Consider the following 72,089-nt stretch of genomic DNA (forward strand, 5'->3'; position numbering starts at 1 on the left):
TTCAGCGTTGTATGCATACTGGAAGTGATTAGGAATAGCAAACGAAGTATTAAGCATCCCTAATCTATACATATGTCTTACTTAAATCAGAACAGCTTCATTCAGCATTATATACAATGGGGAGAACAAGTATTTGATACACTGCCAATGGGTTTTCCCATTGGCAGTGTATCAAATACTTATTTGCCACACTGTACGTTTCTAAGTCTTCTCATTATCTAGCTCCTTTATCCGACCACAAATTAAATTCAATTCATAAAATCGGATCAACACTACACAGGAGCAGTTTTGGAAACGAAATAACGATTTGTTAAAAGACAAGTCATTTTGTGATATGGTAAAGCGGACAGGGAAACAACTACTTGGGGAAATGGAGATTAAGCCAGTATAGAAATGGGAATATTTCAAATTTAAAATAAGACAAATAGCAATAAAACGTAAGGAAATCAAGACAGATAATTCCGTCAAAGTAAAAATGATGTCGGAAAAAAAATCTTTGATGATAAAAGAAAATCTAACAAAGGACGAAGTAATCAAATTTTTAAAAATAATAAAGAAGAAACTGACAATGCTTAAATTAATTTGGCTAAAAGAGCCTTTATAAGGTCAAAAGAAAAATGGCTAGAGTCAGGTGAAAAAAAACTGGATACTTTTTTGCTCTGGAGAAATGAAATAGGAAAAGAAATAATACAGTGCGGCAAATAAGTATTTAGTCAACCACTAATTGTGCAAGTTCTCCTACTTGAAAATATTAGAGAGGCCTGTAGTTGTCAACATGGGTAAACCTCAACCATGAGAGACAGATAATTGCAGATAAATGCGCTATGTAAGTTCTGTCCATTTACCATTTTTACAAGACCACTGATAATCTCCCTCGATCTGGGGCTACATGCAAGATCTCACCCCGTGGTGTCAAAATGATAGGTTATCCCTCAGCAGCAGCTTTCAGCGACCTGACAAAGAACAGGCGGTCCGGGATCATGTCACACGTTTTAATGTGCCATGATTGAACCTTTAATTTAGTATAATTTTGTTCCCCAGTTCTTTCGTTGTCATCTTTTGAAAATGTGAGCTAGTTTTTTTGAAATTATAAGGTATCATCGGTTCGAGCACTTTGTAAATATGTTCGTATACATAAAATATAATGGCACACTTAAATTCTGGTGACTAAAAACATTTTGTGTGTTTTGCTACATTATTGTCTTGAGCTTGATACAGTAGTAATTGTTTTTATACTTGTATCAGCATGTCAGAAATAAGTATCCAATAACGTCCTTGCATCGGTCATATTTCCATATTCCATTCAGCACAACACTTTGTCATGGAAATAGCATTTTTGTTTTGCACTTAGTGAATATGTAATAAGACTAACCACTGAGGCTTTTAGAAATCACATCAGGATGACTGTATAATGAAACGATTACAATATTTTATTAAACCTGGAGTTTTAGGGAGGATTAGGAGGTTGGTATCCAACAAACTCAGGTGATGGGAAGCTTGTCCTGATCTGCGCGACCACACAGGCTGGTAGAGGAACCCTGATCCTCCGCCCCAGGAACTCGTACACCCAGCGCACAAACTGGCGATACGCTGTGTAACGTTTCCAGCTGAAAGAACAATAGGATGGGGTCACTCATTTCCTTTTCCATTTGAAAACCAATACAGTAATGCAAACCGTTATTTTACATTGTAATTTGTGAGACAATCCTAAATAGCCTAAGTGACTGCCGATCACAAATAAGGTTTGCTTATGAAATTCTGATCAGTGCATATATATGACATACTTGTTTCCTCCTAGTCCCTAGTCCTCATAGTTTTGCTTGTCGGCATAATAGGCTGTCTGAAGGACGTCTACCTTCAGGCAGACGGGCTGAAATCCAGGGTGTTGGGTAATACATTGGACCCCAGCCCCCTCCATCTTGTCCCTGACTCGCTCCTGTTCACCACAGCAAACACACTCATCTACTGTGGGTATCACTGCACAGCATTCACATGAACACCTTCAGAAAAATAAATGAAATTTTAAATCTAAATGCAGAACATGGATTGTAGTGAAAGACTCCTTGCAAGAAAAATGTAATGTTCTCAGGTCTCCACAAATAAAAAAAAGTAATAACAATGAAAATGTCTTACTATAAAAAAAATGAACAGATATACAGTGGGGAGAACAAGTATTTGATACACTGCCAATGGGAAAACCCATTGACAGTGTATCAAATACTTGTTCTCCCCACTGTATGTGAACAAAACAATATACCAAAACTGTTCTAATTTTCAGCTACTCACCATGCAGTGTTGCCCAGTCTGCTGTGGTCATCAGGGAGTTTGGCTCAGTCTCGTCTGTGTCACTGCTTTCTGATTCTATATCTATAAAACCTATATGGCTGTATGGCACATACTTCCTCTGGATTGCCAATTATGTTTGAAAATTCCACACTTGAACCAGAATCGCTGGAAAATGTTTCCTCCTCCATTGGGCTCAATGCTAGAGCTCCCTGAAATCGTTCTACCGCCGACATCATCAGCAAGATGGCGGCGCCAGAGGGCTTTAATAGGAGGAGGGGCCGGACAGCAGATTAAAAGTCTAATTTATTGTTATCTGTGCTTTGCAAATTTGCTGTATATAGTCGAATCCTCTCAAATTATGTTTCTAATTCACATAATAATGATATTTAAGACTTTTTTTTCTCCTGTCGTATGCTCTTTAAAGTAACTTAGTGTTGGCAGAGTTCACCCTCACAGCGGTACACGTAGCGTACCTTTGCAGTTAGCGGAGCACCGAATATAAAAGTAGATACAAACTGTTTAAGGAGGACAAGGAGACGCTGCTGCTTGTTTGGTCACTCGCTGCACACACTTTGACTGCATGCCACGCCCACAGGTGCACACAATCAGGCAAATTAACACATAATTGAGAGCATAGTTTAACACCGCCACTTGCTCTCATATTATTAGCAAAAACAAAAATACACATCAGTCATTATTACAATATTACATATGTAGTACAATACGCGATCACAGCCTTTCATATTGCACTACTGCAGTTTTCGGTCAGTCAGTCATTCTCCAAACATAAATTTTTCAAATTTCATCAACTTAAATTTTGTTGCAGGCTTCGTCATCACATCTGCTAACATTTCATCAGTTGGACAATATTCTAATAACTTTTCCCCAGTTACAGTTTAACAGATAAAAGTATACTTCATATCAACATGTTTGCATCTTTACCCATCTACCCCCCACTGCTTTCTCGCCCTCTGGCAGGTTGGTCAGGGTAAATATGCCATTTTCTCTGAGACTCCATTTCCGCAACCATTCTTTTGACTTATCCGATTTTACAGCTTCTGTGAATGACACAGGAATACCAAACCTTACACGGTAACAATAATGTACGTTACTCTGGACTTGATCAGTGTCCTCTTTAAAAACTCCACAATCTGTGTACCTGTCTGGCTGTCTCCGCTCTCTAATTGGGTAACGTCTATCACTAGGAGACTCATGCTCTCTCTTTATCTCGATTCTTTGTGGTTGGTCTTACCTTCTAGACCTGTTTTGGATGAAGTCATCATCATCATCACTATTAGGTGCAAAATTAGTCTGAGTTTCTTCACGCGATTTCGCCACAAATTTTACCAATCTCCGTTTTTGTACCTTTCTGCTGGCAGGGAAATAAACAATGTATGCCGGACTATATTTGTCATAGCCAATAAAAATACATTTTTCACTCCTTGGATCAAGTTTACTCTTCTCTTGAGTGTAGGCAAAACAGTCTGATCCGAATTTTTGCATTTTAGACAAATTTGGCCGTCTTCCTGTCAACATCTCAATTGGAGTCTGTTTTATACGTTTATTAAAACATCGATTTCTAATTATAGCAGCAGTTTGGACTGCATAAGTCCACAATTGTTTCGGCAAACCACTTTCAATAAGCATGCACCTTGCCATATCAAAAAGTGTACGCCAATTTCGCTCAGCTGTCCCATTTTGATGAGGAGAATATGGTGCTGAGGTCTGATGTCTAATTGCATTTTTAATGAGCAATGTCTGGTATGCTTTACTTGTAAATTCGGTACCGTTATCAGATCGGAGACATTTTACTTTGCCATATGGCGCTATATCCGCTAGAAATTTTTCTGTAGCAAATATTGTGTCGCTTTTATTCTTTAGAAAATAAACAAACACCATACTGGTAAAATCATCAGTAAATGAAAGTGCATATTTGTGCCCGTCTCTCGACTGAGGATGAATTGGTCCTGCTAAGTCTGTGTGAACTAATTCTAGTGGGGTTTTAGCCCGTACGTCAGGGTTCCTGTTTCTCGTTTGATAAAACTTTCCCTGGATACACACTTCACATTCTAAAGGTTTGTTTGTTAACCCCTTAATATCCATACCATCAACAACATCTTACAACTTCTGTATATCGTTATAGTTGCAGTGTCCAAGTATTTCATGCCATGTCTGCAGATCATGACATCCCTTATACTTATCATTACATTCGTTATCATTATTATCATTTACTGTGTGTAAATAATATAGTCTATCGTGCATGTGCATATCGAATCTCGTACCGTCTTTGTAGATTAAAACATCTTTCCCCTTCTTGAAGATCACCGTCGCTCCATTCGCAGTGGCTGCCCTCACAGACATAATGTCTTGTGGGTATGATGGAATATACAACGCGTTCCTCAGCGTTGCGTTCACGTGTCTTCCCTTGCTGTCGATCAGACGAACTTGTGCGTCGCCTCGGCGCTCTGCGATGCCCTTGCACCGTGTGCCATCTGCCAGCTCCACGTAGTGAGTCTTGGCCTGAAACTTGTCATCGAACCTTTTGAACTTTGCGATGTCGGTGACTATGTGCGAGGTGGCCCCACAGTCAACCATAAGGCCCCGCACGTCCACTCGCGCTGCTCCCTCGCTTGCTCGGAAGTAGTATTCGCCGTCCTGGTCGGCTGTCTTCCCGGAAACTCTGCGCGATTCGTCTCGGTCTCGCCGCCGTTGCCGTCTGCAATTTGCGTCCCGGTGAGTGTTGCTTCTGCAGTAGCTGCACCAGAGTTTGCGCTGGCAGGCTCTCGCCAAGTGACCTTTCGTGCCACACTTAAAACACACAATTTCGGCCGTGGCCCTCTCGGCAACCCGGTCACCTGCTTCAGCGGGTCTTTTCTGCTGGCGCACTTTCATGACGTTTTCATCTATAGCTGCTGCGCGCATCTTCTCCGTGTCTTCATAGCTGCGCAGCTTCGTTTTAAATTCAGCGAACGATACAGTTTCATCACTTTGTGTGATGTGAATTGCGAATGGTTTGAAGGACTCGGGCAAACCTTTCAAAACCATCGCCACCAACAGTCCGTCGCTCAAGGTCTCGCCGGCATTTCGTAGCGCTGTGATTGCGGTCTCCGCCCGGATCACGTACTCGGTCACAGTTTCGCTTTCCGCCTTCTGCAGGGAAGTCAATTCTGTGTAGAGGCTTATAATGCGCGGCTTTCCTTTACCTTGGTAATAGTCTCTTAAAATGTGCAGTGCTCTCCGCCCATCATCGGCAGCTTCCCGCATGACCAGTGATAAACTTTTGTCATCCAAAAATTGAATGAGCTCGGCGTATGCTTCTTCATTCTTTCGCTCGTCTTCGAGCAGCTCATCCTCTTCCTCGGTTGTTGGCTCTGACAAAATCGTGTCTTTCAGCCCTTTCAAACGAAGGTGTCCCAAAAATTTCGCCTCCCATATTTCATATTTTTTCTCATCGCCATCGAACTGGAGACGCTGCCAGCGGCTGCTGGGTCTCCTGTCGGCTCGTCCGCTCATGGTGCTACCGTGCTAGCAACGTGCTATCATCACTCACATAAGTGGAAACACGCTGTAGCTAAACTGTTTAAAATACTGCTGGCATCTGTCTACTGACTGGGCCCATAACCTGTTGGCAGAGTTCACCCTCACAGCGGTACACGTAGCGTACCTTTGCAGTTAGCGAAGCACCGAATATAAAAGTAGATACAAACTGTTTAAGGAGGACAAGGAGACGCTGCTGCTTGTTTGGTCACTCGCTGCACACACTTTGACTGCATGCAGGAGGGTATTTATTCACCACGCCCACAGGTGCAAACAATCAGGCAAATTAACACATAATTGAGAGCATAGTTTAACACTTAGTTACTTTGATAATAAAGTAATCAGTAAAGTAACTAGATTACTTTTTTGAGGTGTAATCAGTAATTAAATTACGTTAAGTAATCCGTGACAACACTGGTAAAATGTAAACACGATGAGCTGACGGACAATATGGCGGCACCAGTCAGGGGGGTGAAGTTGTGACGTCACGTGATTGGGTCTATTGGTTTCTAAAACAACATGGCAGGGACGGCCGGACAAGATGGCGGAGTGAACACCTCTCCTACCGTGCTCTGCATACAATTTTATTGTAACTACGGTAAAAACCATCCATAACCACCATTTTTTGAATCCTCTTTTTTCACTGTGTCTTTCCGAAGAGTTTTTGATCGAAACACAGTTGGAAAATGTCGTGCCTACGGGATAAGAAGAGGCCCCTTGGGAAGCTAAAGCTTGATGAAGGCAAAGCTACTAAAGGTACCGTGGCGGCCGCGGCCCAGGCCAACAACTCTCTGGCTGATAACTGTCATGACTATTCGGCCTCTCTGCCAAAGCCTCTTGAAGACAGCATGGAAGAGTTTTCCTCTTTTCCTGTTAGCCCGACTTGTTCTCCTGCTCCTAAAAAACAGATGTGCTCTTCGTCAAAGCAAGGAGGCGCGGACGTGCTATATGCTAGCTTATCTAAGCTAATTACAGAGAGCACGGACCGTCTCGCATTACAAATAGAAGGGCTTCAAAAGTCATTTGAATTTGCCTGCGAGGAAATTAAAGAAATTAAAGGAAAGGTGAACACTCTTGAGTCAACAGTTGCTCGGGAGGGAGGCCGTCTTGATGCATGCATAAAAAGAATCGACGACTTGGAAAGTCACTCTCGGAGGATGAATCTCAAGCTGTATGGAGTTAAGGAGAAGGAGAAAGAAGACGTTCGTGAGTCTACCATCAAGAATGGTCAGGCGGTAATGCCTGATAGGAAAGGTCGTCTTCTTGACACAATTGACGCGGTGCACCGGATCGGCCCAAAACTCCCAGGAAGTGCTAGACCAAGAGGTATCATCATAAAGTTCTCCCTGCGTGTTGTTAAAGAGGACTTGTGGAAAGCAGCCAAAACCTCCAAGTACGTGGAGGAACACAACCTGAAATATGCTCTGGACCTCACCAAAGCGGAGAAGGATCGTCGATGCGAGCTGTACCCCTTTATAAAGAAGGCACGAGAGGAGGGCAAGAGGGCCTACTACGTCGGAGGTCGTGGTTTCATCGAGGGAGTGGAAATTTTCCCTCCTGAAAAATGAGACTTTTGATGGTTTCGAACATTTATGACGTTGTCGATTTTTTGGGCACATTTCCTAATGCAAATTGCATTGTATTTTTGATAAGGAAAATGGGGGTTAACCTAAAACTTATTTTTGCTAAGAAACGTTTGTTTCCATTTTGAGTATTTTTGTAATATGACTTGTGGTTTTTGCTGCGCACTTTATTTCCATTATGCAGCTCACGGTTGGCTATAGTGAATTTTAGTGACCTAACTTTCACTTGTTCTATATTGTGTGTTATTTTAAAATTTATCCTGTTATGTCTTTATCTTTATTTTCCCTTAATGCCAGGAGGTTAAGACAAACTTGTAAACGCAAAGCGTTGTTTCTGTTTGCAAAAAAGTTTAAAACTGATTTTTGTTTCTTTCAAGAGAGTCACTCTGTTCCTGATGATTCAGCCTTTTGGAAGTCGCAATGGGGTAACGAGGTTTGGTACTCGCATGGTACAGTGAGATCAGCTGGAGTGACTACAGTACAAGGTACTTATGGTTATGATATCCTTCATTCAGAATGCGATTCTTTAGGACACTTTATCTGTTTGGTACTTAACTCCAACAATGCTGTCTTCATCACCGTGAATATTTATGGTTACAACTCAAAACATGAAAATGATAAGCTTTTGGAGGCAGTGGAAGCGAGATTGTTTTTTTGGCTTGCTAAATATCCAAATGCCATTCTTCTGATTGGGGGTGATTTCAATATTGCTCCGGATAATAATTTAGACAGATGGCCACCAGTGAAGAATTCAACTCCTAATGTTAAGCTAAAAACTTTTATGGAAAAATTTGATGTTGTGGATATTTGGAGACAAAAATTTCCTGATGACTTATCTTATACTTGGAGCAATCGATCATTATCTAGTTCTTCACGTATTGATTTCTGGCTTCTATCAAGTAATGTTCCTCAGGAAAGTGTTACAGTCAATATCCTTTCTACTCCATTGACTGACCATAGAGCAATTTTAATCAAAATACTACCCCCTTCAGCAATTTCTTCTCATAGGAACTCCTATTGGAAACTGAATAGTGCACTGTTAGAGCACACAGTGGTTAAGGATAAAATTAAAAATCTTTTTGATTGTTTTTGGAGCAAAGCAAGAAAAGAGAATTCTTATGGTTTGAACTGGGAGCTTTTCAAATATGAGGTAGGAAAATTTCTCAGAAAATATGGCGCAGATAATGCGAAAGCTAAAGCTGCAGAAGAAGAATCCTTGATTGTCCGAATTACTTCTGTATTTCAAAAACATCCGAATGAAATCTCAGAGGAGGACGAATTAAATCTGAGGAGATATCAAGTTGAACTGGATGAGCTTTACCGCCAGAAAGCAGAGGGTGCTTTTATTAGATCTATGAAAAAATGGTTGGAAGAAGGTGAGCAGAATTCGGCCTATTTTTTTCGTCTTGAAAAACATCGTTCCAAATCCAACACCATCAGTCGGCTTCTTGTAAAGGACACAGTTACAGATGATCCCAAATTGATCTCGGATTTCTGCTACAACTTTTATAAGTCTTTATATGAATCTCATTATAATGCAGCGGTTGCTACGAAGTTTATTGATTCTGTTAATGTGCAAAAAATTAATACTTCAGATAAGGACCATTGTGACAGCTTGCTTACTTTTGAAGAAGTTTCTAACGCCATTGCCCTTCTTAAGAAAAATACCTCGCCAGGCGTTGATGGGCTGGTTGCAGAATTTTATAAAAACTTCTCTGAGGAATTTGCACCTTTTCTTTTACAGGTGTTTAACGAGAGCATTGAAAAAGGACAGCTCCCTCCTAGTTTAACTCAAGGCCTAATCACATTAATTCCGAAACCTAATAAAGATCCCATTCGTCTTGACAACTGGCGACCAATTTGTTTGCTCAACAATGATTATAAAATAATGGCTTTGGTGTTCTCTAATAGAATCAAACGCACCCTGGATTCTATAATTGATGAAACACAATCTGGTTTTATGAAAAATAGGCACATTTCAAACAACATTAGACTTGTTTTGGATGTCCTTGATTATTCCGACTTGATATCAGACGATTCCTTTATCCTCTTCTTGGATTTCTACAAAGCTTTTGATTCAATTTACCACGAATTCATTTTTTCAACACTTTCGAAATTTGGCTTTGGAAATTTCTTTTGGAAAGCAGTCAAAGCTCTATATGCTAATGCTAACTGCTCTGTTAAGCTGAAATTTGGTACAACTACCAGATTTAACCTTAACCGTGGTATCAGACAAGGATGCCCAATCAGCCCATACCTCTTTTTGATTTGCTCTCAAATTCTTGCGTCTCACGTCCATAGGAGTAACTTAAAAGGAATTGAAATAGCGGAAAGGGAAATTCTTATAAGCCAACTAGCAGATGACACTGCAATTTTTCTAAAGGATAGAAGTCAAGTACATGACGCTTTGCAATGCATAAATGTTTTTTCCGAAGCTTCTGGTTTAACATTGAACCTAAACAAATGTCAGCTTCTCCCAATTAAAGAATGTGACGCATTAAATACTTGTGGCATTAGTGTTCTAAAAGGTGTGCAATATTTGGGTATCTTCATTTCAAAGGATTCTAAGCTAAGACTTTCCTCTAATTTTGTCCCGATCATTAAAAAAACCCAAACCAAATTAAATCAGTGGCTTCAAAGAAATTTATCTTTAAGGGGACGTATCCTAAGGCAGAAGGATTGTCCAGGCTGATTTATGCTGCTTATTCTCTTCATATAGATTCCAAAACGTGTAAGGATATTGACCGAATACTATTTGACTTTATTTGGAAGAATCGAACTCACTACGTAAGAAAAAATGTACTTATGAACACATACAGGTATGAACAGGGAGGTCTGAATGCCATTGATTTTTCTAGTCTGAACTGCACCTTCAAGGTTAACTGGGCCAAATGTTTCCTTACGAATCCACTTTCAATATGAAATTTTATTCCTAATTTCATTTTTTCCAAGTTTGGTGGCCTGAACTTTGTTTTGAGTTGCAGCTATGATGTTGACAAATTGGCAGGAAAGGTCTCTCTGTTTCACAAACAAGTATTGTCAGCATGGTCTATGATATACAAACACAATTTCTCACCACATACACATATAATCTGGAATAACAGGACAATTCTTTATAAACAGAAATCCTTATTTTTGGACAATTGGGTACAAAATAATATTATTTTTGTGTCCCAACTTTTTAATCACAATGGGCACCTGATGTCTTATGCAGAGTTTTTGGATTATTTTCAGTTCCCAGTTAGACCTCAGCAATATGCCATTGTTTTTGATGCTATTCCGTCAGGTATCATTATGCTTTGCAGAAATGTAAACTTGCCATTGCAAAATTTAGCTCCTCCGAATATATTAAACTCAAGTGTGGGGAAATTGTGTTTGCATCATAACAAGAATTCAACTAGATCTGTTCGATTGCTTTTTCAGAATCGCCTTAGATTCAAGCCATATGTTCAATCGTTTTGGAATCGATATGTTGGAGATATAATTTGGTCCAGGGTATGGACTATCCCGAACATGTTCTTGTTGACTAATAAAGTCAAAGAAGTCTCTTTCAAAATTATTCACAGGTATTACCCAGCAAGTCACTACATGAAAAAATTCAAGAGGGACATTGACACGAACTGTTCATTCTGTGGTGATCATCCAGAGACAGTTCAGCACCTTTTTTGGACTTGTTTTTTTTTCCAACAAATTTTGGAAAGATTTTTGTAAGTTTGTTGACAGGAATCTACGTGTTGACTTCAAGCTAAAATGGGAAAATGTCATTTTTTGTTTTTATAGAAAGATCAGGAATGAAGATGTTTTTATTGTTAATCTACTTCTTTTGTTGTCGAAATTCTACATCCACTAATGTAAGTTCAGCAAGCTGTTGCCATCTTTTTCTCACTTCCACAATGAAACGGTATGCTACATGAATCTGCTGAAAAAATCACAGAATAGGAAAGCGGAAAAAATTGTTGGTATTTGTGAAAAGCTACGACTTTTTTGTGAATAGTTGATCATAGTATTATTCGTTAATCTTTTTTTTTCTCTGTTACGCAATGTTTGATGTGTTTATACCCCCTGGCATATTTGTGTTTGTATTTTTTTTGTTTATTAGTGTTGTCTGTAATTTTTGTGCTTGTAAAATTAATTAAAAAATAAATAAATAAAAATAAATTAAAAAAAAAAATAATAATAAAACAACATGGCAGCGACCTCTGTCAAGCTACGGCACGAGCACTGGGCACGAGCGAAGATACAATCCTCGTCTCCTATTGGTGCACGTGATCTAAAATAGCTTCACACACTGAGGATAAGACTCCGCCCATATCAATATCACTGCGTCACGGGGAAAAAAAGACACACGAAAACGCTATTTACTAAAAATGGGTAGCAGTTTTATTTGGTAATGTATAGCAACGTATGTATACTATAAAGAAGAGTTCATCTAGATCCATTTGAGTGACGGCCTAATTATGAAAACGGATCCGTAAATATGAGCACGAATATTTCTATAAGAACACATATTTTATATACGAACATTAATGTGTTAATACGAGAACAAATCTTTTTCTCCCATATCTACCTCCATATCGGTCTTTGTCAGGTGACGTAACGCTGTCAAAAGCCGAAGTGCATTGTGGGTTGAATCGCCATTTTGAGTGTACACTTATTGTAAACAACTGCGCAGTGAGAATCGTCTTTGCTTTCATCATTGTCTTTGATAAATGGGACACTCGTGTTGTTTGAAAGGCTGCCATACTAAATCACACGACAAAAATGGCAGCAAAGTTGACCACGACATAAGATTTTTTCGGTTTCCCTTTTGGAAAAGAGGTTATAGACAGCAGGTTGAGGAACTAACGAAGCGGCGTCGGATGGCCTGGGTCGCAGCGGTGAAACGACTTTCTACACCATATCTCCCTTCCGGCGTGTTAGCTCTCGGCATTTTCATAAAGGCATGTCAGTTTTTTTTCCAAAGTATTGATACTGAATATGCTATTTTTTTTTGCTTTCCAAAGTCGCTATTTTCTCATTGGCTAACCTTAGCTAGCTAGCCTCACTTGTAAACTACAGGCAAAGAGGGAGGGCAGTTGAAATGGGTTAATCTGTACGTGATAAATCAGTGTTTAATTTATTCAGTCATCGTTTATAAAAACATTATAGAGTGAATGATTTAAAAGATAAAGGTAAACAGCAAAAATGCACAGAAATATTTATCAATGCGCGAGATTTCCTTTTGTGATCTGAGAGATCTGATGGGATGGTAGCATGTCTGATTAAGTGTTTACGAAAGTGAAATGCCATGGAAATATCCAATCTTACCTAGCTTTCTAAATAAAACCTGTGATTGCAGGTGAACCAGCTTATGAAATGATGGAGACTGACCCAGACTGGGCACCATCCCTACATCTGGGACACACATCTGTTACACCGACAAACACTGCACGCTCTGCAAGATGAACGTGAGCAGCTACGGAAAGAGACACTGCAAGCACCAGAGATGGGGGTCCAGCAGGATCAGGGGTCGCGTTAACCGAATATTTTCCGTCGTTGACCGGTTTTTTAAAACGGTGACGGAAAAAACTGAAGTCCGTCCGTCATTTTGACAGGTTGCAATTCACACCCCAGACCACAGGGTGGCATATTAATTAGCTATTGTCTCTCTTAATGCATGACGTCGTTGGCTATTCTGTCAGAATATTGTAGCGTCACCGTGGTCTGGCGGCAGCACCGTGATTGACACATCAACGCGAGGTTCTTATTGGTGCACCCGGTGTGCCAGCGCGTCATCCAATTGGTGGACTAGATTGCCGCCTGTGTATAGACAAGTTTCCGAGGTACTTCCGGTTTACTTCCTTATGTCTTCCTTCCCCTTCCGTTTCCGCCTGTTTACCGTTGAAGTCAATGGGGGTGGAATCGAAGTTGGAAGGTCTTTATACAAGATCCCGGGAATGTTATTTTGATGTAGGCGGGTGGAGAACCAAGCCAAGGCCTCCATGCTTCGTACCATGTCGATTTCCAAACCATGGGTGCTCGTACTCATCACACAGGTGGGAGGGAAGGAGATGTACAAAACTGACAGCTCCTGCAGTCATGCCCCCGCTGTTATGGAAGGTAATGTGCTCTAAAAATACGAAACCTAAAATCTGGCGCATGAAACGACTTGTTGCCTTTGCTATTGATATTACGATGATGATTGTAATTACGAAGTTTAATCATTTTTACAACAACTAGCTTCTGCTACTGCTGCTAGCCGCCTGTTGCTAATCGTGTTTGAATGCACCGCATAAATCCAAGTGTTACAAGTTCTTATTCGTTTGTTTACAGCTGGGAAATGCTGTTATAAAAGGGAAGACGACTTGTACGTTGATGGACATATATCAAACATATATCGTTTGCGTTCCACAATGATGATGACAGCTCGACTCCCGGGAGAGGCCGAGAGAGAGGCAGGAATTGTGACAGACGGTGGTTTGCCGAGATCCAACTGCGAACTTGTGAACGGTAGCATCTTTAAATACTGTATATGCTAATGGAGCTGGAAGTATCGAGGACGGGAAAAAAGCACATCTAAATGCCGCCGAGGGCCTCCGTGATGTCGCTATTTGTTCACGAGGCTCAGGTGTTCGGCCATTCCTTACTACGCGGCGAAACGTCCTACACAATGCTCAGGGCGCTTGCGCATGCATTCACACGCATGCGCACATCGGTTAGAGGCGGCGATTACTCACTATTTTTGTTTTTATTTAGTTTAGAACCTTTTCACAGCCTCAAAGATACTTTTTGCATGTATTACCCTCTCATACTTTTAACCATTGTGTTTTTTTGTGTTAGCTTTGAAGCAGTTCACCACATTAGTCACGTAGCGTGTTTTAACCGTCCTTATTTGATATAACTACATTTAAGTATTTTCTGCAGGCATTTTTTTTTAGTACCTTATTCCTGTATGCATCTAAACAAAACAAGTTTAGAGCGCACAGTAGTACTTTAGGTGTCAAATTCGACTAATGTAGGACGTTTCGCCGATGTAGGACATTTTGGCAGAACACCGGAGCTCTGCGGTCTGATATCACATTGCTATTCACACTGCTATTTTTGCAATACTTTTATAAATGTGATTTATTGACCTGTTTTGGAGTGCACCAATCGTTTTAAATAAAACAAGAAATTGAATCATGTCTAAATGTTTTATTGCGATCAATGCCTGCAATAAAAAAAAGAATGACATACTATTTGTGTTTACATCATATGTACATAACCTTGTAGCATTTCCTTGTAACAAAACAATCCATGTCAGCCCTTCTGCAGTCGGCAAATGTAATATAACTTGTAATTTCACCACATTTTGGTCACTAATGGCCGTAGTATCAATCCATTCCTCACGTTAACACAGGCTGACCATTGTTAATAATTTTGTCCACGAATGGTCAACGAAGTGACACGAACTGCCATCCAATCTCATCTCCGTGTCATCTAGGTCGTGCTGAATCAATTTTTGAAGATTCCATGGGTTGCTCTGGCTTGATTTCGTAGTTTTATCGTCGTCAATATACTGCTAATACACTGCTACTCGACCGGACCGGAAGTGCGAAGCAGAAATTTTCCAAGATGGCAGCGCCCGTATTTCGCTCAGGAAACTTGTCTATAGACCCCAATCAAATGACGTCACAACCACGCCCCCTGACTGGAGCAGCCATATTGTCCGTCAGCTCGTCGTGTTTACACATTACCGCTACGTACATGCCTCCTATTACGGCGTGTTTTTCTGCTCGTTAACATTAATAATCAAAATGGCGAAGGCGTGTGTGGCAGTTGGTTGCAGTAACAGAGAAGATAGACGGAGAGACTTGAAGTTCTACCGTATTCTGAGAGACCCGAAGAGGAGAGCGAGATGGACTGCTGTAATTCGACAAGAAATCTGGGCACCAAACGATCCACAGACTATGTAGTAGTCATTTTATATCTGGTAAGATGCATTTAATATATATTTAGAAGATTTTGGGCTGACAACCACAATTAAGATCATTGTGTGACGTTGGTGATTGGGGTCTATATAGTTGCCTCTTTTTCTTTGGGAGTGGAGTTGTTTTGTTGGTGTTGGCGGTAAGCAGAGCAAAAAGAGGGAGAAAAATACAACTTCCGTGTCTAATTTTTCGCTGCCAAGCAAGCGTTACAATATTAATTAAAAATGAATGAAAACTAAATACTAGTGAATATGTCATCATTGTCATTTTAAAAATTTAAGTGACTGGTAAAAATAGATTATGACTGGATTTTTATGACCCTGTCAGTCAAAATGACAGACAACGAAAATATCTAGCGCAACCTCTGAGCAGGATGCAAACATTGAAGAGCTGCAGACCAAGGAGAGACCATCTGAGCCTGGTGAAATAAACAGTCACCAACAGAATGAGGAAGGGACACCTGACGCTGGAGAAGAAAGTGGTCAGCTACAGACTGAAGAAGGGACACATGAAGCTGGAGAAGAAGGTGATCAGCTAATCACAGAGGATGAGACGCACAACACCAATCAGGATGTGACACAGACTGTGATTATTGACCGTTTTGAAATTTTCACAGAAAACCCATCAAATCTGAAAGCACGTGCCCAAATGTTTTCCAGCTACAAGCACCACCACACTATGAAGTCTTTAATATGTATTACACCCAAGGGAGCCATTTGTTTCTTATCAAAAGGCTGGGGAGAGCGTACAAGTGACAAACCTATAACCCTGAACAGTGATTTTTTTTGGGGGGGATAATTTGTTACCTGGGGACATTGTCTTGGTTGACAGAGGTTTTGACATACAATAATGTGTGGGCATGTAGTGTTCAGATGTCAAACTCCCAGCATTTACAAAAGGCCGCTGTCAGCACATTTGAGAATCCATGTTGAAAGGGTCATCGGAAATGTTTGTCAGAAGTATAAGATCTTAACAGGAACCATACCCATAAACATGATTCTTCCATGTGAAGGTGAAGAAGCCACAATGTTGGATAAGGTCGCATTCTGCTGTGCCCTGATAAGCCATTGCCCAACAGTAGTAAAGTACTATTTTCTTTTCGTAGTGTTTGTACAAGCCGTTTTTTTTATACGTTTGTAGATGACTTAAACCTGTTTAATAAAGTATGTCAGTGACAATTTTGAAGTCTTGACTCCTTGCCTGTCTTAGGTACGTAAAACACTAGTGTTGGTTTTGAAAATGTAAAGTACTTTTTTATTTATTTATTTTATTTTTTTACTAATTACATTCAAACAATTTTGTGGAGATAAACACTGAATAGGAAATACAATGTATGCTAACAAAACGAGATGTTTGACAGGTTTACTTTTTTTGGATTTATAATTTTTACTAAAATTCTCAATCAAAACACAGCAGCAGCACAATGCTAAACAGAAAACAGCAATACAAGGAAAAATAAAACGTGCATATGAAGTAAAATAACACTAGTTGTAGAATAACGTGTTCAAGTAAATTTGTCCCACTTCACATGATAAGTCCTGCATTGAGAGAATTGCACATCTTTGCATGGCAATGTCAACACTGAAACAATATATTGTGCAATATACATGAATTTGCATGTCATTATGACAGTTCCTTCACCTGTTTTAGTCATGTGATGTTTAAGATGATATTCAAGGTACAATTCAAGTTCAAGGATGTTCAAGTAAGAGCTGTATCATGTTTCTGAGAGGAGCAACGAGTGGCGACTGTGTTGTCGCAGTCCTGCGGTCGAAATGCGAAGATCTTGCACCGAGCCATTCGTTAAATGTCCGTGAGCTTCGAGAGATTTATAGTTTTTAAAATGTAAGCGCTGATACCGTAAACGAGGGACTTTTTTATATCCAGCGATGAAGTTGGAGGCAGTAATGTGGCGTCGGAGCTACTCCTGTTCTGGTTTGTTTACATCCGTGATACACTCAAAATGGCGCATGGGGGCGTGTCCGCTAGTTTGGGCACGTGACTGACAAAGACCGATACCATCATCTCATATCCCAGAGTTCCTCATGACGTACGCTGCGCACGCATAAAGAGGACTGTCATTCGGGTAATGACAAAGACAACTGGCCCAGTGCTGCTTGTCATTACTCTATTGTCACCAGGGTTGCTCATCATGGATGCCTCCAAGCCAGTCGAGCTTCAGTCGGCCACCGGCGTCCCCCGTTTGCAGCTCGCTCTGCTGATCGGCGCGCCCATAGTGCTCGGGGTGGTAGGCTTATATCTATGGAAACGGATGGTAGGACTAATGCTACACATTAACCCTTTAAGGTCTGGGCCTATTTTGTCTGATTTTGCATGCCCTTGAAGTTGCCTTTATATTTCAAAGACAGAATTGTTTACGATGGCCTGGTTTGGTCCCTTTTTTTGTGACACCTTGAACTTCATGTCCAAACTGTTGTTTCCTTCACTGACCAATTATAAATCATAATTTTGGGCCCAAAAAGACCAAAAATTCCAAAATCGTTTTGTCAAAATTTTTAATATTGATGTCCAATTGACAACCAAACATGCGTAACGAACCGTTTTGAAACTTTGTAATATTTATTCAACATGTTAGGATCAACATTCAACCAAAAAAATTTAGAATAAATAGTCTTTTATTTGACAATTCAGCATAAACAACAGGTATAGCCATTGGCGTTTTTTGCATTTATACATGCTCTAGTCAAAACAGGTTATATACAGCAGACCAAACAGTGAAGAACAGTGAAAAAATATACCATCTAACACAAAAAGTGTTTAGAGGCCATCTCTTTATGAGTTTAGGTATTGCGGCCCATCACCTGATGAAAACTATGTACACACAATCAAGCTTCTTGAACACACATTTATATACACAAATTGAGAAGACTGATTGTGGGGAAAAAAATATATATATAACATTGGGGAAAAAAGTATTTTCAAAAATATTTACAATAAACAAGTTAAAATTTTTTCAGGCATGCCACTCCGAAAAGCAGTTTCCTCCTGGAATTAGACACAGGGCTACATCACAGCCCACACTTCCATGGAGTGTCGGTCCTCTTTCCACCCTTCCATTTTCATTTCACTTTACTTTCATTTTCACTATAAATGTACATGAAACAAAAGTCAGTATTTATGAAAATAATAAAGTATCAAATAAAAATATATACAGCAATAAATAATAATGGAAATCTATATGTATGACAATAGAAAGAATACCGTAGCTGAATATGTGCTACATCCCTAATCTTCATATAGAAAGAAGACCACAAATTATACTTTGATCTGATATGCACATTTTATTATTACATACACAAACACGCACTTATATTGCATCAAAATTAACTTTGTCTTGCAATATCAAAAGAAACTTTTACAGCATTAAAAAAAAAAAAAAAAAAAAAATCGAGTTGGCTTACCTCTGCTCGTCGATGGCGTCACCCACGTGTTCAAATCCGTCACTATCTTCACTCGAGGACTCTTCCGAAGAAGACGATGATGACGAATTTGGACCACCCTCTTCCTCAAGTTGATCAAAAAGCACAATTGCTTGCGCTAAATTTAGTTTTCCGTTCATCCTCAAAGTCACACAAAGTCGCTCGCTCGCTTGCTTGATTCAAACGGCCGTCGCTCCCCCCTCGCTGCTTCAGAACACTCCTGCCTCTCGTTCGGTGGAACCTCGCACGGCAGTTATATTTTTTTTTAAAAAAAAAACGCATTTTGTGCTTCCACTGTGACTTCGAAAGGGTTCGTTTGATTTGTGATTTTTTTCATGGAGCTTCCGTTTTGAAAAAGGACAAGAAATGATGGAATTATAGACATAAACAAATGATCCATGCAGCGTTTTAATGTTTTTTGAGAGGACAATAAAACTATAAAACTTAAATGACAATATCTCACGTTTTAGGTGGTCGATTGACTTCAAATAACGAGAGTAAACCGCAACTTCCGCACTTTAAAACGAGACCAACCAACGGCATGTGGGTGACGTAATTAAAACGCGAGGGTGCTTCAAAGACGACGTGCGCTGAGGACGCGCCGGCGCGTCCTTCGACTCTCAAGGGTTAATAACGAAACTAACCTTGCTGCGAACGTTTTGTCTTAAAAATGGGCTCTAACAAACAATTGAGTTGAATTGATAATTTTTAACGGTTAGAAAGATTCCTGTTGTTCGTTTGTTCCCATGGCAACCAGTCAGTTATTTCTTGTTTTTGTCCTATATCACACGTGGTGCGCATTTCGAGCAGAGTCTGGGCACCTGTTTAGATGCGTGCGAGGGAATGTTAATTTGTGTGCGTCCATGAACGAAAGTTAGTATTTCCCCTTCATGCTATAAAGTTGTGGTGATAATCTAGAGCCGCTATATGTCCGACCGTTACTTGCCTTTACTGTCATGTCGGCTCGTTGCTTCCGCTTCTCCTTGCCTTGATGCGTCGGAGAGAGCGTTGTTTACATTGTATTCGCTGCGCACATTTGAGTAAAAAGGGTATGTGCTTGTTTAGCGTCTCTATGTAACGGGTACACGCAGTTCCGTTGTGGAGCGTGGAAACCTCCCTGTCGATTCCTTCATGTAGAGACGCTGACGGCTGTGCCGTTGGATCGAGCTTTATTGGCGCAGTGGTTAGCGACGTGGCGCGCGGTTCGCGTCCCGGCCTGGTCAGAGGTGGGAGCGGAACGCGGGGCGGCACTGACACACCGGTTAATCTAGATGACGATGCGCATCACATTTAAATATGGGGAGAGATTTGTCTCAAAAATATTCTCACAAATACATCCGCGATTCACACATATTTTTTGTAGATGCACATATATATCCAAGATTTTCACATGTATTTTCGAGATCCACAAGTATATTCGTGAGTTTCACATGTGCTTTTGTAATCCACAAATATATTCGTGGGTTTTACGTGTGTTTTTTTATGTTGTGCGTGCACTCATCATGAATTATTGTTTGCAAACATTCGAATTGTATTTGTGAATCGGCGGCCGCGTGCATTTCTTTTTGAGACAAACATAACAAGAAACGTTCAAATTTTCACACACAAGCGCATTCGCGATTCACACATGTGTTTTTCAAATTCACAAATACGTCCGCGATTCTCACAAATACATTAGTCATTTTCACATGTGTTTTTCAGATCCACAAATACGTCCCCGTTTTCCACATGTAATTTTCAAATCCACAAATACTTCCGCAAATTTCACGTGTTTTTTTTTAATGATGTGCGTGCAATTATCATGACTTGACATTTTTTAAGTATTCAATTTTGCTTGTGACTTGTCGGAGCTGTGTTTTTTAACAGCGAACACGCGCATTTATTTTTGAGACAAACGTCACTCGATGTCTGACCAAGATTTTCTCACACACAACAAGCCGACAATTTTCACATGTGTCTCAAAACACCTCCGTTTCCACCCGATAGGTGGCAGTATTGAGCGCATAGAAAGGTCAAAAGTACCCATCAAAAGAGATCACATACTGACATCTAGCGGGTGACATAACACCGGGCAACAGATAAACAGGTGTTTTGGGACAGTTGGCCATTCGTTTTTCCTTCTAATGTTGGAAAACAAGCCCAATTTTTATGTGTGTTAACAAAAAAAAAAAAAAAAAAGAGAGAAATGAATCATCTCCCGTTTCCCAATTAAAAACCGCTAATTCAATAACGGAAACGAGCCTTAATCCATCTTTCAAAAAAAAAAAAAAAAAAAAAAAAAAACAGAAAGATGAAGAATCAACAATACAAACCAAAACCAAAACAAAACAAACACAAATATGGCAGAGGGCATAAACATTTCAAACATTACAAATCAGAGAAAAAAAACAAACAATGAATAATGCTTTAATCAATTATTCACAAAGTTTTTCACACATATTGTTTTTTCCGCTTTTAGGTTAGATTTAAAGAAAAAACAGATTTATGTAGCACACAATGTGAATTATGAAAGTGAATTATTTGATTTTTTATTTTTTTTTAAAAGATTTATGTAGCACACACTCTCATTATGAAAGTGAATTATTTGATTTAAAAAAAAAAAAAAAACAGATTTATGTAGCACACACTCTCGTTATGAAAGTGAGATTTTTAAAAAATCTTGCCAAATATAAATTTGTGGAGGTAGAATTTCGATAGCAAAATGAGAAGATTACTAATAAAAACACTCATTCTTGCGATTCTTACAGAAACAAAAAATGACATTTTCCCATTTGAGTTTGAAGTCCACATGTAGGTTCCTGATGATGAACTTGCAAAGTTCTTTCCAAAACTTATTGGAAAAAGAGCAGGAACAAAAAAGGTGCTGAACTGTCTCTGGATGATTTCCACAGAAAAATAAAAGTTTGTCTCAATATCCCGCTTGATAGTATCTATGGATAATTTTGAAAGCAACTTCTTTGACCTTACTTGTCAACAGAAACATATTGGGGATAGTCCATACCTTAGGCTTAGACCAAATGATATGTCCAACATATTGATTCCAAAAAGACTTAAGATATGGTGTGGATCTAATCTCATTCTGAAATAGAGATCAAGTGTATCTATTCGAATTTTTGTAATGTAGTTAACATAATTTACCCACACTTGAATTTAGTATATTTGGAGGAGATAAAGTTTGAAATGGCATGGTTACATTTCTGCACAGCATAATGAATCCTGAAGGAATCGCATCATAAACAATAGCATATTGCTGAGGTCTAACTGGTAACTGAAAATAATAATAAAAACTCCGCGTAAGACTTCAGGTGCCCGTTGCAATTAAAAAGTTGTGACACAAAAATGATTTTCTTCTGCATCAAATTGTCCAAGAATAAAGATTTGTTTTTGTAAAGAATTCAATAAGCCATGACCCGGAAGACGATGCCTGGTTGAAGAAGAACTTTTTCCGGGTCAAGGCTCATCTTAAAAGCGAACTCGTAGGAAAACAAATATTGAAGGATATAGATATAGAAGGAAAAACAAACGGCCAAAAGGTACACGGACCGTCTTGATAGTTCTTGAAGTTTGGGAATCATACCTTTATAGTCTATGCGCTTTATAGTGCCACCTATCGGATGGAAACGGAGGTGTTTTGAGACACATGTGAAAATTGTCGGCTTGTTGTGTGTGAGAAAATCTTGGTCAGACATCGAGTGACGTTTGTCTCAAAAATAAATGCGCGTGTTCGCTGTTAAAAAACACAGCTCTAACAAGTCACAAGCAAAATTGAATTCTTAAAAAATGTCAAGTCATGATAATTGCACGCACATCATTAAAAAAAAACACGTGAAATTTGCGGATGTATTTGTGGATTTGAAAATTACATGTGGAAAACGCGGACGTATTTGTGGATCTAAAAAACACATGCGAAAATGACTAATGTATTTGTGAGAATCGCGGACGTATTTGTGAATTTGAAAAACACGTGTGAATCGCGAATGCGCTTGTGTGTGAAAATTTGAACGTTTCTTGTTATGTTTGTCTCAAAAAGAAATGCACGCGGCCGCCGATTCACAAATACAATTCGAATGTTTGCAAACAATAATTCATGATGAGTGCACGCACAACATAAAAAAACACACGTAAAACTCACGGATATATTTGTGGATTATAAAAGCACATGTGAAACTCACGAATATATTTGTGGATCTCGAAAATACATGTGAAAATCTTGGATATATTTGTGCATCTACAAAAAATATGTGTGAATCGCGGATGTATTTGTGAGAATATTTTTGAGACAAATCTCTCCCCATATTTAAAGATGCATCACAAAGATTCGTGGAACAATTAGGAGGCTGACACCAGCAAAAAAGCTAAAGCCAATTGTAAACAAAAGGAAAAGCTAACGTAAGCACCAAGGCCAGACTGAGGCCTGGCACGGGTGCTCATTTAGGGGCTGAATGGACAGAAGACCACAGGCGGCAGACGCCGCCAGGCTCGCTCAGACGAGAAAATCTGGTGTCCTGCCACTTTTCCGGATGCGTATTTTTCTACCTTATGTGACCACCATTCTTCGTGGAAAACATGCCGATCACATCAGTTTCATCACGGACAAGTGATGTCAGTCAAGTAAGCATGCTTATCATGACAGCACAGTGGTTAGATGATAATTTCAACATGCACTAAACCACACTTACAAGAGCAGTAATGCACTCAGAACACTGCAACTTTATAACATCTTAATCAGATTATTTTTCTTAATCTAGTCAAATAATATTCTACACCTTGTTGTGGTAAAGACTAGTTAACGGATGATGAATGTGCCAGATTTTTCCACTTTCTTGAAGTAAATATGAGTATTTGTTCTTATTTAGTCCATACGTCTAAAACCTGGTCATTTTTCACCTAAATCAAGAAAAAATTGTTTTCAAATACTGTTTTGAACCAAATATTTTTGAATAAAGAACATTTGAGATAAACACGTTTACTTTAGGATTAAAGGGTACCTCGGGTAGCAAGACATGTAGTACTTAAAAGATAAATGTTTATGCGAGTTACAATGATTTGATATCAAAACCCCTCTTAATGTTTTCGTTTTCATAAATGTTTTTAAACTTTTAAACTAGTTGCTCGCCATTGTTGTTGAGTTCGCACGGCGGTGACGTCATGTGGCCACGAAGCCGTACTTTACAGTGTCACTCTTTAACTATGTAAGGTAGTGATTTAAATACATCCCAATGTGTCAATAACAAGTTTTTAAATTAATTGGAGCTCAAGCCAATGAGCGCGTTGTGTCCCTCAACTGACGCCGTAGTTCCCTGTTTACTGGGTCCATTTAACTTTACGGTCATTTGAGTGCTGCCTTCACAACGTTCAAGACTCCTCATAATGGCTCTTAGCATCGTAGTTTGTATATATTGTAACTAAATATTGCCATCCAGTGTATTTGTTGAGCTAAACGATTTGCTAAAATGTTTGGATAGATTTTTACCAAAGTCTGAGTAAGTTTCGTGGGGGTTGTTTGGGGCGGGGGTTGATCAGGGCCCTGGCGCTTCTCCCGCCTTGCAGCCGGTGGCTCTGGCGGACGGGGCCACGCCTGCGGGAGCCTGCCTCTTAACTCGCGCACTCCTCACTTACTTTGCACTGTAAATATCTTTCACCCTGGCACCTACATACTCATTCATTCCTCCGGGGAGAGTAGGGACGGGGCCATACTGCGGGAGGAGGGATGGACTTTGGTGTTGCCAATGCATTAAAAGTGCCAAAGACCAACTCCACTCTTTGTGTTCTAACCGACACCCAGAGACGAGTGAACCATAAACCATATTGAACCAGTCCAAATCAAGCCTCTCCAACAATAAAGTTCAAAGTTTGCTTTATTGGCAATTCTACCACATGTGCAAGGACAGACAGAGACTTGAAATTGTGTCACTCCCTCACTTCAGTGGCAAGTAAAAAGAAATAAATATATATAAAAATAGACAACTGTGCAATCTGACAATATTCCGCAAAGTTTTGTATGATGAAAGGCAAGTTAGAGTTACATATGGGAAGCTGTGCGAGCTTTTAAATTTACTCAAATTTTGAAAATGTCTTTGATATGCTTGATAGCCATGCTCTTTCCATACTGGTAGCACAACTCTTGCATAATAGGATAACCGTGTGTCATTCGTGCAAAACTGCAATAGTTGATAGTTGCGTTTGACTAGTTCAGTGCTTCTCAGTTATTTTTTTACAAAGCCCCCCTAGAAAAGAAAAATACTTTGCACCCCCCAACACCACGTAGACTATAAAAGATTAATACCTATAAAAAAAAATTAAATATACTTAATATTGTATCCTTTTCACATTCACAAAAGATAAAACAAAATAAATTAACTTTCAATGAATATTAACGTGATTTTGACACACAGCAAAACTGTGCACCGATGTAGCGGCCACAAAGCGAGATGATTGTTGGATGTACTCTGCATGTTTTCGCTGGAGAAACTCCAGCTACTTGTCAGCGTGTTGGGGATGTAATGTCTGAAGGTGACGTCTTGATTTATTTGGCCTCATGCTGTCTGCTGTTCACATTTTAGGACACAGAGAGCACACCAGATAAGGTTCATCGTATCTCATTTTAGCTTTTGGGAGTCTTTCGTTTGTTTCTTTACCTCCATCTCACTGTCTTTTCCTTTACTGTTAAATAAGTCTTCACGATGTCTCTCGAGTTGTTTGTTAGAGACTTCAATGACAATGGCCTGAGGACAGCTGAATTTTTATATTGCCGACGTCAGTCACCGCTAAAGTGCTGTAAGGAGTTTGACAAGGTTAACCCTATAGAGTCTACCCACGACCACGTGGTCGCTGTAGGGTTCCGCCCACTTGTCCGTCAAAACGACTCTGTATTTGCATTGGTTTCAATTGATGGCGCAGTTTAAAATGCATTTCATGGAAGACCCGGTGCTTTCTGATGCCGCTAACTCACTGGATCTGTTGCATAAAAGGCGTTATGAGGAAAAGCTTCGCTCTATACAGTCGCCAGATCCATATTTAATGCCCAAATCGATGTTTTTCGACCCACTGTCTTCGCCCTGTCTGCCTGACATCTGCTACGCAGATATTTACAATTATCTCGTCCACACTAAATCAGCCTATTCTCACGAAAATATGAAAAACTTCAAGAGCTTGGAAGCATATAAATACTTCGTTGCTGGTTGGGTGAAGCAGGTACTCGTCCACGAAAATTCGGCAGGAATCTATCTTGTGCTTGGAAAGGTGAGTTACGAAATTTTCAATTCAAAATCTTTTGTTATTGCTAACATCCACTGTCAAGTCTAATGTATTTCATGTCGTTTGTCAATGGAGTTAAGGCTTTTAATGTTTATATGGTTTAGCGATAGTACTACTCCAGATTGTCCCTAGTTGAATTTATTTTTTGGGCTTTTGACCTACATAGTGAAATTGTTAATTAATTGTATGACAACGTTCTTATTATGCCCTTATTATATTTTCAGGTAGTTCATTCACAACGTCTGAGTGAGACGCCTCTATCACCCTGGTTTGCTGCTCAGCCCTCAGGAACAATCTTGTGTGGACATTGCACCTGCATGGCTGGTTTGGGTGAAACATGTTCACATGTCACTGCTGTAATGTTTGCTGTAGAAACAGCTGTAAAGATGAAAAATGACACTACCAGAACTTCAGTTGCTTGTAGCTGGCTAGCCCCTTCACAAAACAAAAATGTCGAGTATGCCAGATCATCAGACATAGACTTTACAAGCCCAGCAGCAAAAAGGCGGAAATGTGCTGGGAAGTCAGTTAAATCAGTAACCTCAGGTAAACAGGTACTGCCACCCCCTGAGGATTATACTGACTTTTATCGAAAATTACACTCTTCTGGTGTCAAGCCAGTGGTGCTGTCAGTCTTACCCGATTACTGTGAGGAGTTTGTCCCCAAGATGGTTAAGTTGGACTTGCCGAAACCAATGTCCTCCCTCTTCATGGAGACACATGTGTCTAAGTCATTGGATGAACTTATAGCGGAAGCAAGTACAATTATGACCAACATGAAAATTGATGATTCTCAGGTAAGGCTTAATTTCACTGTCATTGTGGAGTTATAATATTTTAAGCTGTGACCAGTTCAGTGAAAATGTTGTCTTCATTTCAGATCAGTGCCATAGAAAAGATGACTAGAGAACAGTCAACCACAAAATCCTGGTTTCTGTATCGGGCCGGCCGTATTACAGCTAGTAACTTTAAAGCTGCATCTCGGACAAAGATAGAAAATCCCTCCAACTCACTGATTCAGAGGATATGCTACCCTGATGCATTCAAATTCACAACAGAGGCTACAAGGTATGATCAAAAATCATAAAGTCCCTTCAGAATAAATGCATTTTTCACAGGTTTGCATTCATTCTCATTTATTGCAGGGGAGGATCATTAGATTATCTTATCACAATATTCATATCCAAATTTGATACATATTTTCAGTTTTCATTGAAATGTAGCAGTGACAAACATGAGTGTATTATTTCTAATATTTTTAATACAATTTTATCATTGTAGGTATGGATGCAGTCATGAATGGAAAGTGAGGCAAGACTATGAAATGATCACCGAGCCAAAACATATACAAATGAAAGTGACAGAGTGTGGATTCTTCATCCATAAGGAGTTTCCTTACATAGGTGCCTCACCTGATGGCTTAGTGACGTGTGACTGCTGCGGAGAAGGACTCCTGGAGATAAAATGTTCTTTCTGCCACAATGATTCAACAATCGAATGTGCTGTGCAAGATAACAATTTCTGCATAGAGTCTGTTGATGGGCATTTCAGATTGAAAGCAGACCACACATACATGTACCAGATCCAGTGTCAGCTGGCTGTGACTGGCCGCAGTTACTGTGACCTGTGTTTGTGGACAGGTAAAGAAATGTTTATCCAGCGCATAACCCTGGACACAAAGTTCTTTGCCGAAGCATTGGAGAAGGTTGCCACTTTCTACAAAATGTGCATACTACCTGAACTTCTTAGCAAGTACTTCTCCAATAAAAATACATTGTGTTTGCCAGTTGAAAATGTAGAGAACAAGATATGTTACTGCCAAAAAAGTGACACCAAGAAGACAATAATTAATTGCAGCAGTGATGATTGTAAGATTAAGGTTTACCACAAGGAATGCTGCGGTCTTAAAAATATGCCTAAAAAGGGCTGGTTTTGTCAGTATTGTAAGACATTGCTGAAGAGAACAAAATGTACAAACAAAAAAAACAAAAACAAATAAAATTCTCATATACTGTACCATTGTAAGAAATCGTTTAATCTTTTTTATCAATTTAATTTCCACAGTAAAGATATAAATCAGTCGGACGGAACAATGGGAGGGCAGGCATTGCAAAGTGCACAAGCAATTGCAACAATTTTATCGAGACATGTCGTTTCATTATTGGCTGATTGAATCATAGTGATTGGAATTACTGAATTTAGAACAGAAAATTTTTGTCGAACCATTCCGATAACTCTTTCTACATGTATCCTGACATTAGCAATTTTTCTAGTTTCTAAAACATCCTTGGCATCCAGCTGAGATTTACTTCTAGTAAATGCAGGAATGTGTAATGTTGCATGTCGAAGGGCAATTGAATTGGCAACATCAAAACCACGATCTGCAAGCACAACGTCACCTCTCTTGAGCTTATCCAGGTAACCTGAATGGTCCGTGACATATTTATCTGATGTTCTGCCCCCCCACCCTTTTGAAATGAAAGATATATGCCCCTGAGGTGTAATACTGATTAGGAATTTTATAGTGTTATGGGATTTGTACTGAGAGTAGGTTTGAGCGCGAGCTTGCAGGTCACTGGGTCTGGCAATAAACAATTCAAAACAATCTATTATTGATGTACAATTCTTAAATTTTCCATAAAAACATGCAGGTAAAGATTGCCGAATAGTATCCTTATCAGGCCAGAATACAAGAGCAGGTACAGCGTACTTATAAAGAAGTTCAATATTTTCCAGGAAAATCCGAGAAACACTTGACCTGCTCAGCTTAAATAAACAAGCCAGAAAGTCATTGTTAATGAAGAACTTCATCTTCAGTAGGCACATGATAAACTGCTGGAATTTTGACACTTTCCTTACAGTCATGTGTGGTTTCACCCGCTCAAATATCGCCATGAGCACTGCCAGACAGGGAAGTCCAGTGAAGTTGGTCACCTTCGCAGAATTTTCGTCAGTAAAGCCAGACTCATCAAAGCTACTTTCACTCAGCTTTCTTTTCAGTTCAAGATTTTCAGTCCTTAACCTCTGGCATTCCTCCTCAAGTGTTGCCATTTCATCCATAGTACAACTCGTTTGGGTCCCCATATCAAGAGGGGCATTGACATTGGGGCCAGCTTCAACAGCCACCTCTACATCCTGACACACACTGTGTTCTCGACAACACTCTTTCGAAAGATCCAACAATGCATCCACTGCATTGTTACGACTAATATGTTCCAGTCTTTTTGCCTTGAATTCTTGCCGTCTTGCAAAGTTCTCAGCCATCTTTTTCCTTGATCGTTTGACAGGGGATTTGATGAATGAAAATATTGAAGGTACATAGTCTGGACTCAGTGGGTTGTCATTTTTTTCCCCTGCAAAATAAAGATTTAGAATATTAATATAAATGTGGCCATAGACTGTGTAAAAGTGAAGATGTTAACAGTAACTGATGATCCGTAGACAAGGCCAGTTTCTTTTACTTGGTACCAGCTAAATATTATTCAAAAAATAACGATGGTGGAAGAAAGGGAAGTCACAAACATCTTGAATTTGAAACTATGTCGTACTACGTCGTATGTTGTCGGCGATTAGCCTAGCAATGATCTTAATTGTGGTTATTTGTCAGCCCCGTAGACGAGGCCAGTTTCTTTTACTTGGTACCAGCTAAATATTATTTAAAAAAATAACGATGGTGGAAGATAGGGAAGTCACAAACATCTTGAATTTGAAACTATGTCGTACTACGTCGTATGTTGTCGGCGATTAGCCTAGCAATGATCTTAATTGTGGTTGTCAGGCCAAAACCCTCTAAATATATATTAAATGCATCTTACCGGATATAAAATGACTACTACATAGTCTGTGGTGATTTTTTGGCGTCCAATTTTCACGTCGAATCGCAGCCGTCCATTTCGCTCTTCTATTTGGATCCCTCGGAATACGGTAAAATTTCAAGTCTCTCCTTCCATCTTCTCTGTTAGTGCAACCAACAGCCACACACGCCTTCACCATTTTGACTATTAATGTTAAGGAGCAGAAAAACACGCCGTAAATAGGAGAAATGTACGTAGCCGTAATAGGTTAACATTATGTTTTGACGGACAAGTGGGCGGAACCCTACAGCGACCACGTGGTCGTGGGTAGACTCTATAGTTGCTGTCCACACCATACTGTCTCCCACCGCCTGGAGGTGCCCAACTGCACTACATGCTGCCGTGGATGTTTACACTTTACACGACATAAGCAAAGCCTTTTTCACGGGGGTCATACGCGCTCCCTCCGGCATCGCTGCTATTCGAGAAGTAATGGATTAGTACCAGCAAGTGACAGGGATGCCCGACACAGATACTAATCATGGACAATGAAGGACACAATGAATACATTCTGATACTATTTATTATTATTATTATTGTCTTTAATATTGTTGCTGTTATCTCAAGTGTTTTAATTGGTTTTGTCAGATTTTTAAAAATGTTTTATTTTGTTTATTTTTGTTTTCTCTTGTCCAAATAAAGCAAAACATTCATTCATAAGCATTCAAGTATAAATATATAAAACACCTTGTATGACTTGAACAATGTACAACATTGTAAATATATCTATGGCCAGTGGCCACTGTGCAAAAATGTCATTGTAACACAAATGACTTACAGCAAGAGGTCTTGAACAGTGCACTTCAAACAGAGGACCGAGTATCAGACAACTTAATTTTAATGGCTGCAGTGACATGATCACTCAAAACAAGTGTTTTTTAGTTTACTTCATGGTTTCAGGTGTTTCTTCAGAGTATTTTCTCATTTACACGCCCCAACCCAACACATGCACGCATGAAGCTATACTCTCTTATTCCTATGCCAATAAAACATTAAAGATAGAATGATGGCAGTTCGTTAGAGCGTAAATACCTAGGTTGCACAAAAATGCCTTTAAAAGTAAGCCATTCCTAACAATTATATCATACACCGCTCAAACACACCTACTTAAAACTAGTTAAATTCCCTTGTTTTCAGTGTAAATTTATTGGAAATAAGTAAAATTATCTGCCAGCGCTTCAAGTAAATTTGTCAGATTTCTTGAAATATGAAAAATGGCTAGCTGAAAATAAGATGAACAGTCTTCTTTTAAGCAATAAATTATACTTAAAGGGTAGTAACTCACGTGAACATTTATCTATTAAGAACTACATGTCTTTCTATCAGAGTTACCATTTAATCCTAAAAAAAAACTTGTTTATTAAAAATGTTTTTTATTCAAGAAAATATGGTTCAAAACATTATTTGAAATCAGATTTTTCTTGATTTAGGTAAAAAATGACCAGGTTTTAGATGTATGGACTAAATAAACAAATACTCATATTTACTTAGTGAAATAATCTGGCGCATTCATCATCTGTTAACTACTCTTTACCACTCAAAACAAGGGTGAAAAATATTATTTGACTAGATTTAAGAAAAATAATCTGATTAAAACGTTATAAAGTTGCAGTGTTCTGAGTGCACTACTGCTGTTGTGAGTGTGGTTTGGTGCATGTTGAAATAATCATCTAACCACTGTGCCGTCCTGATAAGCATGCTTACTTGACTGACATCCCTTGTCCGTGGTAAATCTGATGTGATCGGCATGTTTTTCACGAAGAATGGTGGTCATATAAGGCAGGAAAACACGCATCCGAAAAGTAGTAGGTCCCCAGATGCTATCCTCCTACTGATCCTGGCGTGTCAAAAGTGTCTCCGATAGCTTTTCTGTTTGTTTACTATTAGCTTTAGGTTTCGTGCTAGCGGCAGCCTCATATTTGTTCCACAAATCTTTGTGATGCAGCTTTAGATGGCAAATTAGGTTGGTGGTGTTAAATGAGGATGTTTTCTCTCCGCCTAGCGGAACTTCTCTAGTACGTGTTTTGCAGATGGCGAGAGCGTAATTTGTTTCACCCACGTAAAAGGAAACGCACACTTGTGACGGAGCCGACATGATATCAAGCCATTCGTGTGACGTCACTCATGCAACGGGCTCCAGAGGGAGGACGGGTTGAGGCCACGCGGTGTAGAATCGCACAAAACTTTGTCGATTTCGCACATTTGGAGGCTAAATCAAGTATATAACTATCGCATTGCATCATCAGTTGATTTTAAAAAAAAATCTGGATTACCTGTGTGACATCACAATTGCCATTATCGGATGATAATTATGGGTAACCGATATCATGGTGCATCTTAAATGGCAGTAATAACAGAATAAAGCAATCACATACAGAAAAATAGCTGTGGCCATTAAACGGTCATGTTACAGGCTACATTGTTGGATTATATTTTTTCTTGGCGCCAGCACCACTATGAGCGTAGACTAATGCAATACTCGAAATGCCTGTGGCCTGGCTACCGATAGCAGTTTCACTTTTATCTGACGTCATCATATTCACTTGTAGCATTAGCGCCCCGGTTCATAGCAACGTGCTTCGAGTTTCTGATAGCCACGTAACTTCACACGTTATCGCTCTGGCTGGAAGGAGAATGAGCCTAGCCGAATAACACTTAGCCAAAGCGGGCTGAAAAGACTTCATTTTTTTCATTTCATAAAAAAAAAAAAACAAATTTACCGACATGTTGAAAATCATGTCGGTCTTCGTGAACCATCTAGGTCACAGTTGTCAAACCGATTACAGAAAGTGCCAAGTGGGTGCAGGTTTGCTTTCCAACCAATGAACAGGACATCTTTTCACCATTTAGATCTTTTACATGTGTAATCAGTTAAACGTTTTCAAGTGCTGCTTGTTTCAGCAGGAAGTTCATTGGTTAAACTCTGCGCATTATCGGTTGGAACAAAATCCAGCACCCACTTGGCCCTTTCTGGAATCTGTTTGATACCTGTGATCTAGGTAATGATACATTTTTGGTAAACCGCCCGGTTCTATAATATAGTTTAGTTAACGTGTGAACAATTTTCCGTATATCAGTTGAAATCTGTTAGCCATTTTTGTGGTCTGTAATGTGAACACGTGAATAATTGACACTTCTCCTGAAAGGGGTTTGTAGTTGATTGTTGATGCCACAGGATCTGCGCAATATAGTTTATCTTTGCTGCTAAATGACAATTACAGCCTAATAGATATCTGTCTCCCCTTTTAGAGTCCTTTGGGTCGTGCCCTAGCGACAAATAACAAAGGCAACAAATACTTTGAGGCGGGCAAGTACGAGAACGCCATCCAGTGTTTCACAGAGGCCATTGCACTCTGCCCCACTGAACAGAAGAGCGACCTGTCGACGTTCTATCAGAACCGAGCAGCAGCGTATGAGCAGCAGGTTGGCACTTACTCTACTACATTAGCAAAGAGCGCTTTAATGTGTGTCTGCTGCATATGGGAGACTTTTCTGTTACCAACGGTTGGCTTTCACCATAGATGAAATGGACTAAGGTGGTGCAAGACTGCTCACAGGCAGTAACGCTCAACCCACCTTACATGGAAGCTCTCTTCAGGAGGGCCAAAGCTCATGAGCAACTGGGCAATAAGAAAGAATGCCTGGAAGGTGAGTAAAACTAGTCAAATATTGATCGGGCCTGACATTAATGGTTGTTGCGTTACTTCTGTCAGATGTCACAGCTGTGTTGATCCTGGAGGAGACACAGAACATCCAGAACCAGCAGACCATGTTGGTTTTGAACAACGTATCCGACCAGCTGGGATTCGAGAAGGCCAAAGACAAATACAAGGTAAGTACTTTTGCTATTAACGCCCAAGTTGTTCTCAAAAAAAAAAAAAAAAAAGTAAAATCTTCTTTGGGATCCAGAACCGAGAGCCGATGATGCCTTCTTCTCAGTTCATCAAATCCTACTTTGGTTCTTTCACCGATGACATCATCTCGCAGCCGCTGCAGAAGGGCGAGAAAAAAGATGAAGACAAGGACAACGAGGGCGAGGCCTACGAGGTCATAGCTCGGTACGAGAGAACATTTTGCCACTATGGTTAATGGAGGGGGGAATCTTGGGTCACCTAACAATTCGATTATGATTCAGAGGCTACAATCCGATTATAAATCAATTATTGATGCAACTCTTAGCTGCTTTTAATTTGATGTACATTAGTTCCAAAATTGTACAAAAATCCTTTCAGGCTTTAATAAACTACTACTTAAGAATGAAGTTAACAGTTCAAAACAGTATATAAAATACTGAAATCCCCATTCTGTATCAGTAGCTTTAAAATATTAAATCTTGTGAATCAACTGTTAAAGTTGTTGAAACGGCTCCCATTATTCCATAATTTCCCTTTTATCTACTTTCGACATGTGAAAGTTTTAAAACGGTTTCATTATTTAAAGATAGATTCAAGTAAAGATTTTGTTGATTTAGGTGTATTTTAGATAAAAAGTTAATTAGGTTTGCGACATCAGAACCTTCCAGAGAAGTCTACTGCTTTAAGATGGCAGCTGTTTACTAACGGCTGGATGTGATTGGGCGAGCTCGGGTGGGGGGTCCCGGTCCTGGGATTGGCGGTGGTGCGGCGTAGGGTCGGTTGCCAACGGGCTTGCACTCACAAGGGATTCACACTATTACGGGGTTCTAGATCACAGAGCTGATTTGTGTACACTCTACCCCTCCCAATCACTTAGTTTATAGACTTCCCCACCCCCCTCCTCTTCTTTCCCTGGTCAACAGGCCCCCCACATGGTGTCAACCGGAAGTACATCTAGCTGACGATAGCACCAACATACTAATATCTAGTGCAGGCGTTCACTGTATTTTTTGTTGTTGTTTGTGTTTCTTTTCAATTCTATTCAATTTTATTTGTGTTTCATTTCTTCTGTTCCCCCATAACTCCTTCCTGTTCGCTATTTTGTCGTAATAAATGAGGTATGTTGAATGATCACAATGGGAGTATGCCATACTCTCAATGAGAAACATTAAAACTGTTCAGACCAACTGTGGCCTATACTACGAACGGAGTTCAACCTCCCCAGAAGTAATCCTGTTTACCAGCGGGTAACCGGAGTTGACATAATCTCGTTATCTACTTTGTGGTCAATTGGTGCTACGACGCTGATTATGAGGTTGATTAGTCAAACCTGTGTCAACCCAGTCAGAGTTACTGCGCGTTCACATAAAAGGGGGCGGAGACCAGAGTCAAACACTACTTGTGACGATGGCACGGGCACCTTACTTCACGGAGGAGGAATGCGCGATAATCATGCGGAGTTATGAGGAATTAAAATCCACCCTCACCGCGAAATCCAACACCGCTTTGGCGAGTACAGCGCGACTGGTCTGTTGGCAGCGAATTTACAGATCGTGTGATTTGTGAATGCGTCAATATGCCAGTTTACTTATGTCCATTAAAAGAAATGAAGCCTGCTGTCGGCAATAAAATAAGATTTAGTTTGTTAACTGTAAGAAATAATTTATCGTGCATTACCACATGAAGTAGGATGATTGTAAGTTTAGTCCCATTGACTGTATGAATACGTATGTCCTTTTTTTTTTTTTTTTTAAGATTGGGCCTAAAAAAAATCTAGGCCGACCCGGCCCGATCAATTAACTTGATTTGCAGGCCCGAGCCCGAAATTTTATGTTATATTTGTGAGGACTCAGGAGAGTCCATGCGTGGTTGCGTAAATTAAAGCCCGTCTTTTGTATTCTCACAGTTAAACAAGACTGTAAGATGCGTATTCAATAAACATTTAAATCTTTTATATTTGTGTGTCTGTCCTATCAGTGGATTTGAGATTTTAATCTCTTCGAGTACGCAGAAAAAAATGTAAATTTTCTTAATGTATAAATAGTCTACATATTTTTATTAATATTATAAATCGTTTACATTCAGCGATTTCAACAATCAATTTGAAGCGTTTCCATAAACTCCGAATCGCAAGGCATACAGTGTTCCTACTCAGATATTCAGCATCACCGATGGAATGCATATATTGTCGCTGGCGAAAGAGCGCAAGGACAGGCACACAATCTACGCGGTTGTGAGGGCCTGACTTCGGCGGGTTACATTAGTGACGTCCGCCTCGATCAGCTGGCACAGGTAACGAATTCCCTCAACTGAAAATCTATATCTTTCATGGAGAACATCTTCCGGGTACGCCAGCGGATTCCGGCGGTCTCCAAAAACCCGTGCCCTCCGAAGAGAGCCCCTCACAATTCGCTCGCCAATGGCGTACAGTTCGTTCAGGTACGCTTTCATTGTCAAGAGGACACATCCGCGGAGGAGTGCTGTTTGAATAGAGCATGGTTAATCGGAATCCTGGTGTTAAGAAAGATCTAACTCTGAGACCAGATTTGGCGTGTGGCGTATGTTGCCGTGGCATCACTTCTCGGTTCCAACATATCCACCTTTCGTAGTCTCGCTTAGCTGCGAACTTAGGCCGCACGTGATGAAGTTACTCTCTAAGTTACCCTGCTAAGCCAGAAAACCGGCTTCGTAGTACAGACCCTACTCACCAACGTCACGGAATGACGTGTCGCTGTATCCGGCCGCCATATTGTCCGTCTTTGTTTATCCGTATTCTCAATGGTTTCAATTTGTCATTATGACCTTCTAGTGCAATTCATGGAAGCCCCGGTGCTTTCAGACGCTGTAAACTCATTGGATGCGTTGCATAAAAGGCTTTATGTGGAAAAGCTTCAGTCTGTCCATTCACCAGATCCATATTTGATGCCTAAATCGATATTTTTCGACCCGCTGTCTTCGCCCTCTCTGCCCGACATCTGCTACCCTGATATTTACAACTATCTTGTCCACAGAAACTCAGCGTATTCTCACAAAAGTTTGAAAAACTTTAAGAGCAGCACTGTAAGCAACATTACCCCGTGTGACCCTTTACTTCCAATTTTCTAAAATGGCGACAATCAATAAAAAAAAAAAAGTTGACTGCGATGGCCGACGCTTCAAGGATAGGTGGATATTGGACTATTTCTTCAATAAAATACGCAACAACTGTGTCTGCCTCATTTGCAAAGACACAGTCGATGTGACGCGATGAAATTACCCAACAAGGCGCGCTGACATGTACGACAACATTACAGGGAAGATACGCAGCGAGAAATTATAGCAACTTGAAGCTAGTTTAATTTCACAGCAGCAGTATTTCGCAAGAGCCCGAGTGTAGAAAGAGAACGCCACAAAGACGAGACTGTTGAAATTATGAATTAAAAAAAATAATAAAGCAAATGTGACACACAGAAGGGCTTCCTAAAATGTGTTTAAATATATTGTTCTATGTAAATCAGCCAAGGTAGCCCCCCGCATTTTTACCACACCAAATCTGGCCCTTTGCAAAAGGTTTGGACACACCTGTTTAACTGATGATCCGTAGACGAGGCCAGCTTTTCACTTGGTACCAGCTAAATATTATTCAAAATGTAATGATGGTGGATGAAATAAGCATCTTGAATTTGAAACTGTATGTTGTCGGCGATTAGCCTCGCAATGATCTTAATTGTGGTCAGCCCAAAAACCTCTAAATATATATTAAATGCATCTTACCAGATATAAAATGACTACTACATAATCCGTGGTAATCGTTTGGAGCCCAGTTTTCTCGTCGAATTGCAGCAGTCCATCTCGCTCTCCTCTCCAGGTCTCTCGGAATACAGTAAAACTTCAAGTCTCTCCGTCGATCTTCTCTGTTATTGCAACCAACCGCCACACACGCCTTCACCATTTTGATTATTAATGTTAACGAGCAGAAAAACACGCCATAATTGGAGGAATTTACGTAGCGGTAATGCGTCAACACAACGAGTAGACGGACAATATGGCGCGGAGGCGTGGTTGTGACGTCATGTGAGTAGGGTCTATAGGCCACAGGACACTTAGACTTCGATTCTCTGTGTCAAACAGTTAAACAGGACAGGTTTAAAATAGATAAATAATGCTGTGAAACAACCGTTAAAGTTGTTAAAATTGCTCCCGTTGTTCCACGATTTCCCTTTTGTCTACTTTCGACATTTAAATGTTTTAAAACTGTTTCATCATTTAAAGATAGAGTCAAGTCAAGATTTTGCCGATTTAGGTGTATTTTAGATAAAAAGTTAATTAGGTTCGCTACATCAGAGCCTTCCAGAATAGTCTACTGCTTTAAGATGGCGGCTGTTTACTAATGCCGGCAAGTCTGTCATTTCGCATCCAGATCTATATACATGTGATATCTACCGTAGCATTATGTGGCCATAGTTTGTAACAACTGGCCGTTGTTTGTAGCGGCTGTCGGCCGCAGTCAGGTATTATTGTTTTTTTATCTAGCGCACTGAGTTGAACGTAATTTCTACTCTCGATCCGTTCCCTATTGCTTCCCAAAGACTTTTAGTTCTGCTTTACCTAGCATAAATAAATAATCAGAATTTGGATGTTTGTGAATCGTTCTCGAATCTTCCACGGCCGAATCACAAATAATCTAAGAATCGGAGATTTTGCACACCTCTAATGGTTAATAACTAGTGATATCCAGATATGATACTCTGTATCTGTATTGGCGCCCAATATGACTATTTTTCGAGTATCGGACAGTATCGGAATTGGTTACAAGATCGAATCTGATCCAGTAGTCGCGTGTTTTCAGTAGCATTGGGCTTTTCGGCTGCTGTAAATCAAACCACTAGGCAAATATATAAGCTGAGTGAGACTACTGCTTTGAAAAAAATTTTTTTTAAAAACCTACCGTTAGTAACAGCGCATCGTGTAATATTCTTTGTTTCCAAGAGCTGTCGCCATACTCAAGTATGCACTGAAATGTCACTGTAGTTGCACTGGTAATGCTACAACATTGTCACATGCATCTCACCAAGCCATATGTTCTCAGGCATCTTTCTCAGTCTGAGTACTCCGTATGTAATATTTGCAGTTATAGCATTTTTGCAATGTTACATCAATATATATGCACAAACTGTAATTTTCACTATCATATCAGGTCAGCCATCTGCCTCCTTGTCTAAGTACAGTAAAATGTCACATGCGCACTGTTGCGCTCTGTTACATTACCACCACATCACCACTTGCTGCACTTATTCAATTTATTCCCAATCTGTGTACACTATAACCTGTGTTTTTATATAAGCCTTATTGAACTGCTTTTTGTATGTGATGCACATTATGGCGAAGCTTTAAATCTCATACTCTGTAGTACGACAATCAAGGCTTTTTATTCTATTCTATTCTATTCTATTCTATTCTATTCTATTCTATTCTATTCTATTCTATTCTATTCTATTCTATTCTATTCTATTCCATTCCATTCTATTCTATTCTATTCTATTCTATTCTATTCAAAAGGTAGCAGCAGAGCTCATTTTAATACAAAAAGTATGATTTTTTTTGGGGGGGCTTTAATTTTATTGGTCTAAAACAGTGGTCTCAAACCGGTCCTCAAAGGGCCGCAGGGGGTACTGGATTTCATTCCAACCAAACGAGACAAATACCTTTTCACCAATCTGGTTTCTTACAAGTGTAATCAGTTGATTGCAATCAGGTGCTGCTTATGTTAGTAGAAACCTCATTGGTTGAACTGTTTGTGCTGGATCTGTTGGAACAAAAACCAGGACCCACTGCGGCCCTTTGTGGAGTCGGTTTGAGACCGCTGGTCTAAAAATATAGGTATCTGATTGGCAAAACATATCTTGGAAAGAATCAGCCCGGATGTCAGAAAATGAGCATCAGGACAACCCTATTAATACTTGGTCTGTGTCACCGCCTCAGTTCGGGCTACCTGAAAGCCAAGCACTACATGGATGAGGAGGACTACGACAAAATCATCAGCGAATGCACTAAGGAGGTGGACTCTGAGGGTCGCTACATGGCTGAGGCGCTGCTCCTGCGTGCCACCTTTTACCTTTTGACCTGCAACAACACAGCCGCTCAGCCCGACTTGGACCGCGTCATCAATATGCAGGAAGTCAACGTCAAGGTAGATGTGCTAATAGCACCAGATCCCATGGATGGATGAATGGTTGTAATATCAGGAAACGTAAAGATAGTAACATGTACAGGGTTGGGAGTGAGCTGGGCTGCGATCAGCTTTCACTATCGATGCCCTGATTACCATAAATTTACAGCTCGTTCCCCTGCTACTACAGATAGGAGAGCTCGCCGGGGAAGCAGCTGGACAATGACCGCCGAACAAACCGGCCGACGTCATAGGAGCGTGTAGCTGCCAAATGGTCAACACGATTATGGCAAAAATAATGCTTTAATACACGGCGAAGACGTAAACAGCGAGAGTCATACGAGAGCGGCTGCAGTTGTTGTGCAGCTAACATGTGCAGCTAATGTGTATGAGGAGAGCTTTTTACATGCCCATCCATGATCAAACGCAAGCCACCTACATTTTGAAATGATCCCAGTATTTGACATATTGACAAAACACAATGTTTACTGACTTCCTTGCAAGTCGCATGGTCCCACAGTAGTAGGGCTTGTTTTGGCCAATATCCACCGGTGAATGGGAACCTTTTGAAACCCCCAAAAGGCGCACACGCCTCTCCCTAGTACAGTAAGATTTTTCTGCAGCCGTTTGGCTGGCGTGATGCGAAAAATAAACGTATTAATCCGCAAAATCAGCTGAATCCTTAGTCCTTCTCATACAACAGTACGGCTGTATAGTGAAGAGGACTCCTCCCTCCGTAAACGTCACAGCGTCCTCTTCCTCAATGCAAGACCGAAGCCGGAAGTATGTCATTTTCGAAGCACAGGATTCAAAAAATGTTCACACATCCAAGTGGTCCATTTCATTTAGGAGCATAAAATACCGCGTGTATTATGAAATAAACATGCTTTTTTCTGTCACAGGCACTTTAACTTGTTCTTCTCTCGTGGTAGAATTCATTAGAGTCCTCTTTAGCAATTAAATACCTATAGTGCCTCATGAACACAGCAAGCGGCTCGCTAGAATAGCAACTTCGTCGAAGCAAAATGTGACTATTTATTGACGTATAACAAAGAAATGGTTAGCCTTAAATTCTTCATCTGTATTATCATTAAACATCTTCCTCTTGTCAGCCTTTACTGGTGATTCGCTCGCCTTCTCACAAACGATTCCTTGGGAATGCTAGCACTATGAGGGTGCCTTTGACAGTCAACGATAAACACGCACTGCTACACTTGATAACTCAAGAGTGTTGTTGAATAATGGCACACTTCTGCTAGTAGGCAGAGACACTAAATCTACCCAAAGCCTCAAGATCTAAGCATTGTGGCATTCCAGGCTTATAAAGCGCTGGGTCAAATCCTATTTAAAATGCTTCCTCATACACCTGCTCATTCATTTTCTTGTCCATTGTTGTTTGCAGCTGCGAGCCAATGCCCTCATTAAGCGTGGGAGCATGTACATGGAGCAGATGCAACCGTTGCTTGCCACACAGGACTTCAACATGGCAGCAGAGATCGACACACGCAATCCCGATGTGTACCATCACAGGGGGCTGGTAGGAGCAAGCAGCTTTTCATTCCGCTGGAAATCTCTCCGAAAGGTGATGTACTGCGGTTCTATTTACTCTCAGCTTGACCTCAAGTTGGGCAATATAGATGAATCTGTAGAAGACTTTGATAAATGCATCCTGCTAAGATGGGACTTTGCTCTCGACCATGCGCTCAGGTGCTTCGCTCTGGTGAGTTTTAATGATCATCCATCACGTTTGTTGATTATTTTGGGTTAAAAGCGACAACTGTGTTCTCCAGTACACACAAGCATTGAACAACAACCCATCACAACAGATAGTCTTGGATGGATTCGAGGACATTATCAGAAGGTTTCCCAAGTGTGCCGAGGGCTACACACTATATGCTTGGGTAGGAATGTGTATTCATTCTTACTGTGACATCTAAACTTTAACATTCTCGGTTGTCTTTCCCAGGTTTTAACCGTTGAGCAACAGTACGGAAAGGCAGACGAGATGTACGACAAGTGTATTGAACTGGAACCAGACAACGCCACCAAATATGTCTACAAAGGGTAAGGGTGACACTCTTAAAGGGATCCCCGACAAGTAATTCTTAAAAGATAAATGTTAGTATGAGTGAAAATATTTTGATATTAAAACACCTCTTAATGTTTTCGTTTTAATAAAATTTGTAAAATTATTTTAAGTGATAGGTCGCCATTCTTGTTGACGTCACAGTGCGGTGATGTCACTGGGCCCGCTGCCGAACTTCCAGCGTGTCACTCGTTAGCTACCCCAACATGTTGTCGGTTCTGCCCTTCCAATTTGAACCGGAGCGGAAAAGTGAAAAGCAGGACCGCACTGTCGGTCGTTCATAAGACGAGCAGCAAAGGTAAAATGCAGACCAGGAAATACCTGATAAGACAACAGTTGGGCAAAACTGTTGATGTACTCGCGGCAAGTGCGTCTCAATGACAACGGAGCGAGCGAGTATGCTGTTGAGAACTCAGTTTTTTGTTAGCAGATTATCAAGGTGAGCTATTGCGTGATCAAACTTATTCCAATATAATTATGTCGATTGTTAGCACCCAGAGCTTTCGTGTGCTTTACATACTGGCCAAAAGTTTGAACACACCTCGTCATTCGTGCCTTTTTATTTTCATGACTATTGACATTATAAACTCTCACTGAAGGTAATAATACTATGAATGCACATGTGTGATAGTCAAGATCGGAGTCGTGTCGTGGCTGACTGTCTTCATTAAATTCGCCATCTGGATCGAGTGTCCTCCATGTCTTGTACATCCAACTCACGTTTAGCTACGTAAGGGTGGTCCATATTAAGTGCTCGGCGAGCATTAGCTGTATCGCTGCATCAGACGTGCCTCGATCAGTTTGAGTGGCAACATCACTCACATTAGGTGAATACTGAACAGACACACTTACTGCCTGATTAACTGAAAGTAGAGGTGAATTATTATTTGTGACTAGCGGTACGCTGTGGCGACAGGAGCGGCTCGCCTGCTTAACAGAGAGGCCAGCAGGTTGTCTTTGTCGCTTTATTGCGCACATTTCACTTGCTATCCGAGCGTGTTGAGGCTTGTTGTGAGGGAAAATCGAACAGCATTTGATTTTAGTCTCCTTTTATATCCAGGCACTCCGGTGAGCTCTTTCATAAGTTGTCGTCGACTAAAAGCTTCGAATGCGGTAGGAGAAAAATGGCGAGAACAAACCCTTGGGTCTTTTGGAAGTTTTGTCAGTCTACAGATATTTTCCCAAACCATTCTCCTCTTCTTGTCAATAGGAAAACTGTGGAGACTCACATCTCTCCCCCTGTTACTATTTGACTGGAAATTGCATCCAAAAGCAGCACATCGTGGCATTTTGCCTACAGAGTTTAGGCAGCAATACACAATTGAAAACGTCCCAATTACGTCATCACATCAAGCCCGCAAAACATGGCGCCAACTATCGGTCAAAATATGCACTAAATATTAAAAAATATTGCCATTGATGTTAATATTTTATGTGTTTCAAACAACATATTTCAGTACAAGAGAAAAATTGTGGTTTATTAGAGCCTACATGTCTTTAAGATCGAGGATCCCTTTAAGCAGTTGCAAAGGCTTGGATTAAGTACCACACATGCACATATCGAGACCTTATAATGTCAAGCAATAACCAATATGAGGATTTTTGCCTTTCACATTGTAACTTGAATGTGGAAAGTGTCAGCTGAAAAGATGTTATGGTACTTTTAAAAGGATGTTAAACGTATGCGCTAGTTCTTGGTCCCCGTTTTGTTGCAGATTATTACAGCTCCAGTGGAAACGAAGCCTGTCTGATTTGGGCCTGGACCTCATCAACAAAGCCATTGAAATTGACAACAAATGTGACTTTGCATACGAAGCAATAGGAACAATCGAATTTCTTAGGTAAGGACACAACTGTCTGGATGGATTTTTACCTCCAACCGTTGGTGAAACCAACAGAAAGGGGTTATTTATTCGGTTCTGTGTGCATGTTTGTTTGTATGTTTGTGTTCAAGATAACTGAAGGAAAAATAAAGATAAACTTGCAGGATATGTTGGTAATAAGAAACAAAAAAGGTGATCACATTTTGGAGTAATGAGGTCAAGGGTCACAAAGGTTAGAAAAAGAATTTTGCGATAACCTAGAATGAAAAAAGGAATGATCAAACTTGATCAAGCTTATGTTTGTAACATGAAACTGAAGCGGCTATTACATCTTGGGGTAGTGAGAATTTGTCTGCTTAGGTCGGGGGTCGCAGCTCTAGGGGCGCGTGCAGCTCTTTTGCACTGCCCAAGTGGCTCTCTGTATCTTTTTAAAAAATTCTTGAAAATGGAGAATGATGGGAGAGGGAAATGTATTTTTTTTGTTTTACTAGGAAGAGTAGTAGGTTTTTGTAGGAGGACCAAAATGACAAAAACATTTTTTTCCAATTCATTAATGTCATATGGAAGTTAAACATTAAAGGGCAGCTTAAGAGCTTTTCCGATTTTGGTGTAATTTTACGAAAATAAACTATGGAAGAGTTCGTCAAAAAAACCAAGTCATGATTAACGCGACACTCAGACGATAATTTGTGTTGTTTTTTTATTTATTTTTTTTCCCCAATTTTTTTTGCACTCCGATCAGTGTCCCTTACCAACATGGCCGTATTACGGACTGGGCCAGTGGGGCCGGCGCCCAGGGGCCCAAGGATCCAGGGGGCCGGGGGGGGGAAATGACAGTGTGTGAACACCATGGTAAATTTGGATTTATAGTCCACGTTCTCAAACGTTTACATAGCAGTCAGACTATTTTTGAACCCTGCCAATAACAAACTGTGAAGGGGAACGGTCATTCTCCAGACTGACTCGAATTAAAAATGAGCTCAGGATGAAAATGTGCCAAAATCGGTTGAATTCACTCTCCCTTCTTGCAATAGAATCAGAGTTTGTTCGACAGCTCAACTTTGATGAGTTAGTGGACGACTTTGCGAGAAGGACGAGCAGAAAGAAACTTTTGTAGGATCCGTAGGTACGGTAGGTTGGCGGGGGGGGGCTTGCAAACTTCTGGCCCTGGGGCCATGACCCCCATAATCCGGCCCTGCTTACCAAACCCGGAAGTGTGACGTAAACCCGGAAGTGTGACGTAAGCAACAGAAGGCTATCCACAGCGAGCGTAGCAGCAGCAGCAGCAACAATATCAGTGATATTTCCACTGAAAGTATTCATTCAGGATCGCTCTTTCGAACTATGGCAAAGGCTTCCAGGAAAGATGATGTACAGTTAATGCCTACATGTTTGAACCTGAGGCGTCATATGACGACGATTTACTTGACACAGCAGACGTTGTGATGATGCTGATTGATAGCTCAACACTTCACCAACGGGAGAGTTGTAAGCCTATATCCAGCCGCATGATTTTTCTTTAAGCCTTTCTTTCACTAGTCATTCTGTGATATACCGTATTGGCCCGAATATAAGACGACCCCCTCTTTTTCAAGACTCAAGTTTGAAAAAAGACTTTTTGAACACTAAATTAATTTTTTATACAGAAAAAAATTACAGCATATCTGAAACATGATTAGAACAATATATTTGAGAGAAAAAGCATGTTATTTTGCCTGATTCAAATCTTAATATCTGAACATTTAAAAATGTAAACTACAGTGCAATCACATTCGTAAATGAATGGCTTCTGATTTTTGAAATGTAAATAAACTAGGGCTGTCAAAATTATCGCGTTAACGGGCGGTAATTTTGTTAATTAATTACGTTAAAATATTGGACGCAATTAACACACATGCCCCGCTCAGATTAAAATGACAGCAGAGTAATGTCTGTTTGTTACTTGTTTTTTGTGGTTTGGCGCCCTCTGCTGGCGCTTGGGTCCAAATGATTTTATGGGTTTGGGGAGTTAGCATGGTGTAATGACATCAACAATGGCGAGCTACTAGTTTATTTTTTTTATTAAAAATTTTACAAATTTTAATGAAACGGAAACATTAAGAGAGGTTTTAATATGAAATTTCTCAAACTTGTACTAACATTTATCTTTTAAGAACTACAAGTTTTTCTATCTGTGGATCGCTTTAAGAGAATGTTAGTAATGTTAATGCCATCTTGTTGATTTTTATAATAAATACAGTACTTATGTACCATATTTTGAATGTGTATATCCGTCTTGTGTCTTATCTTTTCATTCCAACAATAATTTACAGAAAAATATGGCATAATTTATAGATGGTTTGAATTGCGATTAATTACGATTAAAAATTTAAATCGTTTGACAGCCCTAAAATAAACCAAAATTGCAAGTGAAGTAACTTATTCTATTGGTATGTAAAATATTGTAAATATATGACATTCTGAAACAATATTCAATAGGCTACAATAATAACAATGACAACAAATTTATGTTGAATCAGCATCAGCTTTCACTGTCAGATTGTGACACAAGATGGAAAGCTAAGCTATGCCAAGCAAACAACCGCAAACATCAAAGAACATAAATGTAGTAAGCAGCACAAAGTTAGGATAGCAAGGGACTAGTGCAACATTACCATACCATCATCTTCCGCTTGCTCTGAGGTCGGGTCGCGGGGGCAGCAGCTTTAGCAGGGAAGCCCAGACTTCCCTCTCCTCAGCCACTTCAACCAGCTCCTACGGCGGGATCCCAAGGCGTTCCCAGGCCCGCCGAGAGACATAGTCTCTCCAGTGTGTCCTGGGTCGTCCCCGGGGCCTCCCGCCGGTGGGACATACCCGAAACACCTTGCCGGAGAGGCGTCCAGGAGGCATCCGAACCAGTTGCTCAAACCATCTAAGCTGGTTCCTCTCAACGCGGAGGAGTAGCGGCTCAACGCCGAGTCCCTCCCGGATGACCGAGCTTCTCACCCTATCTCTAATGGAGAGCCCGGACACCCTGCTGAGAAAACTCATTTCGGCCGTTTGCATCCTGGATCTTCTTTCAGTCACGACCCACAGCTTGTGACCATAGGTGATGGTAGGAACGTAGATCGACTGGTAAATCGAGAGCTTCGCCTTTCGGCTCAGCTCTTTCTTCACTAGGGACCGGTGCAGAGTCCGCATTACTACAGACGCTGCACCGATCCACCTGTCGATCTCGCGCTCCCTCCCACCCTCACACGTGAACAAGACCCCAAGATACTTGAACTCCTCCACTTGAGGCGGGATCTCATCCCCGACCCGGAGAGCACAATCCACCCTTTTCCGACTGAGGACCATGGTCTCGGATTTGGAGGTGCTAATCTTCATCCCAACCGCTTCACACTCTGTGAGAGTTGGAGGTCATGGCCTGATGAAGCCAACAGCACCACATAAAGCAGAGATGCAACGCTATGGTCACCAAACCGGACCCCCGCAACGCTTCGGGTGCGCCTAGAAATTCTGTCCATAAAATTTATGAAGAGAATCGGTGACAAAAGGGCAGCCTTGACGGAGTCCAACCCTCACTGGAAATGAATTTGACTTACTGCCGGGAATGCGGACCAAACTGACACCGGTCGTACAGGAACAGAGCAGCCTTTAACAAGGGGCTCGGTACCCCGTACTCCCGGAGCACCCCCCACAGTACTCCCTGAGGCACACTGTCGACGGCCTTCTCCAGATCCACAAAACACATGTAGATTGATTGGGCGAACTCCCATGCACCCTCGAGGACCCTGCCGAGGGTGTAGAGCTGGTCCACTGTTCCACGGCCGGGACGAAAACCACACTGCTCCTCCTGAATCCAAGATTCGACTTCCCGACGGACCCTCCTCTCCAGCACCCCTGAATAGACTTAACCGGGGAGGCTGAGGAGTCCCTCTATAATTGGAACACACCCTCCGGTCACCCTTCTTAAAAAGGGGGACCACCACCCCGGTCTGCCAATCCAGAGGCATTGTGCCCGATGTCCACGCGATGTTGTAGAGGCGTGTCAGCCACAACAGCCCCACAACATTCAGAGCCTTAAGGAACTCCGGGCGGATCTCATCGACCCCAGGGGCCTTGCCACCGAAGAGTTTTCCAACCACCTCAGTGACTTCAACCCCAGAGATTGGAGAGCCCCCCTCGGAGTCCCCAGACTTTGGTCTCTCAAAGGAAGGCGTGTCGGTGGAATTGAGGAGGTCTTCGACGTATTCTCCCCACCGACTCATGACGTCCCGAGTCGAGGTCAGCAGTACCCCATCTTCACTATACACAGTGTTAATAGTGCACTGCTTTCCACTCCTCAGACGCCGGATGGTGGACCAGAATTTCTTCGAAGCCGTCCAGCAGTCGTTTTCCATGGCCTCGCCAAACACCTCCCATGTCGGAGTTTTTTGCCTCTGCGACTGGCGAAGCTGCAGTCCGTTTGGCCAGCCGATGCCTGTCAGCTGTCTCCGGTGTCCCACAGGCCAAAAAGGCTCAGTAGGCCTCCTCCTTCATCTTGACGGCATCAGTTACCTCTGGTGTCCACCAGCGGGTTTGGGGATTGCTGCTACGACAGACACCAACTACCTTACGGCCACAGCGCCGATCGGCCGCCTCAACAATGGAGGTGCTTGGACATGGCCCACTCGGACTCAATGTCCCCCACCTCCCCAGCGACAAGGGAGAAGTTCTGCCATAGGTAGGTGTTGAAGCTCTTTCTGACAGGGGATTCTGCCAGGCGTTCCCAGCATAACCTCACAATGCGTTTGGGCCTGCCAGGGCTGGCCAGCAACTTCCCCCGCCATCGGAGCCAACGCACCACAAGGTGGTGATCAGTTGACAGCTCCGCCCCTCTCTTCACCCGAGTGTCCAAAACAAGTCCAATGACACGATTACAAAGTCAATCATCAAACTGCGGCTTAGGGTGTCCTGGTGCCAAGTGCACATGTGGACACCCCTATGTTTGAACATGGTGTTCGCAATGGACAAACAGTGACGAGCTCAGAAGTCCAATAACAATACCACTCGGGTTTTGACTAGGGGGGGCCATTCCTAATCACGCCCCTTCAGGTCTCACTGTCATTGCCCACGTCAGCGTTGAAGTCCCCCAGAAGGACGAGGGAGTCCCCAGCGGGGTCACTCTCCAGTACACACTCCAAAGACTCCAAAAAGGGTTCTGTTCGGTGCATAGGCACAAACGGCAGTCAGAACCCGTCCCCCCACCCGAAGGCGGAGTGAGTCTACCCTCTCGCCAACAAGCTCCAAGCCGGGGTGCAATAAGTATGCCCACACCCGCTCGGCGCCTCTCTGTGTGGGCAACTCCAGAGTGGAAGAGTGTCTAACCCCTCTAGAGAGGATTGGTATAAGAACCCAAGCTGTGTGTGGAGGAGAGTCCGACTATATCTAGTCGGAACTTCTCTGCCTCACACACCAGCTCGGGCTCCTTCCCTGCTAGAGAGGTGACATTCAATGTCCTAAGAGTTAGCTTCTGCAGCTGGGGGTCGGACCGCCAAAGTCCCGCCTTTGGCTGCCGCCCAATTCCCTACGCACCCGACCCCTTTGGTCCATCCCACAGGTGGTGAGCCCATGGAAAGGGGAACCCACGCTGCCTTTTCGGGCTATGCCTGGCCGGGACCTATGGGGACAGGCCCGGCCACCAGACGCTTGCCTTCGAGCCCCACCTCCAGGTAGAGCAAGGCGGTAAACCGAAAATTTACCTTCACCGAAATTCTTCACGATGACTGACGTAGTTTTGACCATGTCGATAAATTCGGTAATTTAATAAAACAAGAAAATATAGTCTTTTCATCCCGCTTTGACTCTGTGTTGTTCGTCTTTATGTTCATTCCCCTTTAAGAAAGCAGAATGTGTGCTTACGTAGGGAGTCACGTGGTCATCAGGAAGCCAAACAAACAAGCCTGGTAGGCTAACACTACAAGCAAAACGTGATGGAGTGTGGCTTAAGGGAGGTTCGCCAAACTTTCACCTGACATTTAGTAGACTCTTGGTGGCATCCAGACGGGCTTTCACCCGCTGTCCTCCCTTGTTCTCACGATTTCCGGAGATGGTGCTTTCAGTGTTTTCTACTGGTAGCCAGGCCACAGGCTAGCGCTAGCGGCTAACACTAGTGGCTACAAATGAACACGATGGAGTCGGATAGCGGCTCTATCCATGTCAAAACGGCTGAACTTAATGAGTGGATTGGGCACGGACTGCATCTAGCAATTACTATGTCGCGTTATTTTGTATCTGTCTGTGATTTCTCTGATAGCTTTTGTGATGGTAAAGCATTTCGCATAAAGTACAATCCAAGGGTGAATTTTATAATTTGACCGATTAATGGCCCCAGCTATTTTTCTGTATGTGCTTGTTTTAGTCTGTGTCATTACAGCCATCATAAAATCTTTGTTTCAAATGTTTCATTTGCAGAAGATCAATATAGCTGTAATGTGTGTGTGTCTGTTTGGGGGTTCATGTGTGCGTGTTTGTATTAAAAAATGCACTGGGGGAAAAAACCTGAAACCATGAAGTAAACACTTGTGTTGAGTAATTATGTCACAGCAGCCATTAACATTAAGTTGTCTTTTTGAAGTGACCCTTCAAAAGTTCAAGCTGCATGTCATTTGTGTTACAATGACATGTTTGCACAGGCATATTGATTTTGACAATGTACATTGTCACAAGCCATACATTACGCTGTTATAAATGTTCATACTTCTTAATTCTTAGTTCATAATTTTTATTGTGTACAATACATTTTTATATACTTAATGTTTAGACTGCATGTACAATTGTTAAATAAATCAACGAGAAACGGTTAATCTGTTTTTCATGCATTGATTCAGATTTTCAAATTATATAACAGTCCGCTTGGGCAAATTTATCGTCATTTATCGTTATCGAGGTAAATCTGCTCAATTTACCGTGATACGTGCTTAAGGCCATATCGCCCACCCCTACCTCCAGGTAATGCAACAAAGTAAAAAATGATAATGGCAAAAGACTGAGAAGCAGTTTAGAGTGGAAAAAATGTATTTACACTTTTGTTCCGTAGCACTTAGTGTCTTCTCCAAAGATAAATTTATATAATTATTAAAGTATGAAGGTAACTAGATTTTTCTTTTAAAAAATGGGTGGAGCCTATCGATGGTTAATTTATGAGGCAGGCAGTAGGATTTCCCCTTGTTTATCAACAGAAGTGCATCAAATTTTAGAATTACAAAAAGCCAGTAAGGGTCTACTTACGTCTTTGCAAAATTAAGGTTGTATTGTTGTAGGTTTTCAAAGCTGTCGTCGTTGAAATGATGAAAACAAAGGGCCGATCGGGGAGCTGTTTGCATGATCACAAAAACGATCCAAATCTTTGCAGTAGACGTTTTTATGGGCCACTCCTAGAGTCTGGAACCTTCGTGTGAGCAATTTATCGCTACACATGGAGATGACATGACGAATCTCGCGAGTAAAACCTAGAAAATGTTTGCAATATATGGCGAGGATAGCGTGGTGCTATACTTTCGTGTTAAGAGCGCTAGCGCAGTCAAGGCCCCCTGGCAGTTTCGTCATCAGGTAGCGGTCGGCAGCGAGGCGCGTCCCTCGTCGCTAAGGTGTTGCTATGGCTGTAACTCAAAAACTACAGGGTAATTTGATTTTTTTTGTAATATGAGTTTTGAGACAGCGAATGATACATTTAATACAATTCAACTGAGTAAAACGCTCAAGAACGAAATCCCAAAAACTCTTCAGCTGCCTTTTAAGTGGCATCATACAACAGAGTACTTGTAGTCACGTGGTGCGTCATTCTGTATAGAATGCATTGCAGGGAAAATAAACGTTTAATCATGAATGCTCATGATGTATTTGTAGCCAACTTAGTCATTTTGATCGTAGGCTAGTATAGCTAATATAGATACATACGGTATGTGTTGCCTTAATTATCAGGCTTTTAATTTCTTGCGGCTTTAGACATACGTGTTTTTGCTCCAATATGGCTCTTACAACATTTTAGGTTGCCGACACCAATCTCTAAAGGAGGAAGCCTCTTTTGAAGACGGTACACAAGAAAGCCCGCAAACAGTTTGCTGAAGACATGTCAACAAATCACAGGGATTACTGGAACCATATCCTACGGTCTGATGAGACGGGCGGGCTTTCTTGTGTACCGTCTTCAGAAGAGGCTTCTTCCTGGGGTGATAGCCATTCACACCAATTTGATGTAGAGTGCGGCGTATGGTCTGAGCACTAACAGGGTGACCCCCCCCACCTCTTTAATCTCTGCAGCAATGCTGACAGCACCCCTGTAACGAGCAACATGACATTTTGGAGGGAAAATGACAAGCAGTACTCAATTTGGACATTCAGGGATGTATGTTTTTTCAGAGGGGTGTACTCTTGTTGCCAGGGTTTTGGATATTAATTAGTGATGCACGATAATGCATTTTTCAACCGAAACCGATAACCGATAATTTCCTCCTCATTCCAACCGATAACCGATAATGTCAAGCCGATAATTCTATTAAAATATTTATGTAAAATTTTAAAGTATACACAAAAGAAAATATTACTCTGCAAAAATATAATTTGTTGCTCTTTTTTTCAACATAAAGTATGAACAAGTCGTCAATTCAAACATCTAAATAATGACAGATTGTCTGACATTGTGTAATGGAAAACCTTTGGCAACAATTACTTACAGAGTAAATACCTAAGTTGCACAAAAATGCGTTTAAAAGTAAGCCATTCCTAACATATATAACATTAATCCGCTGCAAAACACACCTCCTTAAAACTAGTCAGTTTTAAGTGTAAATCTATTGGCAGTAAGTGAAATTATCTGCCATCGCTTCAAGTGTATTTCTCTCAGATTTCTTGAAAGAAAAATAGCTAGCTGAAAATAATCTTAACAGCCTTGTTTTAAGCAAAACATTATTATACTTAATCCTAAAAAAAAAAAAAAAAAAAACTCGAAGAAGGAAAGATTTTGAATAATATTTGTGGCTACAGAATATTGATTTAAGAAGTAGATTATCTACTGTGACTGTAATTGAGCAGAGAAATAAGTTAAATAATTTGAAAAGTGATTGCTAATGTTATATGCTTTGTTGCACACTGTGAAAATGATTACCTCAAAAGAGCGAGATGTCATTTACCCATTCTGCAGCGCTTTGTTTACATTTGCGGCTTTCACGACATTTGCGTTACAGCAGCTAAACTGCTACACGGCAGTACTATTTGGACGGAGTTGGAGCTCGCATCCGCGTGCGTGTTGTTTTGTGCCTGAGTTTTATTAAGCCGAAAATAAAGGCAGCGTTACAAAGTCATCTGACCGCTCGTCATTTCACATTCTGAATGCATTATTGACTGGCTGGCTTCGTTTTCTCCATGTTTAAATTATCTTATAACCACTGTGCCGTCATGATAAGCTTGCTTACCGGACATCACTTTTTCATGAAGAATGGTGGTCGTATAAACTGCATTATTTTGTTTTATCCAGGGCTGTGGTTCTCGGGTCATTAAGGTAAAAAAAAAAAAAACTGTGTCTCGCCTCGGCGGCGGCGGCGGCAGCTACGTTCGTACCGGATAATCCGCCCGTCCCGGCCGGTTTGCCGCGGCGTATTCTGGTCCTGGCTCTGCTCGCACGCCGTGGGGGAACGCTCGAGAAACCGGGGTGTTCGCCGGAGGTCCAGAGGTCGGGGAACCGTGCTCGGCCCGCCCCGCCTATGGCGAGGCGGCGGCGGCCTGCCGGACTGACCAGAGCGGCGGGCTCCGTCGGAAGACGGCTACTTGCCGACTATCGGTCTCAAGTAGTGCCGGTGTTTAGCCTGAGATGCGAATTTACCACCCGCCTTGGGCTGCATTCCCAAACAGCCCGACTCTGTATCGTCACAAGCCCTGTAGTGTTTACAATAGCTTTAGCATTCCTGCTAGCAGCAGCCTCGTATTTGTTCCAAAATTCTTTGTGATGCAGTTTTAAATGGCTGCTGGGTTAGTGGTTTTGAATGAGGACGCGTTCTTTCTGCCTCGTGGAACTTCTACGGTACATGTTTCGCAGATGGCGAGAGCGTCGTTTTTTTAGTAACAGCCGCCATAATATTCAACTACTGTACTTCTTGTCTTGTAACTCCGCTTCCTCAACCCCTCCTCCCTCAGGGACTTCAGAGAGGGGAGGGGTTGAGGAGGCGGCGTGCTGAATTCTTCGGTTGCGCACATTTGGAGGCAAAATCAAGTATATAATTATCGGATTGCATTATCGGTTGAATTTTTTTATTATCTGGATTATCTGTGTGACTTCATAATTGCCATTATCGGCCGATAATTATCGGTGACCGATATTATCGTGTATCTTTAATATTAATGGCTCGTATTTTGAGGGGAAAATAAATTCACTCTATTATATAAGCTGCACACAGACTACTTTTCATTGTGTCAAAGTGTCATTTTGTCAGTGTTGTCCCATGAAAAGGTACTTAAATATCTGCAGAAATGCGAGGGGTGTGCTCAGTTTTGTGATACACTGTATATGCTAGTCCGCATTTTAACACTTGCTGCTATTGACAGTCAATCAATTTGAACTCGGAGGATAGCAGTAAATAATCATGTTTCAGTGCCATTGAGTTGATGGACACTGAAGTATTATTTTTTAAATTAAAAAAAAAAAAAAGTTTTTGATTAAAAAAAAAAATCAAAATAATACAATCTTTTTAATGGAACTTTTTTTCCATTAGAAAAACATGATCATTCACATGCCTCCAAGTCCAAATGGATTCGATGTGTATTTATATATGAAATAACATTAAAGCAATTAGAACAGGAGAAAGGTTGGTGATCTGTTTCCTTTGAGTTTTGTAACTGGCAATATGTCAAAATTACAATGTGGTCAATGTAAAAAGTTCATTTTTAGAGCAGATCTATTGTTTGGGATAGACACATCCACCAGTGCACATTCATTTTCACAATGTTAACAGGATACCAGTATAACAGCCGTGTTCATCCATAAACTGCCAAAATGGGTTGACAGTCTGATCCTAGCACACATAAAATACAAATTGTCTTCTGACCCACTTTATGTTGACATGAAATAACTATGCATAACTTCCTTTTTAGTAAAAATCTGGACAAGGCAATCGAAATGTTCAACAAGGTTATCAACTTGACTAAAACGGAGATGGAGATGACCGACATCTACGCAAAGTGCGAAGAAGCGTACGCCCGGATTGAGGTAGCCAGGAAGTACGGCATCAAGTAACTCCTCCGCCAAATTGAGGGATGCTTGTTCTCCAATTGTCAATGTGTTAAGCTTTGCACCCATTTGTTCAAGCAAGGGGAAAAAAAAGATGTTATGATGTAAACAAAAAACAAAAAAAGAGCCCCTCTGAAAATATATGTAGCATCGTGTTTACGTTGTATTTGAAAAAGGGTTTGGAATGTTTTTTTTTTTTTCTTTCACAATGTGTCACATGCACAGGAATGACATTGTAAACTTGTACAAATGACAATTACTATGATGACAAGAGGACTTGTGGCTGTTTGTTGACGTTGACAGACAATACTGTGAGAGCAAGTTCATGCATCAAGTACGGTTTCAATATGTACCGATATCAGTTACAAATTGAAAATTAAAACCATGTAGCCAAATGTGTAGTGTCTGTGTTTGTAATAAGGGGGCTTGATTGATGGGTAATAGGCCTGTATGGGAGAGGCAGGGATTTTTTTTTTTTTTTTAATATTACATTGAATTACCCGTCTTTTCATTTTCAACATTTTGTGCAGCATGTACACTTTGTCATGTAAATGCAACGCCTGTGCGGTTTGAATAAGAGAAATACCTTTGCTATCTGGCTGACCCAAACGCCTCCTTTTTATAGCACACACATGAGTAAAATCTCTGGTACAGTTTTATTTTCGTTTTTTTGTAAAAGAAAACTGCTTTTAATTACTTTTCACCAGTGGGTGGTTTCTAATTTCAAAATCATTACCTGAGGCTATCTTTTTTCTCTCTCATTTGACAGACTGGCAAAAAACATTAAGAATGGCTTAAGTTTTAAGACAGCCACTTAGATTTTGACTGACAAATTCCTCTGACATTCTTCATCGATACATATGGTGACCAGGGGCGGACTGGGACTAAAAAGCTGCCCTGGACTTTGACTCGGCCCAGCCCCATAACCTTCTTTGGAAAGTATTAACCAGAAAACAAAACAAAATATACATGATTAAAAAATATATATCATATCAATTTAACTAAACTTTAAAGTAAAACCATTCATTTTATTAATATTTTGTTATATTTCTTCTGAATTAATATTGCTGCATACGTTGTTTTACAGCTAAAATATTTTTCCTTAGGAGAGAGATAGTAGGACTAGCATACTGTAACTTGACACAATTGCAAATGGACTAGCTGGCACTAACCCTTTAATTGTCATTTATTTCATTTAAAATGTAGTTACCTGGTGGATAACAATTGCCAGTATAGACCCTACCCACCGACGTCACAAAATCACGTGCTCACTGTATGGTTCCGCCCCCTTGTCCGTCATATTGTGTCTGTATTATCAATGGTCTCAATTGATCGAGCAATTTATAATGCATTTCATGGAAGACTCGGTGCTTTCGGATGCCGTAAACTCACTTGATGCGTTGCATAAAAGGCGTTATGTGGAAAAGCTTCAGTTTATCCATTCGCCAGATCCATATTTGATGCCTAAATCGATGTTTTTCGACCCGCTGTCTCCGCCGTATTTGCCTGACATCTGCTAGCTACCCTGATATGTACAACTATCTTGTCCACACAAAGTCAGCCTATTCTCACGAAAGTTTGAAAAACTTTAAGAGCTTGGAGGCTTATAAATACTTCGTTGCTGGTTGGGTGAAACAGGTCCTCGTCCACGAAAATTCGGCAGGAACCTATCTTGTGCTTGGAAAGGTGAGTTACGAAATTTTCAATTCAAAATCTTTTGTTATTGCTAACATCCACTGTTAAGTCTAATGTATTTCATGTCGTTTGTCAATGGAGCTAGGGCTTTTAATGTTTATATGGTTTAGCGATAGCACTCTCACTACATACATACGTGTATGTTGTCGGCGATTAGCCTAGCAATGATCTTAATTGTGGTTGTCAGCCCAAAACCCTCTAAATATATATTAAATGCATCTTACCAGATATAAAATGACTACTACATAATCTGTGGTAATCGTTTGGAGCCCAGTTTTCTCGTCGAATTGCAGCAGCCCATCTCGCTCTCTTCTCTCCGGGTCTCTCGGAATCCGGTAGAACTTCAAGTCTCTCCGTCTTCTCCGTCTTTCTTCTCTGTTATTGCAACCGACTGCCACACACGCCTTCACCATTTTGATTATTAATGTTAACGAGCAGAAAAACACGTCGTAAATAGGAGGAATGTACGTAGCCGTAACAGATAAACATGATGTGTTGACGGACAATTGGGCGGCACCAGTCAGGAGGAAGGAGTTGTGACGTCACGTGGGTAGGGTCTATACCGAGCAAGTGACCCTCTTCATCCCTTTTTACTTGCCCTGCGCTTGTCTGGGGAACTTCCACCAGCTTATCATTACACCCTCTTCTTTTCTCTCTCCCTGCACCGGCTGCACGTCAGAGCGGCTCCCGTTCCCCCTCTCACCATCGCCGGGGGCTGAGCTGCTGTTACCCGACGTGGCCGTTGTATGGACTGCTGCTTGCGAAAATATTTGTCAACTTGTGACATTTTAATGCTTCGCTCTCCAGTTTATTTTTTTTCTCCCTAACCTTCTCCGCGCCACCCTTCTCTTTTCTTTTTATGCCACCACCATGTGCATTGACGCTCGTCGCTAGTTTGCTTCCACAAAGAACCAATGAAGGCTACTTTGTGCTTTCTTCGTTCTTCTATCAGACTGGCGATGAACAGCATGCGAACTGATGCCACCTGTCGGATTGGATGCGAACTGTAGATAATCAGAGGCTAGGGGGGGATAAAAACAGTGATGTGTAATGAATGGCGCCCGCCGGCCTTCCAGGGCACCGGCCTTTCTGTGATCCTCCAGAACCCACAGATTACCAGTTCGCCCGTGATGGTGACCAAAGTGAAATAGAATTTAAATTTGAATAAAGTAATGATTCTTGGAAAGAGATGTGGTGCTTTCTTTTTTTTTTTAACTATCAGGTCGTTTTTCAGTGGGATGTACAGTGGGGCAAATACAGTGCCCTCCATAATTATTGGATTTATAATAATTATGTGTTTTTTAGCTTCTAATATTTTTTCTTCTTCTAAATAATATGGGACCTTAATGGAAAAAAAGAAATCAAACCTTCAATACATGTGCATTTATTCAGTGGGGAAAAATCTCACATAAAGAAATAATTATTTGACATCAAATAATGTGTGTCACAATTATTCGCACCCCTGGTGGTAATACTTTGTACAACCCCCTTTTGCCAACAAAACAGCACCTAATCTTCTCCTATAATGTTTCACAAGATGGGAAAAGACAGAAAGAGGGATCTTCAGCCATTCCTCTTTGCAGAATCTCTCTAAATTATCCAGAGACCTGGGTCCTCTCATCTGTTCTCCTCTTCAGCTCATCCCACAGGTTTTCAATGGGGTTGAGGTCTGGGGACTGAGATGGCCATGGGAGGAGCTTGATTTTGTGTCTGTTGAACCATTTCTGTGTAGATTTGGCCATATGTTTAGGGTCATTTTCTTGCTGAAAGACCCATCTAGGCATGTGCCGGTTACCGGTTTCAAGGTTTACTGTGGTATGAAAACGTCACGGTTTCAAAGCCACTAGAATGTTCCGTCATAAGGTAGTACGGTATTCGCTATATTACAAGTCTCAAAAATGCAGCCAGGAGTATATTCCCTCTCCGGTAGTTGATGTGTATGTGTCATTGACGCCATTCTGCTAAACACCAAGAAAGAAACACTCCAAATAAAAGGCGTACTTTTCTTGAATTTATGGAGGTCTCAAATCATGGTAACTGAAATATACAGTTTTAAAACGTTGCACAATAGTATTTTACACGTGTGAGTAGCTTCATTAGCATAAACACAACAGAATGTGAGGAAGTCATCCATGAAAAAGTTCGCTAAAAACAACACACATTTTCCTTTCAAAATCAAAATAAAAAATAACTAATAACTTACAAAGACTAATGTTAGCCTAGTCTTAGCTGGGAGAGCAACTTCGTCGAGGTTATAAATCTCACGGCCACTGAGAAACAAGCTTGAATGAAGGAAAAGGGATAACATCAAAGATCGCTAATTGCGACAGATGATCTTGCCCTAAGCACAAATGTACGCTCGCTGGACAAGGAGAGGTCTCACTCCCAGTGTTTTTAGATGAAACCTTTGCACAACAACATTCACATTTTAACTAACTTATCCATTTTTAACTTATTGACTCATGAATTCTGTGTTCTTTTTAACACAAAAGCATGACATGTAGAGGAGAGTTGACACAGTGGCTGAAAATGGCGAAACTTCACTTGAGCTTTTGCCCCCTCAAAAAAAAAAAAAAGTCAATATTTTTCAATTTTATTACAAGTGTTTTTGCGTCTTTATAGCAATTAATTTAGTTCTTGCTCCAATCTTGAGCAACGTGAGCTGTGGGTAGTCTATAAGATCTATTTATTTTAATTTTATTTGAAATATTATATGTTTTATTTATTTATTTTAACATAATATTCATGTTCCAATTTGCAAATATTTTCTGAAAAATAAAAAAATCCCAGAAAAAAGTTCTCATACCGGCACATACCTAGACCCATCTTCAGCTTTCGGGCAGAGGGAAACAGATTTTGATTTAAAATGTCCTGGTATTTCAAAGCATTCATGATGCCATGCACCCTAACAAGGTTCCCAGATTAAAAACCAACTAATCTTTCGTGGTCATTATGGCCGAAGAGGAAAAATGAAAACTACGTCACAAGACTGAACTTTATGCGGGTGTACGTGAAAAACGTGTGATTAAAATAACACCGAAGGTTTTAATGGAAAACCTAAGTAACTTAGAAAAGCAAAGGATGTCTGGATATCTTGAACCGTCAAGAGTAAAGGAAAATATTGCAAAATTAATGTGCAAAAAAAGGCACGCAAATGAGGTAGAAACCAAATTTAACATGTTTAATGAGCTGTGTGACAAAATACATAAGGTTCATATATCTATACTGGGCTTGCTACCTGCTGATGAAGCAGGCAAACATGATGTATGGTACAAAGGCAAAATGTTGTGACTCAATGAATGTGTTGGTGGTACGACTCAATGGTTGTCTGACAGTAAGAATGGTTTGGTGGGTGATTATCATGGTGTTGGTAATAAAATGGGAGTTCAAAGGGTCCAAAGTGGAAATAAAATGGGACCAATAGAAACGGAAAGCACTGAACAATTGCAATGGAAATAAAGTTGCTAATATCAAGGATGAGGAGGAGGAGGGAAATCCAACGACGACAAGACAGCATTTCAAATGTGCAGTCACAGAACCATGGCTCAAGCCGTCACTCCTCAAGTAGATCATCGAGTGGCAGTTCCTCCACTTTTTCAGCCAGACTCCGAGCGGAGGCAGAACGGGCTGTGCCCTTGCCTCAAGCCGCTGTATTAAAAAAACAGCATACATTAGAGGAGCAGGAGCTCGCAGTGAGGAGAGCATTGGAGGAGCGGGACTCAGGAGCTCACATTGAAGAGGAAAAGGGAGCCCCTTGAGCTGAAAGTAAGGATGGGCGGATTGATACCAAAATATCGATATTTCGATCCAGCGCGTTAGGTTTTAGGTATCGATCCCCAAGCAAAAGTATCGATATTTGGAATAAATATAGTATATTTTCTTTGTTTTTTGGGTATATTTTTGTGCACTTTTTTGTACAACTTTTGCCTTTCGCGTTCTACATGCACGTAAGCAGTGCACGCACATAAGCAGAGCACCGGTGTCTGCTCCCGCCCCATTTACGTCCCTATCATATGTCGATCGGCATGCTTTTCCCCCGCCCCGCTCACGAGGCACCAACACAGTCACAACAAACAAACAAACATTTGGAAGCTAATGGTAGCATGGGCGCATCGACGACGGATCGTAAAAGAAGTCTGGTTTGGACATGTTTCATTTTAATAAATAGCAACGAGGCTAAGTGCACAGTTTGTGCCGAAACTGTCAGATATTCTGGTTATACCAAAAGCCTCACGAAACACTTACGAAGCGTGCATCCCGAAGCACACGACGAATTAAATGAAAAACATGCCGCTCAAGCCGAGGAGGACACGAGAAAAGACGAGCACGCTGCCGAAGCACAGCAAAGTACTTTAGAAGGGGCGATTGCGAAAGGCAGGACTTATCCAAGTAACGTAGGTGCTAATAGATAATCAGAGACGATATAAGCATTAGTGGCTGAAGTGCAATATGAAACGATAAATATGGTGTTTTTGTCATCTCACATAAAGAACTTTTCAGCACTATTGAATATGCTTTGTAATGGAAAGTTATAGCTACATCTTGTTTGTGAAAAGCAAAGTTCATACTGCATTATATAAAAACGGTAAAATGACCATAGTGACATATTCAACAGTGAAGTATTACTGTAACCTAAATGTGAGTCTCCGTTTTAGTCATTTGTGATACAATGAGGACAAATCAGCCCACATCACATTCCATGGGATAGTCAAGTGAACTACTAGCAAGCAAGTTGGGTATAAAAAATATATGAATTATTACTTAAAATTTTAAACACACAGACCTCCCCGTACTGTATTTCTAACATTAGCTATTATTCCTTTTTTTTTTTTTTAATTGCAAGTGACAATTGTTTATTGGATTTGTTTTCAATGATCTGTCCTTAGAGGGTGGTAACATGCTACTATTAATCCCTTCTTTAATTAAATACAAAATATTTAACTTAGGTAGATTAAAATTTGATCAAATACAACTTGTAGCAGGGAAATGTTCTGTGCATATGAATTTAAAGCAGTAATGTGAAGTAATATCTTTACATTCCAAATAGGGTCACAAGTAAAGTAATTAAACATTGTCCAACAAATAAAGCATGAAAAAAATAATTTATATGTTGTATATTTGACAAAATAATCGGATTTCCGAAGTTCGAGCCTGAAAGGGGACGAACCCGGAAGGGATACGTCACACCGGGAACCACGATGGCAGCTCCATACAAACGGCCGCCATACAGAGCCCTTCAAACAATGATTCAAACAGCGATATAAGCGATAGATCGAGCGCAAGGGTGGAGATCCAAGTTTTTGAAGAGTTGGAGGAAGAAGAGGAGTTTGGAATTTTATGTTGGACCTTACATGTATTAGCCAGACGCTAATCAGGATGCAAACAATGTGCCTAGACTACCTGACATGGAATTGATACAAGACCCTTTGAGTGTACAAGATTGGTAAGATATAGGCTATTATTTTCATGATTTGAAGATGCAGGCATTTGCACATAATTTTACGTTTTTGTCTATCTGATGACATTGTTAAAAATAATAATAATCAAACTTCATGTTCATTTTGGCAGATCCGGCAGCTCTCGTGCATATAAAATAATCATATAAAAACGTTGGGGGGAAAGAAGGAGATGAGTCGTTGATGGCTTTCTTCACTTTATTGTGGCAACAATAAGAACATAGCGGACTACCGCCACATTGACCGTGAAGTTTTGCTTCTCACTGATCTCCTCCTCGCCTCCTACTACTCCAGCGTCTCTTAAACGGATTGTGCATAGTGTCTTATTATGAGCTTTTTGTTTACAAATGTATCGAACACACGACGTGCTGACAACTTTGTTTCTTTATTAACACATGGAGCTAACAGTAAGAACACAGCTTGGGGTTCTCGGCAGGAAGTGGCGTCTAATGGCGTGAGGAAATGTTTTTTCACACAAGCGAACAGATTACAAAGCACCATTTCAGTGTTGTCTCGAGACTACATTTCCCATGATTCACTGCGTGACCTGCGTGCTCGCTGATTCGCTGCCAGACATTAACCCAACACGCTTGTTGTTGTCACCTGTCAGCGGCTCTCGTAAAACACAAACTAGAAGGCTATCAAAGCGATCACCGTGAAAGAAACACTGAACCGTACAAATGCAATGCAATGCTTGAAGCATGAAGGTGGAAATACATAATACAAATACAAATAAATGTGCACAAACTCACCGGCGGTGTGTGTCTCTTACGGCAACGTGACCGTGAATTACCCCGACCCGCTTATATGTACATCCACACCCCTTTCCAGATTGACAGTGGATTAACACTTTCAGACAAGATCGTACATAACGCACAATTTAAACATCCTTAACCTAGCGAACGCAACAACTATGATCGGGGATTGCCACGAGTTGTCTTTCGGCTAGTCGCTAGCTTCTACTGTACATTCCACAACAGTTGGCAGCTCTGCTTTGACAAAGTCATCAGTCATCTATCCAAAAATCACACTTACTTTTTGGCAAATCCTTGATCATAAGCAGACCGGTTAAGGAAGCAGGTATCTTCGAAGTGTTTGTAGCAGAGAACACTACTCGATGATGGCGTGAAATTCATTCGCTTCGTGCGAACAAAAGATGTCCATTTACATGCCCTGCTATCCTTTGGCCACTCAAACAACTTTTCGTTTGAGTGAGAACAAAACATCGCCACACACCGCCGTGGCATCTTACCGAGAAACAATGCAACAAACAATACTGTTCTATGGCGGACTGCCCTCGCACTTCTAAGTGTGACGTCATTTCCGAAGATTGCTGAAGAAAAGCATTTTCGTTGTCAAGGGCGTTGCTATGGGCTAAACAAAGAATCTGGAAGGGTTGCGTTTAAAAAAATAACGAAAATATGCTTTTAATTGTTTAGCCATTGATATTATTCAAAAACATGGTTGTTGGCCAACCTTAGTTCACATTTCCGCTTTAAGCCAAGGAAATACAAACAAACAAAAACTCATTGAATTCCAATGAGAAAAATCAAATGAGGCATGATTCGTCCAAAGAGCATGAGTGCCCTCTGGTGGACAAAATAGTTCCTAATTTGAATAGTGAAGAGTTCCTTCATAATTACAATTTGGAAATTAAAAGCATATATCCGGTTTTCCTTGGTCAATCAGTGCCAAATAATAATTGGTAGAGAGGTTGAAATTCGGACTTTCGAGTCATGTTGAGAGCTTTTTTAGGGTGCTCAGGACACCACATGATTCAGCAGGCTCGCTTGAAGCTAGAACGGCAAGCTTGCGTCTGATTGGTATAATTGAAGTCATTATATAATGCAAATAAGGTTGCATAAAAGTTGGTCGGGACAATCTAAGCATCCTGAAAAGTTGGTCGTGTTATGTCCCTACCGTCCCTATGTAAACCCACGACCTTGATTCTATACTTACAACATATGGGAAGACAATCTAAATTAACTATCCAACTGAACTCTCTCTATAATGCAAATAAAGCTGCTTAAAAGTTGGTAGGGACAATGTGAGCATCCTGACAAGTGGTACTGTTATGTCCCTACCGCCCCTATGCAAACATACGCCGTTGCAAACAAGTAGTGTACTTAGATACGTGATTCTATTCATTTTTCCTGTCGGTTCCATTGAAAACCACTACAGCGCGGCTTGTCCGAACTACTCACGCCATACGTGACCACCCACGGCGAGATCAGAGAGTGTCGCAAACCTCTTGGCCCTGTTCTAAACGCTGTATGAGTGACGTGGGTGCCCCCGTCAGGGAAAACAGTTCACGCATGAAAGACATTTTCCCCCATCACAGGCCAGGGCCGCCCACATCAAAAGGAGCTATTCACAAACACGCACGCAGCGAACTAACGGTGGATTTCGGTTCAAAAAGTACGAAAGCTGGACTACATACAAACAGGAAGGATTGTCTCAGGAGTGATTTGTTCGAGGATTCAAGGTAATTATTATATTTTTCGTACCATCCATGGATTTTGAAACGTTGTGTAAAAACATGGAGGAATTAGCCGCTAAGGCATTGGCATCATAGTTCGCAATATTTACGTTAAATAAATGCTACCTGCCCGTTTCTTTTGCTTTTAACCAAGAATCGAGACTGTTTTACGTCCATATCTATAAAGAATTTAAGCATTTATTCACGACAATTTCAACGTAAAAAGCTCTTTGTTGTGGTAAGGGGCCACAGTGAACTTAAAAATGTGCCGCACATTCGAAATATTTACATAAAATAAATGCTACCTGCACAATTTTTTTTGGTTTTTAACTAAGAATCAAGACTGTTTTACATCCATATCTATAAAGAAATCAAACATTTATTCACAAGAATTTTCAAGGATAAAAGCTCTTTGTGATTCCACTCGGTCAGCTTTGATGGGCTGGCCAACAATGCAGGCCCCTTATTTATCGGCCCCATTTTCTGTCAATTACATGATTAAGTCTATGGTTTACCTTCTTAAAAGGTACAAAAACACATATATATTTTTTTAAATAACATGGTTAAAACCTTAACTTTGAATAAACTCAGCGTTTTCAATTATTTCGTCAGAGGCCATCATCGGAAAATTGCAATCTATCCTTTGTGCAAGGTCGTCCGAAACCGTAGATGATTTTACAACTTAACTTGTATCGCCATAGGCTGCCACTTTAGCGTAACTCTGGCTGCCATTCCAAGAAATGGGAACGCTATTGGCTGCCATTTCAAAAAATGTCCATAATGGTAGGATGAATTTAAGACTCAACTAGGCCAGTCGCGATAACAAATTTTACTGTGCGATAATTTATCTAATAAATTATTGGGATATGGGATATTATTGCCCCCCAATTTTTATTATTATTATTATTTTTTTTAAACCAATTTACAATAGCACAATGACAATACAGTATATATTAATAGATCAAGTACACCAATTTAAACGCGATAAATGTTTACTCTTAAATTCAAAAATACTTTTTAAGAAATCACAACTAAAAACAATAGACCATGCTTCTTTTAAGTAAAAGACAATAATATTGATACCGCACAGAAACACAGAATAAATAACATGTATTTTTCAAGAAAATAAATTAAATTGCACTTAATAACTTAAGCATTTAAGCAAATGAAAATTTTCTCCCTCTCAGCTTCTGCTATGGCGTTCCATGTGTAATATCCTGATTGTATGTTTTCCGAGGCACCCTGAACGCAACGGTGATGTTGTTTTTTTCATGTGACGTGGCAGTGAGAGAGATACAGCCTGCCGACTGCCGAGAGCCACAGGTTGAGGAAGTGTTCTTAGCACCGTGTGTTAATAAAAAACCAAGTTGTCAGCACGTAGTGTGTTTGATATCATTGCCAGAAAAACACACATAATATGACACCATACAGCTTTAATGTTGCACTTATAATGATGATATGCTGCATCACAAATCACTTTGTGACTTTCCACCTCCATGATGAAGCGTTCTTCATCCATTAGGGTTGTTCCGATCATGTTTTTTTGCTCCCGATCTGATCCCGATCGTTTTAGTTTGAGTATCTGCCGATCCCGATATTTCCCGATCTGATTGCTTTTTTTTTGCTCCCGATTCAATTCCAATCATTCCCGATAATTTTTCCCGATCATATACATTTTGGCAATGCATTAAGAAAAAAAAAAAATGAATAAAACTCGGACGAATATATACATTCAACATACAGTACATAAGTACTGTATTTGTATATTATGAAAATAAATCCTCAAGATGACATTTACATTAATAACATTCTCTCTGTGAGAGGGATCCTCGGATAAAAAGACATGTAATTCTTAAAGGATAAATGGGACTTTGTGGATTGTGACTAAATACTGCCATTTAATGTATTTGTTGAGCTTTCAGTAAATAATACTGTAGCCATTTAACTTCTGCCCCAATGCATGATGGGAAGTGCAACCATGACCGTGCGTTGTGGTACCAATTGGTATATCTTCTCTGCGTTGGGAAGTAAGATCTCACCTTGTGGGGCATCTCTGAACGTGAGGAAGGTGAGGGATCAGCCCAGAACTGCATGGCAGGACCTGGTCAATGACCTGAAGAGAGCTGGGACCACAGTCTTGAAGAAAACCATTGGAAAGACATTACGCCGTCATGGATTAAAATCGTACAGCGCACGCAAGGTTCTGCTGCTGAAGCCAGTGCATGTCCAGACACGACTGAAGTTTGCCACTGACCATCTGGATGATCCAGAGGAGCAATGGGAGAAGGTCATGTGGTCGGATGAGACCAAAATGAACTTTTTGGTCTAAACTCGGCTCGTCGTGTTTGGAAGAAAAAGAAGGATGAGTACAACCCCAAGAACACCATCCCAACCGTGAAACATGGAGGAGGAAACATTTTTTGGGGCTGCTTCTCTGCCAATGGTACAGGACGACTGCACCGTATTGAGGGGAGGGTAGATGGGGCTATGTATCGCCAGATCTTGGCTGACAACCTCCTTCCTTCAGTGAGAGCCCTGAAGATGGGCTTCCAGCATGACAACGACCCAAAGCACACAGCCAAGACAAGTAAATAGTGGCTCCATAAGAAGCATCTTAAGGTCCTGGAGTGGCCTAGCCAGTCACCAGATCTGAACCCGATAGAAAATCTATGGAGGGAGCTGAAAGTCCGTGTTGCCCGGTAGTAGCCCCGAAACCTGAAGGCTCTGGAAAAGATCTGCATGGAGGAGTGGGCCAAAATCCCTGCTGCAGTGTGTGCAAACCTTGTCAAGGACTAAAGGAAACATTTGGTGTTTGTAATAGCAAACAAAGGTTTCTGTACCAAATATTAAGTTCGATTTTTGTGATGTATCAAATACTTATTTCATGCAATTAAATGCAAATTTATTATTTAAAAATCATAGAACGTGATTTTCTGGGTTTTTGTATTAGATTCCGTCCCTCACAGTTGAAGAGAACTTATGATACAAATTACAGACCTCTACATGCTTTGCAAGTGGGAAAACCAGCAAAATCGGCAGTGTATACAATACTTGTTCTCCCCACTGTATATTGTCCCTATCAATGTTGAGACCAAACCTACGCCCTTGTGTCCTATAATGTGTGTTTTTCTGGCAATGATATCAAACACACGACGTGCTAACAACTTTGAGCGGGAAAAAAAAAATGCAGCGTATCTGGAAGTGGTTCCACTGCAGAAATTCTCGTGCCCGGCGCACACACAATGTCGGTTTGTATACAGAGTCAAGGGGGAAAAGTACGAAAGGGAATAAAGAGACACCCACAAGTTTCGACCTGGTGGTCTATTCAAGACGTTTCTCCTTTTTCCTTCCTACATTTTACTTGACTTTTCATAGAAAGACCAACAGTTTGCGCTGGGCACATGAATCTGCATTGTTGAGACACCAATTCCAAGTATGCTGTTTTTTAGTTCGTGTAGGATATAATTCGCTATTCATTTTATAAATATTACAGATGATTTAACAGTTGTTTATAACAGCTCTATGAGATGTTATGTGCCATAAATTTTAAATATGCACAAAGATATAAGCCCACCAACACAACCAAAGGCATAATAGGGCCCCGCCTCCTACCCCCCACACACGGAGCCCTGATCTCAACATGATGCAGTCAATCTACAATTAAGAGACAGACATAACTAAAACATCAACATGCAAAGAAAAAATGTGCTCTCTCTCTCTGCTTCTCTGCTGAATACAGACTCCGTGTGTTTTTCGTTGTTTTAAATGGCACGTTATAGCGCGCGATCACTCGAGAGCTCACGAGGGAACAGAGGTGGCGGACCGCAGCCGTGCGCAGCGGGTATTAGTTGCCTGTTGCCTGGTTTTGACTTACTGCGTGGTGCACAGTCAACACTGAGCCTGTGTTGTGCCGGTAAATGTCCCCAACGCGTGAAATGTGCCCCTTGATGGGAGCGCCCACACGTCACTCGTACAAACAGCTTTTTCTTACCAATCGATGGACACGGAAATGACTTTCTTGTACTGTGAATATGCATTATTTTACTCTGCTTGAATTAATAAATCTTGTACTGTGAATATGTATTTTACTCTGCTTGAACTAATGTCATACCTGTGTGATTCCCATTGGGATATGGTCGTGAAAACCTGTAGACTAATACATTTCAGTTCAAAGATGGGTATGTGGCTCAGTCCACGATTTGTTACCAAAATACAGTACTAGTATTTTGCGTAATCTATTTATTCAAAACTGATTTTTCAGTAGTAAATCCATTACTGTAGTGCGTCCAAGAAAACATTGGATGTTTTCACCTCAATAAAGCATCATCAATAAACGCTACTGTCAGGGGGGACATTTCACCCGGGGGGGGGGGGGGGGGTGGGGGGGGGTGGGGGGGGTACATTTTTTGGCACAACTGGAACCGGAACGGTCATGCATCTGGTGTATTTGGTCCCTTAACCATCCTGTGGGCTCCGGCACGGTGGAGATGGTCCGCAGTCAATCCGGAGTACAACAATAGGATATAATGGAAACTGATTGGCTCCGGCACTATTTTTTGCCAGACCTGGAATGTAGATGCATTTTGCGTTGTTGGTAACAAGGAAGCCGAACCTTTAACAGCACGCCTGCCGCACGTGCACGCGAGGCGATAAATCGCAGCGGAAAAATTACCGCCTTCATTTTTATTTAACGTGCGATAAATTCAATTATTGAATACAAGTGGTACCTCTACATACGAATTTAATTCGTTCCAGGACCTTGTTTGTAAGTCGAAATGGTCGTATGTCGAGCAGGATTTTCCCATAGGAATACATTATAATTCCATTAATTCGTTCCAAAGCCTAAAAACATATACTAAATTCTTAATAAATACTGCTGGCACTGTTACAAATGGCAATTAAACATAGAAAAACAAATAAGTTATAAATAAATAATTCAGAATAATATAATAATAAGAAGAATAATTAATAATTATTCCTGTAAATAATGTAACGAATCGGATTCTAATATGGCGGACACTTTTTACTGTCCCTGAACGCACCGCGAAGTGAGATAGGTCGGTGCGGTAGAGATAATACTTTCGTTTTCTTGAGAGCAGTCAACTGCTTAAGACAATGGGCGTTTTGTGTTGGATAAGTTCTTAAATTAATGATAAAAACGTGACGAAGCTGGCGATTTCCTTGGCAATGTTACCACAATGATAATTTTCACCTTAACTTATAAATAGTGGCGAACGGTGGTCGGAAGAGGACCACGGAGCTGTATTGTTGAGCCAGTTCAGGCTTTTTACTGTCCCTGAACGCACCGCGAAGTGAGATACTGTAGGTCGGTGCGGTAGAGATAATACTTTCGTTTTCTTGAGAGCAGTCAACTGCTTAATGGGCGTTTTGTGTTGGATAAGTTCTTAAATAAATGATAAAAACGTGACGAAGCTGGCGATTTCCTTGGCAATGTTACCACAATGATAATTTTCACCTTAACTTATAAATAGTGGCGAACGGTGGTCGGAAGAGGACCACGGAGCTGTATTGTTGAGCCAGTTCAGGGACACGCACCCCAAGCTCATATTTTTCTATAACTTGCATCTTCATTTCAAAGGTAAGCATCACTTTTTTCCTTGTTTCTCCAACTGTATCAACTTTTTTTGAAAACTGTGTTGATTTCTCACACAAGAAAATCCACCGTGCGTTCGTTTGCAGTGCTGTCATGTCGTCGTATTTCGAGCAACTCGTCGGATGTAGAAACAAATGGCGGCTCAAATTTTACGTCGGATGTCGAAAAGATCGTGTGTCGAAGTGATCGTATGTAGAGGTACCACTGTATTGTGACAGGCTTAGACTCGACTCGTATCGCCATCGGCTGCCACTTGGTGGAGCCGCAACGCTTTTGGCTGCCATGAGCACCATTTACATTAAGTTTTGGTTATTTTTAAAAATTCTTTCAAAGCGCTCAGCACATCTTTTGAAAATTCATTCACTTCTCATGCAAGGTCGGAAGAATGAACCAGGTGTTTTGGACGGTTCTCCAGGCGATGGATATTCAATTTGGTGAGTTTAACTTTTTCTGATTCCTGCAAGTAAAGTAACAAAGATGTTTACACTATGCAAATGTAACACAATATACCGACCGATGTTCAGCTCGGCATGTAGTGATTACTATAAGCCATTGGTGTACCAAGAATACACAAACATGATTAGGAACACGTTTTGAATTATTGCCTGAACAAGGTACAGTGGGGCAAAGAAGTATTTAGTCAATCACTAATTGTTACTAACTAAAAGTTCTCCCACTTAAAATATTAGAGAGGCCTGTAATTGTCAACATGGGTAAACCTCAACCATGAGAGACAGAATGTGGAAAACCCCCCCAGAAAATCACATTGTTTGATTTTTAAAGAATTTATTTGCAAATCATGGTGGAAAATAAGTATTTGGTCAATACCAAAAGTTTGTCTCAGTACTTTGTTATGTACCCTTTGTTGGCAATAATGGAGGCCAAACGTTTTCTGTAACCCTTCACAAGCTTCTCACACACTGTTGCTGGTATTTTGGCCCATTCCTCCATGCAGATCTCCTTTAGACCAGTGATGTTTTGGGCTGTTGTTTGGCAACACGGACTTACAACTCCCTCCACAGATTTTTTTATGGGGTTGAGATCTGGAGACTAGCTTGTCCCCTCCAGGATCTTGAAATGCTTCTTATGAAGCTGTGTGTTTGGGATCATTGTCATGCTGAAAGACCCAGCCACGTCTCATCTTCAATGCCCTTGCTGATGGAAGGAGATTTTCACTCAAAATCTCTCGATACTTGGCCCCATTCATTCTTTCCTTTACACAGATTAGTCATCCTGGTCCCTTTGCAGAAAAACAGCCCCAAAGCATGATGTTTCCACCCCCATCAGGCATGAAAATCTCTCACCTTTTGGCGAAATTCGCCGTTTTGAAGTCAAAAAGGGCGACCTACGTGAATTGCGTAGATCCGAGGAGAAATTCTTTTTGGGAGGAGGGGGGGGTCGGGAGGTTTTATTTAATTATTATTATTATTATCATGTGATTAACTTAGTACGTAAACTGAGCACTTAAGAACACAGTCAGCAAATCCTTCTAGATGCTTCGCTGACGAGGACCAATCATCGGCCCAAGCTGCGTTCCATTATTCCAAACGCGCGCACTCCTTACGCGTGTACATGGAGTGCTCGGAGAGCCTTCGGTTGCATTGCAAAGCTGCGAAAACAAAAAGCAGGCCTCATCCACATCGGGGCAGACCAGAGCGCAGCATACACACTTGCCTGTATTTGCCAGCAGATTGAATTTGGTGAGTAATGGTTTCAATCGTTTTCACGTTTTGCGATATAAAAAAGTTACTGCCATTCGTTGCAGCTTGCGTTGAACACTGCCAGA

The 72,089-nt window shown here is 40.8% G+C and overlaps 2 protein-coding genes across 2 annotated transcripts; both read left to right on the forward strand.

Annotated features, from left to right (window-relative positions):
* Positions 1-17,411: 17,411 nt before the first annotated feature.
* LOC130912141 (mitochondrial import receptor subunit TOM70-like) lies at positions 17,412-55,704 on the forward strand. Its single transcript, XM_057830007.1, has 12 exons — positions 17,412-17,630; positions 33,156-33,329; positions 33,428-33,554; positions 33,620-33,738; positions 33,816-33,964; positions 39,722-39,929; positions 41,311-41,445; positions 41,521-41,628; positions 41,699-41,809; positions 41,875-41,972; positions 43,710-43,835; positions 54,924-55,704. The coding sequence occupies exons 1-12, from the start codon at positions 17,445-17,447 to the stop codon at positions 55,063-55,065; spliced, it is 1,683 nt and encodes a 560-aa protein (XP_057685990.1). The 5' UTR covers positions 17,412-17,444; the 3' UTR covers positions 55,066-55,704.
* On the forward strand, positions 23,060-31,448 carry LOC130912140 (uncharacterized). The gene is made up of 4 exons (XM_057830006.1): positions 23,060-26,037; positions 26,277-26,849; positions 26,933-27,120; positions 27,334-31,448. Exons 1-4 carry the CDS (start codon positions 25,687-25,689, stop codon positions 28,049-28,051), a joined length of 1,830 nt encoding a protein of 609 aa, XP_057685989.1. The 5' UTR covers positions 23,060-25,686; the 3' UTR covers positions 28,052-31,448.
* Positions 55,705-72,089: the final 16,385 nt, after the last annotated feature.

The sequence above is a fragment of the Corythoichthys intestinalis genome, chromosome 2 (assembly GCF_030265065.1).
Source record: "Corythoichthys intestinalis isolate RoL2023-P3 chromosome 2, ASM3026506v1, whole genome shotgun sequence".
Taxonomy (NCBI): domain Eukaryota; kingdom Metazoa; phylum Chordata; class Actinopteri; order Syngnathiformes; family Syngnathidae; genus Corythoichthys; species Corythoichthys intestinalis.

Coding starts and splice junctions, on each gene's coding strand:
- LOC130912141 (XM_057830007.1), top strand. CDS start 17,445: ATGACAAAGACAACTGGCCCAGTGCTGCTTGTCATTACTCTATTGTCA. Junction 33,965..39,721: donor GCCTACGAGGTCATAGCTCG/GTACGAGAGAAC, acceptor TCACCGCCTCAG/TTCGGGCTACCTGAAAGCCA. Junction 41,973..43,709: donor ACCAAATATGTCTACAAAGG/GTAAGGGTGACA, acceptor GTTTTGTTGCAG/ATTATTACAGCTCCAGTGGA.
- LOC130912140 (XM_057830006.1), top strand. CDS start 25,687: ATGGCGCAGTTTAAAATGCATTTCATGGAAGACCCGGTGCTTTCTGAT. Junction 26,850..26,932: donor TGAAAATTGATGATTCTCAG/GTAAGGCTTAAT, acceptor TCTTCATTTCAG/ATCAGTGCCATAGAAAAGAT. Junction 27,121..27,333: donor TTCACAACAGAGGCTACAAG/GTATGATCAAAA, acceptor TTATCATTGTAG/GTATGGATGCAGTCATGAAT.